We start from the raw sequence: 72089 nt of genomic DNA, 5'->3' as shown, positions 1-72089 counted from the left end.
CCTTGAGTTAATAAGGATAATTTTTCTCTGTAATTTACTATGTTTTGTTTATGTTTCACCATTGCTACTACTATATGTGTACTATATGGCTAGAAAGAATAGTGTATAGTGTAAATTTCCCTAGATCCTAAAGACAATTATGGACTACAGCAAGCCTATTTCATGATTAATACTATTAACTATATACTATTAACCCTTTCTAGAATATCTAGTATCATGCCTTCCTCAGAAATATCTGACCAATGGCACGTAAGCCAACAAACTTGAATAAGTGCTAGATTCAAGTAATAAAAGTAAACACTATATAGCTTGCTGCAGATAAATAAAACAAAAGGTATACTGAATGATTTTAAATGCAGATGTAAGCGTTGCGGTTCTGTATGGATCCTTTAGTCTCAGTGATCACCAGTGATTTTTAACTGTGGACCTGTAGATGTTATCAAGAAAAGAGAATGATCACTGTATTTGCTAATATTAATCATTTAATATAAGCTTATGAGCTGAGTCTGGATGGTGTAAGATATGTAAAGTGTAATGTTGAATGCTCAGGAGACAGGTAAAGTACATATGCTCAAAGCATGAAGCATGTACTTAAACTGGGAGTAAGATCAAACACATTGCTCCAAACAACACGAGCAGAGAGACTAAAAATACTATTATTGATGACTGGAAGATTTTACAAAGCTGTAAATGGATAGATGGGTTTTGTTTGGTGGTAATTGGAAGCAGGTGTTTTTAATGCTGTGAGGAAGTGTGTGACAGATAGTTGGCATCCACTTTTTGTGTCTGAAGCATATTTTCTTTTCCAGGAACCTGACAACTAAAGGTTGTAAGCAATTATGGAGGGAGTAAAAAAGTAAAGTTTTAAGTTTTTCAGCTATAATTTTTTAAACATTTGTAAACCATGATATTGCTTTGGTCACACTTGGGAAACGTCAAGGCTAAAAGAGTACTGAGAACAGAACGACAATGATATTGATAATAGGGTTGTTACAGTGTCATGGTTTCATGTTTAGTTACGGTGTATGACTGGGTGATTACCTCACTGTTACCTCACTACCATCTCTTTTTTGGATCAGAGCACCACCTCTCCATACAGCCTCTCTCTCTTTCAGTTTACAATGACAACATGACTTGGATTGGACTGGTTGTGCATGGGGAATTAGGGGAATGTAGTTATTAGCGTATTTTAGTCCCACCCATATCCATTATACCAGTACTTTTGCTTCTATAAAATACCCAGTAGAAATAACGCCATGTAATATACCCACAGTATATCTTGACTGAATTGATATATCTAGTATAGATTCCATTCCAAGAAGAGACTTTGCACTTTTTCTTCAGTATAAAGACACTCCTGGAACCGCTCTTTTCCATCATCTCCTGCCGAAACCAAAATGAACCCCAAGGAAGTACTGTCCAAGTTTATAAATGCAGCACAATAAATTATAGACAACATTTAACAGGACTTTTCAGAGGAGTTTTACGTAAATTACAGACTTCCTAGCACACATAAAGTCTACAGACATTATAGTCATGTGACCTACTAATGATTAAGGATAACTGTCCTGCCTCACAGACTACAAGTGCTTATAATAAAGGTCAAAACAATTTGCTTGTATTAAAATGAGTTGTATGTAATATGCATGGAATTTTTAGTGTAACCACCATATGCACGCAGTGAACACACTCACCTATCTGTGATTTATACAGAGACAGCTTATCCTGTGCAGATCAATCATAATTACTAACAGCAATATATCTGGAAATCTTATCCTGTAGAAAGAACTCCTGTCTGGTGATTTTTCTTTCCTTTTGTTTTTAGTGATATATACAGTATGTACAAAGATGTGCAAAGAGACTTTTGTGCAAGGATTTTGTAATTAATATTTCCTTCCACTGTCAGCACCCACTTATTTTTAATTTGGTTGATTAATACAGTGAGACCATGAAACCATGACATTTTTAGACAAGGTTATCATACCATGAAAACATTGTAATACCCCAAACTGATAAAAAGAAAGAACTGTTTAATGTAGAATTCTGTTTAATGTACATTTAAGTAGTAGCATCATAATCTGCACCTGGAATGCACACTGAGACAGAAATATTTCCCTTGTTCAACACTCACTGAAATATGCAAACCTTATTCAACTGTGTAATTACAACAAGCAGCTCCTCTTGTTTGTTAGCTAATTTAATAAACTATAATGTTGGCTGGATAATTAACTTTCTCTTATGAGGAAATGTTGGGTGTTTTCTGTAAAATGCACACACACACACACACACACACTCACTGTGTTTTGTCTCCTCCACACCTGGACTCCAATGAGATCATTGGTTTGTTTGATGTAAGCCCAAGAGACTCTAGTGCGAGCAGCTGAATTATGGATTAGTATTGGCATGAAGGGATAAACTGAATGACAGGGGACAAGAACAAATTCAGAAGGAATAGGGGCTAAAATGTGTTACAGTACTTTTCATTTCATTTTTACAGATATTTTTCATATGTATACCTCTCACATGTGACCCTGATGAATAATAGTTGATGTTTCACCTCATTTCTCAATTTTGGGTGAAGAAAAACACCCCTACTGCTGTACCTGAATAGTAAAGTATCTGGCATAGTCAAACAGGTAGACATGTTTACTTTTTCAGTTTATACATTTATTTATAAAACCATTTTTATTTTTTCATGTTTTGTTTCGTTTTTCTTTCTGAAAGTATATGTCTCTTTGTTTAGATGTAATGTGTAGTACCCTCCAGCAATTCCTTCCTCACTACCACCACACCCTATGCGTCTCTATGTATCCAAAATAGTGTCAGTCTACCCAGCATTGAGACTGAGTGGTTGATCATTGTCTTTTTCTTTCATCTGCCACAATTCAGACCAGAATCTTTGAGTTGTCTTGCTGTGAGCCAGAGTGCATCAACTCAGCGACGCTAGATATTGTCCATGGAAGCCTGCTGAAAAAATAAAAAAAAGAAACAGAGGAAACAGTGGCCTAATTATACTTAACATACTAAAGAGTCCTAATTAAACATATTCAAGTCTCCCATGGTGCAGCCCTATTGTGTTTGGCATTAAAATAAAAGCAAGGCATCTCAATCCAATCCTCAGGGAGTCCTAGGCAGTCCAGGTTTTAGTTCTGTTCCAGCTTCTGCTGCACTTGAAGCAAAGTGCCTTTGATGTGTGGGTAAAGTGAAGAATACAACATGCATGTAAGCTTTACTGAAGGTCCTAATTCTGAGCCATAACGCACAATCCACTGAGTGACAGGTTATGATGAAAGGGAAATAGGTCAAGCAGGTATTCTTTAGGTCTGCATTCTTATGTTCTGACTGCTGCTAACATCTACAATCAACCTAATCTCATGGTTGATGTTAACATAAAATAAAGAAGGTGGAAAAGACCGAAATACAAGGACAGAGGTTGACAAATTATAAGCCAGGCACCAAGCAGGATACAAATCCAGGCTTTACAAATCAGTTTTTCATTCACAGTTACCTGGCAGACAAGCAGTTTTGATAGGCTGTTAAAGTGATCTTCACCAGCATTTATTTACTTCACTCATCAAACAACCAGGCTCATGAGTTGCACAATACAAAAGCATTCTGTCCTCCAGAGATCACCAGTTTGAATCCTGACTATAACAATCCATAAGCCAAAGGGCTAACTTGACCATACTTTCTGGGTGGGAGGGATGGCATACTCTCCCCCTGTCAAACACAGTGACCATAGCCAAGCGTGGGCATCTGTGAGCTCATAGTGCTTTCCTCTGAGTGTGTTACACTGCCCTGTAACAGTTCATGAGTAGCAAACAGTTGGCTTCACATGTCTCAGAGGAAGCACATGCTTGCCCCACCCTCCCTGGTTGGTAGTTGTCATGTGGTAGGAGATGTCAGGGATTGTAGGAGATTTGCGATGTCAGGGATGTTCAAGTACTTGCTTAAATTGCACAGTCTGTATTGATACACAGAAAGTCCACAGTCTGTGGAATTGATGCACATAATAAGATCGCCATACCTGTGAGATAAATCGCATTAGTTGCTGCTTTTTAGCCTAGTTAATTGGGCTCCTGCGCAAGTGCAGCATGGGATTGGGCAAGCACACTGGAGCTCTCACCTGCCTGGTGGGCTAGCTAATGAATTTATGATTTGTCCAACCCCCAAGTGTGAAAGGTTCACAGTAAAAAAAAAAATCACCTATCCTGGGGGCATTGAATGGGCGCGGGTGGGGTATTCAATTTCAATTCTTTCATAAGACTTCGAACGGTAATAAACATTCAGGGCATTGTGAGTAAGCACAGCTAAATAATGTGGATTGGGAATGCATGGTCTGAGATGCTTATTAAATCCATAAGCCTTCTCATCATCTGTCTCACAGGAAATGTGCTCAGATCCTTCCCTGAGCATGCTATTCATTAGTGGGTCATAATAGAGGGCAGGGAAACCTCATTGCTCTTATTTCGGAGACAGCTCTCTGTAGCTGTTCTCTTCAAGTCCTTGATGCTTGCCTACAAAGTAATGAATGAAACTCATTTTTATTGTTGTGATCATGATTGCATTACAACAGTCTGGGAGTGAATGTTGCCTGATAATAACACCAGCATGTGGTGAACTCTTCTCACTTCTGCATTGGTGGAACAAACTGTCCAACTTCATTCACTCCTTTACAGTGGGTGCGCTGAATAATTTATATAGTATACCTTGTATACTGTTGTATGTGCTTCTATGGATGTGTCTTGCCTTTCAAGTCCAACCATTTGTCACATGCCTTGTTTTTATCCAACACTTCTAAATGTCTCATTCCTTTATTGATGTCACACTATACTCCTACCTGATGCCCTTGCCTTATTCTTCTGTGTTGTAAGTTGCATGTGGAATTCGTGTATGATTTTACTAAATGGGGTATGACTGTTTGTTTGTTCTCTTTCTCATGTTAGCCAGTACTTACAAATCCTTTTCAGAATCATGTAAGTGTAGATAGATATGACCTAACCTGAAAGGATTTCTAAGAGAATTTTTAAAACATATCCCTATATGTTTATAATCTTAGAATTAAATTCACTGCTAATGCGAGTCAGCTAGCTAACAACCCTGAATGTAATGTCTGAAGGTTGGCACAGAGAAAAAAATCACAACCTTGCAAATAACTAAGCAGGTGTAATTAATTAGGTTAACATCTAGGCAAACAATTTCTAAAGTTACTGCTAGGTTATGAAACACTATGCTGTTGTTGTTATCTTTACAAAAATGACAATTAAAAAAAATACCCACTTTTATTTCAGTAAGAAAATTTGCCATTTGGCTACTGGGCCTGGAACTCATTTATACTCTGACACAGTCACTAATCCAGCAAAAGTCTTACACACACACACACACAAAGAAAAACAACCCTGTGCAAATAACCCAGTAAAATACTGTACTGGATGGATGAACACAATTCTTCAAAAAGATATTCCCTCACATAAAGCAGGAGCTCAAAAAGTACTGTAGGGTTTCAAGATACGCATTACTGACAAAGCGCCTACGTCCTTGGTGGCATGCTTCTGACAGTCTGGCTCCCCGCAAATATAAGCACATGTTCAGTTGTCTAGATTTATTTTTCCCATTTGTCCACAGCAACAGCATTCTCAGTAAAACACCTGTAAATAGCAATCCTTTATTCAAGACTATAGTATGGAAATGTAGTTGTGTAGACTTTTTTAACTTCTGTCTAGATTGAATTCTTGTATAAAAATATTTAATCAAGGGCAACAATTAATCTATACTCCAATTAATAACTAAAGATGTTTCATGTGGGACAATCATAGCAATATCCAATCAAATCCAATTAACTTTCGTAGCCCTCCTGAAGAAAAATGCATTAGAGCGGGATTAAGCAGCTATCTGTGCTGGACTTGATTAATGACCACACTAATTAATGCTGAAGGGGCTCATCGGAGTGAAACCCCATGTAAGTGTGCTCAGTGATCCAGCGTCCGAGTAAGAAGCAAGGAAATAAAAACATCATGAGCACAGACAGCTGGTCCAACAAACATTCTTTATACTGCTGTAGAATACCCATTTACAGTGCCGTGAATGAGCATTCACCCCGTGAACTTTTCCACATTGTGTAGTGGCATAACCGTAAATTGAATTGGAGTTCAATGGAATCTAATAGGGAAAAATGTGTAGGAAGTTGTGGGAAATGTGTACAAAAGTTGTCAGCAGTTCAGTGCAACTGAAATAATGCCAATCTTTGAGGAATTTTAATGCACTGTCATTGCAAAATTTCTAAAACTGAGTAATGGTACAAGCATAGAATTACAGTATGGTATAATTTCTTACTGACAGTAAAAATTAATTTACTGTAATAATTATTATTATTATTATTATTATTATTATTATTATTATTATTAATCATTTGTATTAATTAATTTATATGATAGAAAAAGTCCCCAGTAATAAACAGTCACAACAGAATTGTAAATGAGCCAGAGTTAGCTGAAATGTCTAATTATTATCTGTTATTCCTGGCCACATGTTAAAAGGCACACTGAAATAGCTTGCATTTAAACAATAACACATCAACACTATTTGGGTATTCCAATCTAGACTCTTCAAACAGTCTCCCATCTATAGTCAACAATCTGTCAGGTGACAATTATCAACCAGGCTATTAAAATGCTAAACAATATGTCAACACTTTGTTTGCTGATTTTAGTACATGAACTATATTTGAGTAGATAATCTATCAACCTTTCAGTCTCTTTTGTTTTCATTTTGTTGGATAGTCCAATTGATAGTTCTTGATGTTCAGTATATGATCTGTACATTCTCAACTACTTCCTATTCCTATCACAATTTCAAATTCATTGCATTATGAACTCTACTGATACATTTTATAACATTTTAGAGAATCACATCATAGACTGCTTCATGGCAGTATACTGATGGTTTAAAAGAGTGCCTAAAAGAGTGTCACCAAAATAATCTGAGTAATACTTCAAATACGCATCCATTAAAATACTCTGCTTTAAATTCCTTAATATAGTTAACTTATCATCTTATAAATTCATAAATGTATGTAAAAGTAAAAGCCCAAGAAAGAATTGTAAAACAGTAGTCATATTTCAGCAAGGAAACATGGACCTGAACAAAACTAAACACTGAGAAAAGCTAGCTAATTAGCTATCCTAATCTCTCAAATCTTAGCATTATAATAACTCTGATGATACAAACAATCTTACTTGCTAAGATGCCTAACTGCTAACTGCCAAGATAGATATTACAGATGTAACCAAACATGAATGCATTATTCTGGGTTGAAAAGATCACATGATCTAAACAGACAGAAATACAGATAAATACATCTTTTTAGGAGGTTCAGGAGTTGATTAAAGTTAAGCTCTGCAAATTGCTACTTCTTGTTATACTTTGTGAATGAAAATGCAAATGACTTCTTTTCTAGCAGCCATTTTTGATTGATTGACACTGAGAGTTTTCGGTTCAAATCTGAATACAAATACAGGTATGGATATTTGGAGCACTAAGCAGATACACACTCACTGGCCACTTTATAAGGAACACCATACTAATCCTTGGTAGGATCAACTTTGTTCTTAGTCCTGTCCTTAAATGACAGGAGTGGAACCTGATGTGGTCTTCTGCTGTTGCAGTCCATGTGTCTCAAGGTTCGATGTGTTGGGTAATGCCAGATGCTTACCTGCTCACCAAGGTTGTATAGAGTGGTTATTTAAGTTACTGTAGCCTTCCATCAACAAGGCATTTCCACGCACAAAACTGATGCTCACTGGATGGTTTTAGTTTTTTTTTATATAATATTCTGTCTAAAATCTAGAGACTGTTGTGTGTGAAAATCCCAGGAGATTAGAAGTTTCTGAAATACTCAGATCAGTCCATCTGTCACCAACAACCATGCCGCATGCCGCATTCTGATGTTTGAGGTGAACATTAACCGGAGCTCTTGACCTTTATCTGCATGATTTTATGCATTGAGCTGCTTCCACATGATTGGCTGGATAATAAATGAGTATGAATGAGCAGGTGCACAGATGTTTCTGATAAAGTGACTGTGAGTGTAGATACATGTGTACACACAGATAATCATGTGTGAAATGTTTACATTTACAAATAAATGCATGATACATAAATACAGATTTCACACTTTGAAAATTATGCAGATTATAATGTAGCCAATTTGTTTTGAACATTTAGTGAGTAGAAAGTTTAATATAATCATATATTAATAATATAATAACTATTCTATTTGAGTAGGACATCGCTGAATGTTTTAGCTCAGATTATCTACATCTGCTCATACAATATGGTGGTATATCTCCACTTACATAATTAGCATTGTTTTATTAGATTTTATATTCAATATATTTTTTCCTGCTTGGATTCAATTTGCTTGGATTAATTTTTATGTATAGCTATACAAATATAAAATCTTATTCCTGCAAACAAATTTGGATTTTGCACAGATTGAAATCTGTGCAATTAAATTTGATTTCCAAGGTCTCATGTTACAAGTTATGGTATTGTGACAAGAGCTCTTAGATGCACGTACTAATAAAACTCCTGTGAATCGGGAGCACTGATTAAATTTCACTTATTATCAGCCCCATTAAGGATTGATGTGATATTTATTACAAGATCACTATGAATGATATGTATGTGGCACATTAAAATATTTTTGATAGAGCTGGAAAATTTCAATTATGGTTTGATATATGAGCCATGTCTTTTGGTTATGTTCCAGGCTCCTAAATATTTCATAGTGAAATTGAAATGTATAATTTGTGAAGTAATCATTTGGTATAAAGGATTAGCCTGGAGTACAGTTATTGTGGGAGCGATATTATTTTTTATATTATATCTAATGGCAATTATAATACCCATTTTTTTAGATTAATTCTCATTTCACGTCTCCTCCATAGATAATTCCTATTACCAGTTTCAACTACAGAGTTTAATAGAACAGAGTGCTTAATAGAATAGGATTGCAATATTTTATTTCATGTTTTATTTTTATTTTATATTCTGTATATAAAACCCAGAGAAAATGTACTGTCAAACATGTATGTATACACCCACACACTTGCTAGACTGAAGCTGTCCAATCTTGTCTGCATGATAGTCGATTGAAGGCCAACATCATTTGAATAAACAGATGACATCAGGATTGGCTCCTGTCTTGTTGCAATGAAAACCTGGGCTACCAGGGCCACTGGGTCACTCGGGTTGATGAGAATGGCCAGATGACAAGGGTGCCATAAGGGGGCCTTTTCTAGGGATATGTCAGGGTTATGTGGTGTCAAGGTCATGAGAAGATAACTTATGCTGTTAGTCAGTTTCAGAACCATGGTTATATATGTAATGTTACATTGTTTGTGAGGATAACAGAAAAAATACATTCATTAATGATGTACTTATTGGCCAGATGGGATATGGTTAAGTGAGTGATTTGCAGGACAAGGACAAGGAGGAGATTGCTTACGACATATGACATAGTCTGACATATGTTCAATTTTAAATGTTAAACTCCTTAATAAAAGAAAATGCTTTAGTACATTTCAGATTATCATTTCAGTGTATTATTATTATTATTATTATTATTATTATTATTATTATTATTCAAATTAAAATTTTATTGTACAACCATACACAGTATGGTGTGCAGTGAAGTGCTTTTTCTGACTGTCCATGACATAAAAAATAGAATGTACATAAAAAAGTACTTATAGAATTTACTTCTATACACATAGGAAATGAGCAGTTGTTCGTGTAATATATGCTGTGCAATATATGCTGTGCAACATCAGGCTGAGGTAGTGGGTGTTGTGCAAATCCAAGCTCTAGTCCTATGTGTTGTCCTAGTTTGAGCACCCGAATGGCTTGTGGGAAGAAGCTCCTCCTCATTCTCTCTGTGTTGGCCTTCAGGGAGCAGAAGCGCTTCCCTGACTGCAACAGAGAGAAGTGTCCATTGTTCAGATGACTGAGGTCCTTCACTATCTTCTTGGCTTTAGTTCAGTACTACTTGCTGTGGATAGACTGCAGGTCAGGGAGCTCACTGCAGATGGTAAGATCAGCTGACCGTACCACCCTCTGGAGAACCCTGCTGTTGGTGTTGTTGCCAAACCAGGCTGTGATGCTTCCCATCAGGATGCTCTTGATGGTGCAGGTGTAAAAGTTCCTTAGCACCTTAGATGGCAGTTTAAAGTTCCTTAAGTGTCTAAGGTAGTAAAGACGCTGACAGGCCTTCTTCACCAGGGTGTTAATGTGACAGGACCATGTCAGGTCCTACATGATGTGAACACCAAGGTATCGGAAACTGTGGAAATATTAAGGGGGTGGTAGCTCCTCTCCTGCTTCGTGCTGAAGTCCACTATCGACTCCTTTGCCTTGCTGACATTCAGGAGGAGGTTCTTCTCCTGGCACCAGTTCTCCAGGCTTTTAATCTCCTCTAGTTAGGCGTTCTCATCGTTATCAGATATCAGGCGCACCACAACAGTGTCGTCAGCAAACTTGGCAATGGTGGTAAAGTTGGAAGTGGCCACACAGTCATAAGTGTGTACGTGAGTACAGCAGGGGGCTCAGGACACAACCCTGGGGGCTCCAGTGCTGAGGATGAGGGAGGGTGAGACATATCTGCCCACCCGTACTGCTTGTGGTCTTTCTGTCAGGAAGTTGGAGATCCACTGACACCAGGACAGCACAAGTCCCAGGTCATCATCATCATCATTATTATTATTATTAAGAATAATAATAATAGACCTCTTTTCATTTTGAGTCATATATCTCATACTCCTTTATATAGACACATTTAAATGAACTTTTTCCCCTCTTCCTGTATTTTGCTGTTATTTATATAATGAGGATATCCCAAACTACACAGTATTGCTCTAGCAACCTACTTCACTAAAACTGGTGGTGTACTATTTAGAATGGTTTCGTGTGATAGTGAGATGTGCCAACAGCTCTTTAATTAGCACGTTAGCAAATTCAGTGTTCTAGGACTCTGTAACAGTGTTTCCCTATTAGAAATGATCCAAGTAGAACCCTTTAATGAAGCTGAGAACCCTTAATTTTCCAATGAACCCTTAAAGCACCACTGAAGAAAGGAAGTTTCTAATTTCTAATTTATTTTGACTAACTGCCCAACTTATCTTCCTTTATTGCACCTAGTGAACAAAAATAAGAACTCCATTTGGGCAAGGATACTCTTTGCCTCACGCTTGCTTTTCAGTGGAAGAAGGGCAGCAGACAGTACAGTTAATCACAGGGTTGCCAGATTGAACTAGTTTGAACTAGATTTTGTTTTATAGCTCATAATCTGAATTAAATCTAATAAAACAGCAAAGCGTAAGTGCAGACAGTGTGCCTATGACGCAAAGAACCTGTTCTATTGTAAGATACATTGCAAAATCTGGAAGAGGGAAAGGGCAATTACGGAGGAACAAGTATTTCACATGCTTAGAAAGGCTGAGAAAAAGAAAATGCACAATGGGGGCTAGTTTCAGGTATTTTGTGCTTTTTTTTTTTTTTGAGACGTAGGTAGGCTAGAAATTTTGCTGAAACCCTTCAACCCTGGTTAATGATATTATCTCGAACACAATTGAACAATGGTATGTCTAAAACCTTTCAAAACGAGCTGCTAGATTGTCTACTGGATGACTGTGTGTTTTTGAGCATCAACTGCCTATTAGGGGTTACTCTAAAAATTCACTAGATAGTAGCCTGTAGCATAAGTCAAGTATGATAGCCAAAAAAAATTATGTCCAGAGGCTATGTCATTATTGACGTCAGCCTGCCCCACCAAAATCTATGGTCATGAGCCACTGCTGGTTGGAAGAGTTTACAGCAGAACAAGACATGGCTTTGCTACAGAACAGTCAAGTGCTTCAGGTTTGTGTTGGAAAGTGCATTTGTATTCATGAAGCTCAACTATCATGTCCAAACCTGTCAATCAGTGCTTCACTGTTATCTGCTGCTGCTTCACAATCACAGTGATCTGAATTATTAGTATCTGTACAGATGACATAATATTAGCAGTAAATAAGCCATATGTTGCCACATTGTTATGGATTGTCTAATAAAATAAGTCTAGCCAAAAGGTTTATGCATGTATGTATCAATTTTATTTGTATAGCGCTTTTAACAATGGACATTGTCACAAAACAGTTTTATAGAAATAAATACATTCAAATTAAATTAAATCAGAATAAATTGTAAATGTGTGACTTTATCCCTAATGAGCAAGCCAGAGGTGACAAAACTCCCAGAGACGTTATGAGGAAGAAACATTGAGAGGAACCAGACTCAAAAGGGAGCCCATCCTCATCTGGGTGATAATGGATAGTGCAATTATAAATAAAGCCCTTCTATAACTGCGTACTACATGGACAAATAGTGCAATTGTGCAACCAGTAAATTCATTACAGTTTTCACATTACAAGTCCGGGTTGTTGAACCTATCCACTGTGCACTGATGGAGACCTGAGTGCAAAACTGTTCGCAGCGACCGCAGCCGCAAAGCCACTACAGCAATCACAGTCCCAAGCCATCACAGTGATCTTCAGGCCCTCCATGTGGGGCCACCCCCAGCAGCAGCGAGCGATCTCAACTGATGAGAACTCCACCCAGAAGTATATGTATGTATGTATGTATGTATGTATGTATGTACGTATTTGCATTGAGGGAGTTTATGCTATTAAATTGAAAACAATCTTAGCAGGTATCAGTTGTAGAATCACACTTACCTAATGTCAAAAACAGTGGTTCTTTGCCACATTCCCTGCCAAAAAGTTGTTTAATATATTGAAGCAAGGGACTGCCTGGCAAAAAACCAACACTGTTAACTTTCTAGATAAGTCTTTCATGTTGACTGCACACTGTGGCTTGACAGTGCAGTAGCTATTGTTTGGTGTGATGTTTGACCCTGAGAGCAGGTCTCAATATAGAATAAGAACAGAAAATTGGAGGACATTGAAGATTTATGTTCCACACAGAGTCTGCAGGAAGCTTGGTCTCCTGCTCAAGGACATGGTAACATTTTCCAACCAGCATTTCTGCTTAAAGTGATATTTTGATATTTACTTCAAAATTGCCCTCTAGTTTCTTTTTTCTTTTCTGCTAAACATTATCAAAGCTATTCAATGAGCATTCAAAATGCACATTGTCACAATAATCTTCTGTAAGGTTACTAAAGGGTACAGTGCTAAACCTTACATAAAGTTGTTGTTTAACTCATCATGCTTATTGTGGTAAAGGAATTTGGTACTATTATATGGATTATCTGATTACCATCAGTTTGATGACAGCTATTTTTACTTTGATGAATGCTATTTTTATTTTTTAGCTGACTCAATCTAAACAAACAAATGGTAAGACACCCCAAACGTGTGTGTGTGTGTGTTTGTGGTTTTAATTGAAAAAAAAGCATGGTTAATGCTAAACTGAAGGTGTTCTGAAAAACTGATTACATATAAATGTATTATAAAGTGGTTACATAATTTAATATTTTTCTGGCACCCCATTCAGGATTACCTGTGTATAGTTCACACCTCCAAGGTTGCCATAGTTAGAAATAAGTAAATAAGTAAGTAGGTAAGTTAATAAATACATAAACAAACTAAATTACGAAAGAAAGAAAGAAAGTCTGCCTGCACTGACATGCTTTCCAAACACTATGCCTCACACCATTAGTTATTTAATCCCCCTAGGCTGGACTGCAGCAAGCTTCGCTTCACTTTAAGAAGTATTGTAGGTTTATCAGCTTATGTATTTATGCATGCAGTATGCGTTCAGATCCACCAAGCTTGGCTAAATCACAAATATTGGTTGCAAGTTGTGATTCATATTCTTAGTTGATATGGACTAAGACAAAGTTTTTCCCAGCAGCAAAATAGGAAGGACAACTCTTAACCTCAATAAAGCTAAATGCTGATAGGCAAAGGATCGCTTCAAGGTGTTACCCCATAATAACTCCTCCAACTTTGCAGACAGACAATCTTAGTGCCTTGGCATCAAAGCCACAATCTCCCAGTGTGAGGAAGTGAGGAAGCCCTAATCATAACAAATTACATGACATTTCCAAAGTAACTAGTCATCAAAAGTGAAGAGTCATCATCATAAGCAAACAGTCAGTAGAATGAACTCAGCACTATATATATAGACTTCCTCAAGGCATTTGACAGTGTAAACCAGGAAGCCTTGTGGAAGATAATGAGGCATTATCGAACACCAGGTAAATTTGTAAACCTGATCAAAGCATCCTATAAGGTATGACATCAGGTAGAGTCATCTATGCTGGCAAATTGTCGAACCTTTCTCTGTAGACATAGTGGTGAGACAGGGAAATCTCTTGCCATCCCTATTCTTCAAACTTCTCCTCACCTATATTCCGACCAAAACTATACACGGACATAAGGATGGCATACAATGGACCCTGTTCAGTCAACTCCATGATTTGGACTATGCTGATGACCTGGCACTCCTCAAACATGCACACAGACACATGCTTCTGAAAGCAGATGGTTTCACCTTATCTACCTAGAGAGTGCAATTGAAATGACTTGGTGGGGGGTGGTGGGGGTGGCAAACAGGATGTTAATGATAGGATAAGGAAAGCCAGAGTCCCTTTCGACATGCTCAAGAAAATCTGGAGCACAAATGTCATATCACTCTTCACCTCAAATGTGAAATCAGTACTTTTTTCGAAATTAACCAGCATAATCATTAGAAAATTATAAACCTTTATACCCTATGGAAGAAACCAACTGACATCACAAGGACAGCACTAACTTGGAACCTCCAGGGCAAAAGAAGAGTCGGTCAACACAAGGGAACGTGGAAGCACAACAGCAAGGCAGAATTAAAGAGAGCTGGCTATACCTGGAGACAGATTGAGGGGAGAGCCAGGGATCGCACTTCATGGAAGAGACTCATCAGTGACCTATGCCCATCGGGGGGCCAACAGATTTAATGAATGATGAGAGGATAACATCAACAAAGGACTTCAAACAACAACCCTCATCCTCATCTACAGAGTCCAGCTTCTTCTTTCTAGTGAAGAAGTATGCTGGCTTGCAGATATTCATTCATTCATCTTTGGTAACTGTTTAAAAATTGTCAGGATGTAAAAATTACATCCTGGCTTTTCACTGGGCTTTGGTCATCAAGAATGGTAATTTAAGCACAACATTTAATCCATTATTTGTGGGTAAATAATATAATAATCAACAATACAGATGTTTAATATAAGATAATATCTTATGTGCTCATTTGATGCCAGTTCAGGGGCTAATGTCCTTAAACTGCAACACTTCAGTATTTTTTTTTTCCTCTTTTTGCTTTTTTGCTGACTGTAGAAAATTGCAGATTCTTTCATTACACAACATATAGAAAACCATTTAAAACTAAAAGTATTATGAGTATATAATCACAATATTCCAATAAAGACATTCTGAAGGTCTAATACTGAGAATGATGTAACTATTCTAGCAGCACTGATCTGATGCGGAAGAGAAGAGAGGACTGTTCACTCATTTCCATTTCAGCTCCTAGCACCCAGGGCATGCCGTGTATTTCCCAAAAAAAAAAAAGTGTGTGTGCGTGCGTGAGTGCGCGTGTGTGCGTATGTGTTTAATTTGTTTTCAAAAAAATAGTACAGTTGAGTCTTCATAGAAACTTTACAACTTTCTTTCACCATAAATTAGTGCATGTTCCATGTAAATAATATGCATATGTGGTAAATCAGAGCATGGTGTAAATTACAGATGGATGGACTCTTTCCACTTCATTAACCAAAACTGTGCTTATATCAATGGTGTAAGACAAATTCACAAATCAGAGACAAATCACTTTTCAGTGCTCAAGACAAATCAGCGTAAGACAAATCACTTTTCTGGGCTCAAGTCTGTGCTTGTTGTGATTAATTAAAGGTCATTGGGATATCATATTTGGAATTGGTTATACCAGTGGTGTCATCTCCTATTATGAGTATAACCTTCATCTTATATCGTATTTAAATAACTCTATAGATTTAATGGATGAGGATGGGTTAGGTATTTATATTCCATAGTGCAATTCTCTGGTTTTACACATTAACAATCTAATTCACACCTATTAGGGATGTAAATGAAATCGAATACTTTATTGGAACTGAACAGAGAATGCTTCCCAAACTAATACAGATACAATATATAAACAACAGGTAGAGTATTCAGGGATTTTTTTGTTGTTATTTGTTTGTTTGTTTGTTTTTGTCTGTGCATGAGTGCAAGGGTTTTGCTTTAATGTGGAGCATTAAAGAACAGATCACGGAGGCAAGTGGGAGGGTTGCCAGGTTTCAGCGAAATTCCTACCCCAACTATACTCCTGGGCAAAAAAACTGGGCCAAGCCCATAATGGCAAAATATTAAGCTTTTATCAGTCTTAACAACAAATCATTGGTCAGGAAATTAGCAAGAATTAAACAAATAGATAAAGGACTTTAGTACGGGATAGCTTTTCCCTTTGATTTCTTTAAATGTTTAAGCCTTGTGGCCCTTGATGGGCCGCATCAGCTGTGGCAGATAACCAAATAATGACTACTCTTTTAAGAAAAAAATATCCCAGAAGATATTTTTGGAAAATTTTGTACACCCAGACATGTTAGATTGAATTTTACATCAAACATTTTAATCATTACATGATTTTATCTTTGAGTACAAGAAGACTATATAAGTGAATTTCCCTGTTTCTAGCTTTTCCCCAAACAGTTCACTGCAGCAAAAGTAAACAAGCAAATTGTGGCACAGGAGGACTCAGGAGTGCATGTGTTTGATTCTTGCTAAATTTCTGACCAATGATTTGTTGACCATTAAGAGTTAAAGTTAAAACCAAAATTGTTAGGATAGGCCAGAATGTTAGCAGAGGAAATGAGTAAAGAGTGGTGCACATTTCTGAATTGCGCACATTTCTGAATTGTAGTATATATCTATGGGAATTATATTGGCAACCCAGGTCACTGAATACATATAAATGTCATTAACATGAGCCCATCCAGCCTTATGTATATTAGATTCACCTTGCTTACTCAGTCACATTAGATAGAAAATAGAAAGAAAGTTCTACAGGGCATGTGGTTCATAAGTTGTTCTGTAAATGGCTATTGGCATTACGTTACACCCCAACACGTACGGATGATTGTGAGTAGCCACTGCACCTAACAGCATGTTTTGGAAGGTGGGAAGAAACAAGAGAATCCAGAAACCCAGCAGAGACAGTAATCCAAATTCAGGATCAATCTGAAGCTTAGGATCAAACCAGAGCTATGAGGTAGCAACACTACATGCTTTGCCGCCCTGCCACTTCTGCCATTTATTATTATATGATTTCACTTTTTTTTTACCATTGGATCATTAAATAGTAGTTTAATATAGAAAAATCTTCCTAAATATCAGTTACTATAGTTCTTCATTAGTGTACTGATACAAAAGTGCACACAAAGAACTTTTAGAAATTTATGAATTTGTAATACAAATATGATTTGTAACACTGTGTAATACTATATACTACGGTCACTGACAATGACATCGACTACAGAGGGGAAAACACAAGTATTATTTAATGTCCCAATGTAAATTTAGCTAAAAAAAATTTGATAGGAGTATCATTTATGCTTTTAATCTGCTCTCACCATTGTAAATTAGAAGAGCAGTAATTAAACTGGAATTTATCTTAAAATGCTCCTAGTTCATCAGAATTTATTTATAAATGGACATAAGATTGTTTACTCCTGTGCTTTTAGCAGCTCACCTTAATGCATTCTCTCCTAAACAGTAAACAGCCAACAGTAATATATTTTATTAATACTCTCTGAAGCCATCATTGAATATCCACTACTAATTACCAGTAGATTTGAATGCTGTGCCACACTATATCTAATAAATGTTTCAAACAACTCAAATGGCATTTCCCCTATTCATCATTTTCCTGCTAATGCTGTTTCTGCTTGCATAATGGTTCTTAATAACACATAACACATTCCCTATTAGCTTCCTCTAAGAAACTGAATGATAAGTTAGATAACTAAACAATAAACCAAGCTTTTAAGCACAAAAATGAAAGAAAAAAAGTGGGGAAAAAAATAGAAATGAAGTCTCATAACGCTGATTGCTATTTTTTCAGTGTCAAATGCAATATGTTTCATAAAAGTGAGTGTAAAACATTTTTAAAAAGGCTAATAAACAAGGTGGTGTGGTGGCATAGTGGGTAGCATTGCCTCTTCGTTGCCCCAGGGTCTTTGGTACGATCCTGAGCTCTGGTTACTGTCTGTGTGTGATTTCACATGTTCTCCCCTTATTCCCATTTGTATACAGTATTGCACTCATTCGTTCATTCAACCGGAGCCTACATTTGTACTGGGTGTGATTTGCCAGCTGGTGGTTTGGCTAATTTGAATTGCACCTAGGGGTGAATTAGTGTGCGAATGTGTGACCTGCGATGGACTGGCATTCCAGACAGAGTGTAATCCCACCCCACCCCCAGGGCCAGACCCTGACCAGGACAAAGCACTCACTGAAGATGAGTGTATTAACTGTACCTTAATACATTGAAAATATATTTAGATGTCTAATAAGTGATACTTGCTTTCATTTGTCATAATTTTAGCAGTCTTAAATCCAACCATAATAATAGTTTGCCAGCCTATAAAATAGCAGTCTGATGCTAGAGTAGTATCCTAAGAGTAGTGAAGAAGCAAGACAATAAAGTGACACAACAAAATGATCACCACAGAGAAATGCAGTAAGCCTGCAGTATTTGCACCATTCGCAATGCACCAAGACACTAAAGGAAAACACTAACTGTATGGTGTTGTATTGTGTGTACATTTCATATGATTATTTAATTTCATATTATATTTATATATTTGGCAACATTTTGTTTGAATAGTCTATGTTAGACAAGGTACATTCAATAAACCAGCTATAGACTGTCAACAAACTGTCAGATTTGTTCATCAATCAGCTTATCAACTAATTCTCAACAACAGTTTATGGTTGCTAATTATATTTTGTAGATAATCTATAGACTATCATCTCATCCCATTTGTTTCCACTGTATTAGGATTGTCCTGTTTATAGCTCTTTGATGTTTAGTATATAATCTATAGACTATAAACTCTATAGATACAATTTATGAGATTGTTCAGAATCATTTAATAGGCTTGTTATCAGTTAATAGATGCTTTGTAAAGTGTATAAACCAACTACTCAAATAAAGAGCTCTCAAAAACATGAATGCATTTAAGCTCAAGGTTGGAAACATGCATAAGCTAGGCATTCCTCTGTCTTCTGTCTTTGGCAAAGTTCACTCTGCAAGTGCATCTTGTGTGCAATTTCAGTACTATCTCCTCTTGAGTCAACTCTGAATAGAATAGATTTGTGCTAAACGGTTAATCCTACATAGCATATACCACATTTGGTGTAGAAAGAATGTGAAACATGAATAAAAAAATGTATGTTTAAATGCTTAATCCACACATCACAGTGTGTACAAGCAATTATTCCATACCCAAATAGGTGCAGTAATATAAAGAGGAGAGAGCCATTTGTGTTTCAGGAACGTGCATGGCTGCTCCAACAGATAAATGGTGTCGGCTCAGTGGGTGGATATGATGCCATGCTGACAAGCACATTCTGTGTAAGGAATGAGAATACATTTCACAAAAGTTCAAGCATAAATACTGCCACGTGTCAAAGATTTGGCTACAACATATTTTGCTTTGGTAGGAGCCAGTGGAAAAAACTTTCCAAAGCCAGTGGAAAAGTTGTGCCAGGAAAAGTGTCAGAAGTAGTTAAATTATGAATGAGTAGTTTAACAGTTAATTGGAAATGCTTAGTCTGTATTATTATTATTATTATTATTATTATTATTATTGTTGTTGTTGTTGTTGTTAGTGGCAGTAGTAGTAGTAGTAGTAGTAGTATCTGTTGGCTAGTATTCTTGCTGTCCTAGCTTTAATTACTGGTGTTCTTAGAAGGTGCCATGGTTTACAGCCTTGTTTGTGAGGTTCAGGCCTGAAGGTGGAATGCACATATCCATTCCATATGGTCCATTATATATGCAAAACACTTAACTGAAGGTCAGATTATTTGAAGGTCAGTGAATCTGAGTAGCCACTCACCTCGGCAAGTGTTGGAATTTTGCTTTAAGTTGCTGTTTGAGTATAGAACATCGATAGCTGTGACTGTTTCGAAAATGCGTGCAGTTACCTGCCTGCCTTCCAATCAGTCAGAGCGCGTGCTGCTGCTCCTGCGTGTGTGTGTGTGTGTGTGTGTGTGTGTGTGTGTGTGTGTTCGGGGGCGGGGGTGGGGAGATTACGCATGTCAAGATAGGTGTGAGAGAATCAGTAGATGGCACTCGTGTCCCTTTTGCTATAGACAGAAGGCTGCAGAGAATCTCTCTCTCTCTCTCTCTCTCTCTCTCTCTTTCTCTCTCTCACGCACGCACACACGCACACACGCAGTTGCCGGCGCCGCAAAAACACGCGCTCACGTTTCCATGCGTCTCCTCGGTCAGATGCTCCTCTGTGCTCTTATTCATATTGGCCAATCACTAGTAGGCTGATAGGAGGTAATTGGATAATTATATTTCACCTAACCGAGACGCCACCAGGAGATTTGTTATATAAGAAGAAACCAAAGTAAGGACTGTATACTCTTTACAGAACCATAGGCGCTGCTTTGCGCGTAGCTGAGACTCAGTGAGCATCAGTGGCGTTGGACTTCAAGTCACGTTGCATCAGAGTAGATGGGCTCATAGGCTGTGCCATGGAGGCGAGAGGAAGTGGACAGGTCTGGGTATAGCGCGAGACATTTTAACCTCATCTGCAGTCATCTCCAGCAGGACTTCAACACGTCTGCTGAAGCTACTCCTGCCCACGGGATTATTATAGGCATGGGTTTTCTTCATTCACTCTGCTCTCATTGCACTGTGAACGTCGATATGGAATGAACGGATGAAACTAGCCAGTGTGGATCTTCGTGGCATCGCGTCCTGTGACTTGCTCGCCCCAGAGTGCCGGAACACAATGGGTTAGATAGAAGACACGGATGGACCATCATTTACAGAGAGCCCGAGTTTACATTCATCTCACAGGGAATATACAGAAAACACATGACTTTTTCTGCGCTGCTCTTTGATCAGAAGTGAAGAGGACTTGGACATTTGACTCTCTCCGCTAATCCAATGAAAGCATCGGGATGCGCTATTGGAGGAAGGGGTCTTGTATGAACTATAGGCTTGTGGCAAGGATTCACTTGGAAACGTCGGTGTGATTAAAATTGATCCCCCTCCCCCCTTATTTTTCTTACATTCTCAAATGCCTAACGCTTTATCATCCCCGGGGCTGTAATGATAGTGATGGGAAATAAGCGACTTGAAAACCGCACCGGTCTGTGAGGAGAAATTTAATCAGATACAGGATAAAAGAAGAAGAAAAAAGTTCCATCCTAAACCACGACGACGGAATGAATCAGTCTGGGGGCTTTGCTTTTACTTTCTGGAGAAGGACGGGAAGGGGAATGTGGAGAGAGCGCTACTGGTGAGGTTGTGCGTAAAACCATAATCCACATCAGCAGTCAGCGTTATTAAAGAATGAGACACCGACGCCATTCGGGATCTGGTTTGATTTTTTGTGTCGTGCCAGGAAAAGTGCTGGCTTCTGTCGCAGTGATGGACAAATCGGTGTCCGGTTAATACGACATGCTTTTGTAGCTACTGCATCAGAAAGTGGCGCGCGTCAGTTTGATATTTCATCGGATGGAGAAAGTACACCGAGCAGCACATGGATGCGCATGTTGCACATTTCAGACTTGGTGAAGGATCTAGAGATTTTGGTTTCGAGGTGTAGCCTGAAGTCTGCGTGGTGAAAAACTGTGCGCAGGAGAATTGCGGATGGAGTTTCGTCGCGTTTGTCGTGGGGAAGGAGTCCAAGAGCGCGCTCCCTGCCTTTGACTGGTTGACTGAGATCATTTTCAGAAAAGTAAGTAGGCTCATCCTTCTTCTGAGTACACTGGCAGCGGTGTGGATGTCGCGTGCGTCACGTTATTGCAGCTCGAAATGGCTAGAAATCCTAATTACGGAGTGTTGCTCTGGTCCTTCGTTTCCAGCGACAGAGAAAGCACCAGAGCTGTGCACTTCAAGAGCGTCTGCAGTCTGTTATAAAGATGTGATGAGTGATCACTTGAAGACTGATCATTAAGCTAAATCACATTTAATTTAAACTGCTCTCTCTCTCTCTCTCTCTCTCTCTCTCTTCATTATTCATAAAATTACCAGTCCTTAAAAAAAAACCCGAAGTACCATTCAATAGCTGTCTTTTCCTGCATCTCGCACCCTTGCGCAGTCTGAAAGGACCCTGCACTTATGATCATTAATCGCACAGCAGCTCTGCCAATATGGATCGGTTTATTGCAGGGAAGGGATGCAGACTGTTGCTTCTCGTTTCTCGCTTGTTTGACTGCAGTCTTTTTTCCCTCAAGCGTTGATATTTTGTCAAAAATATGAGATTATGGCGGATATTTACGCATCGACCGCATGATAATGTCTAGGCTGAAACAGAATGAAATCTTGCTTATCAGATTTGTGTAATCCTGTGAGAAGCGATGCAGTGGGTGACTTCTTGTCCTTTTTGGCCATGGCACTCGTGTTGATTTGAGTGGGGATTTTCAGCCTCACGCACATGGAGCTGTCCACAACCCCTGTGGTGCTGAAGTCTCTGCCAAACTCAAACCGATGGAGCGCGCTCTTCTCCAGACAAAAAAAACAACTCATGTTTTATACCTATCGACTATTTACATTATAATGAAATGAAGAATTTCACATAATTCGTTAAACCTATTGACTTAGCGCTTAGGACCACTGACGTGTTATTATGCGTAGTATACTATAATAAGTGCATTAGTGGCAATACTGGACTCCACAATAATGGCTAAAATAATAATCACAGTTATTTTGCTCAGTATTAATTTCGCGATGGTCACAATGAATCTTATTATAGGCTATGTGTTCTTGTACTTATAGAAGCCTATATTCTTTTAAATGTATAAATCTTTCAATCAAAACAGGACAGCTAATTATAAAAGTAACTAGATTATTAATGAATTAACTAATTAAAGTAATTATACGCAACATTGTTTAGTGATCTTTAGTTATTATTTTTTATTTGTTTGTTTTGTTTTGTTTAAGCCTAATGAAACTACCTTTCTGTCTGCAGAAAATTGCTAGATTGGGCACATACAGTTACACAAAAACTTGGAACTTGAGACTTAATGCAAAACAGTCAATGAAAACCAATATCCAATTAGCTAACTTCACCTGAGCTCAACAATATTGGAGTAAGTTATGTTTAAATAATTTAAAAATACCTAAATTATGATTACAAAGGGACAAGGACTTGTGTAGCCCTGGACAATAAATATTATTATTATTAAGTCAGAGCCTTCATGCCATCATGCATTGCGACTTAATCACAGAGGTTAGACCAAAGAGGGTTTATGGTTTATGCATACTGTGCCCATTAATGTTTAATCTGTGTAGTCTAGTAATATTGTTCTATGTGTCCACTGCCTACCAAAACACTTCCACAGATAAACATGCATGGCACCTTGTCTAACAAGTCCATTTGTATTAAGTAACTGGGACCTTCTTCTGAACCAGTCCAGATTCCCCATATAATCTATGCTTTAAACTATTATTAGACCAATTACAAATTTAATACACCAACATTATATTATATTGCACTATCACAGGTCATATAGTCTAGTAAATTGGAAACGATAATTTTAGGTTCTATGATGGATGCCGGAAATTAATTACAGGCAGTATACATGTGCGGCAAGTGAACCACTTCCATCAGTCCAGTGGTAATCCTCCATTTTGTCTTCATGAAGCAGCCAAAGTAACCCACCCACACACTGTCATCCCTTTGAGAAAGCTTCCTGTTGGCAAAATGCCCATTCCGAGGCTTAGTAGGCTGTGTCAGTTCAAGCACTCCATACTTTAGAGGCTTTCAGGTACACAGGTCGGGTGTGTAGAGTAGATTTATATCTATTTGTTGCTCTGATCTTGAGATTATGCTCATATAATCTACATCAGTGTACACATTCAACAATCACTTAGGTGGTTGAAAATATATAGAATATAGAAGAATGAACACACGAATGCAGGAAAATAGCACACTGAGACATTTGGGTTTGAGATCAAAAGATAAATATGAGATGATGGATCAGAATTTCAGCTTTCATTTCCTGATATTTACATCTACCAAAGCTATGTTAAACAACTTAGAACATAGCACCTTTGGCGGCAAACCACACACACACACACACACACACACATATACACAGACTGCATTTATTATTTATTAATATGGCCCTTCTTTGAAGCTCTCCCAAAAGGATTCTTCTCCTTTTCCTACAAAATATGAAAAAGAGCAGCAGAATGATGGAGTGGTATTGCCTTGGGGAGACGAATTAGACTGCTCATTTTATGTTTTTCCCCTGTCAGGGGCTCCAGCGTGATGAATATATGGGCCTGATTGGAAAGATGACATTTGTTTGTTGGTGGATGATGCAGAGTGATTCATGTCCACACAAAGGCACTACATTATTTACCATCCACATCTCCAAAACTCCCTTCAGCCTTTCATATACGAGAGTTTTAAAAACTGGTCAGGACATCCAGATTTACTGCTGGTAAGGGCTGGTGTGAAATCTAATATATGTGGATGGTGACACAATGAAGTCTTGTAAACAGCTGATGATGGAAATGATGAAATTATAAAATCTGAAGAATGAAAAATAATCAGTGTTATAAAAATAGATTTGTAGTGTGTTGTGGTAGATTCCAGGAAATGTGAGTCATCTGCAAGCTTGTTTATTTCACTATTCGAGTATGACAATAGCGGAATCCCCAGAGCCCCCTGGGTCATTAGCACATAGCAGACTGCAGCAGAGCAGGTGCAGCATGGACACCAACAGGGACTAAAGCCTGCCATCCATCTAGTGTCAGTACTTTTTTCAGTACTTTCCCATTGACAATTGTACTATGACACATATTAAGTATAAGTATTAAATAAATTATCAAACAGTAAACCCCATAGCACACAGGTGTTAGTCATCAAGAGCGAGAGATGGAAAAATGAGGGAGAGAGCAGTTTATGCTCATATCTCATTTAATATGCTGTTTTTTTATTTTTTCAAGAAGTTTAAGGACTCTAAGGAAGACTTTCTTCTTTGTAATGTCATAAATGCCTCCTTTGAAAAAGGGAGATTAGTCTGTGAAATACTCAGTTTAGGCAAGCGTGACAATTCATCCTATAAACCGCCGCAGACTTCTATCAATAATGGTATCCGCCCATCAATTTTTCATCTCCTGAAGGTATACATTCTATGGGATTTGATACAGTGTGAAGGGAAATTAAAGAGTGAAGGAGTTTCTCGGTGTTATCCCCTTCTCTTTCTACCATTACACATGCATCATATGCTATAACATGGAAGATTTCTTTCTTGAGAGAAGAGCTATGAATAGATAGAGCTGAGATTATGTGGAAAGGGATGTATACTTGTTACTATCAAAACCAGGTAAAATATAGCAAAATATATGTTTTTACAAACTTATATTCTTACCATTTCTTTATAAAAACACACTGCACAATGAGTAATGATTTAGTGCAGCTGAAGTGCACGGACATGTTCTAAAATAAGTTCGATTTGGTTAGCATAAATAGATAAGTGCCATTAAAGCTCATGTTCATGATAAACTTGTAAATTTATAGTTTTCTTTCCCTACTGGTTAGCACTTTTTTCTTTGAATTTGGTATCATGTATGTGAATTTATTATTATATATGGCTAGAAACAGCTAAATATCACACAGCTCCACATCCACTCATGTCAATCTTGTCCACAACCACACATACTTCAGCCCCTGTGCTCACTTTATCTCCTTAAACACTCACACACACTCACACACACACACACACACACACACAAATGTATGCATACATGCTCAAAAGTGTCTGTGACCTCTACACCTACACACTGCACATGCAGTCATCTTGCATTTCATCTCATCTCATCTCTTCTCTCTCTCTCTCTTTCTCTCTCTTTCTCTTTCTCTCTTATACACACATATACACACTCACAGTAATTTCTCATTATCTGTATCTCCAACTTGAATGTCAGAATGTTGGAAGCTTTCTTGGAGTGGTCTCCCACTGGCAGCACTTCCTGCAGGATGAGCACAGCACATTCTCCTAGTCAATGCCCAAATCAATCAGAACTCTGCCCCGGTCCATCAGTCTTTCTCAATACTCTAGTGGACATCATAAATCGGCCATTCAGAGTGTCCTTGTGGACGTTTCTTTGAAGACTTCAGCACTGCAAAGAGCCAGATCAGAAAATCAGAGCTGAGAAGATCTGCAACAAAAACATGAATTAAGAATAGCGCTAAACTTAACATTTCAACACCGCTGTCTTGTTAGTCACAAAAAGCTGCTTCGCCAACAAAAATCCTAATTCACATCCACTAATCAACACACTCCATCGCCACACTACTATGTAAATGGAAGTGCAGCTGTCTCTTCGACAGCAGAATGGGCTGCAGCAGCTGGGTCATGAAGCCAATAAAGCCCAAAGTAGGCCTGATTTAATGACTGTGGAATGTGGGTGCCGTATCAGTCTCAAAATGGTACTAAAAGGCAAATGACCAGAATTCAGGATGGAAAATGAGTGAATTATTAGTTCTTTTTTAATAACAGTTTCCTCTTTTTTTGGTCCCTCACACACACACACACACACACACACTATCTGTTTGTATGTAGGTTCTGCAGAGCTCTTTCTTTGTTCCTCCGCTGCACCTGGGAGGCATCTGTTTTATATGACATGGCCCTGGGTTGCTATATTAATTCTACCTGCTAATTTGAAAGGTTAAAAAAGGCTGCAGGAAAAAAATGTGACATGCTCATGCTTGCTGCTCCTCACGTAGTAAAGCACCTGTTTAATGGAGGTGAGGTTCAGTGATTCCCCTCTCACAGGAGAGCAAGATGGGGGTGGAGACAGAATGATAATGGCAGGGTTAGGAAGAGTATGCATCTAATAGGTTATTTGAGAAAGCAGAAAAAAGGGCAATGCGGGTGGAGCTGATTATTCTTATCGGAGTTCATTAATGTAACTACCTCTCACAATAGGCCTGTGCATAAAGCTCTCAGTCTCCTTTAATGACTGGATATGACCAATGCAGCCAGTCTGTGCAGCCCTCCAGCACTCTTACAAATGAGAAACTGTCACAGCTGCTAACACACGCACACATGCACACAGACACACACGCATCAGAATCTTGTTCCATATATACTTACACACTTCCAGCCCTGTTTTCATGAATGTATCACAAAGAGGTATTCTTAGACAAGCTGCCATATTAGGCAATCAAGCCGGCTCCTCTCATTCCCTTTAAGACGAGCTTAGTGCAGTGACATTTTTGTAATGACACCAAATTAGATTTCACTTATAGATTTCTCTTTACTATTTTAGTGGTAGAAATAAACTGCTGACTCACAGAAAATTACAACAAATGTGTTTTTGGGGGTTTTTTTGTACACTTTTGTGTGTGTTCACTCGTGTGAGCACTCTAGAATTCTTTTTCTGTATGGCAATAAATTTGGTGAGCCTGCCAGTTCATTAAATTCTGTTAATTATATGATGTTCTGTGTGTAATGGGCCATTAACTTCTGGGTTGTTCATTCTTATTTGTTTCATAAAAAAATGATTGCGATTTTGTTTGGTATTTAGTTAATCATTTGGCAAATTAGCCTATTTACAGTATATAATGAAGTGTTCTTCCACCATTCTTTTTTTTTAAAAAGATGAGACTGGACGTGAAGTGACAAAACTATTATTTTGCCCTTGCTTCTGTGCTAAGAGAAGGCCAGGAAAGATGTTAACATGACTGTAATTCTGGACAAAAATGGGTTGCGAAAAAAAAAAAAAAAACAGCTTTTGAATTCCAGTATGCTAATATCAGTGTAGGTGCATTTATTTCTATTTATGAAAATAACAAATTGGCTTGTGTTAAATAGATAGGATTATATGACTAAGCAATACTTGCCCCTTCATAAAAATAGAGTATTTCAGCAAAATACATTCATTCCATTTTGTTTGCAGTTTTTATAAAAAAGACTTGAGAGCTGAATTTGAGGAAGTGGCTGTTGGATGAACACTTGGCCTGTTTGACCAGGTATTGTAAGCAGGCTAGCTCAGGTGCTCTGTGCATCACCGTTGTAGTCCATTAGTGTGCTATGAACTTAAATTGTTGCTCTGCTTACAGTTCTGTTAGATTATGTTAGGAAGGTTCAAAGTATAATCAGAACATGATACTCTGAATTGCACAGAAGACAATTGATGATTATGACAATGATTGCTTACTCATTGACATTCAAAGTCATTTCAAAGCATATTGGTTGGTAGCAAATCTCAGTATGCTTTAAATTATCCTTGTGTCTATCCCCTCTGACACCTATCCCTTGTTTTGACCCCAATTTGCCTTTTCCCTCATAGGTTATCTCTTACCAATCAAAGGATGGATACAAAGGATTTTTTGACACAATTATGAATAGGTGGAACATATGACTCATGTCTGGCTTTATAGGATTAAAACAGAGCTTCAAGCAACTGCACTGTGGCATGGCTGAGTTGGGAGTATAAGAAATTCTACCTTTTTCAGTGGGAAAGTGATGAATATTTAGAAATGTACAAGGGCTATGTACTGAAGGTACCACATAAATGATGATGATAATGATGTAAAAAAGATATGTAATAAAGATATGTTCATTATTAAGGTCTGTGGTCACACTGACTGTCTGAGATTATACTGTTGGATGAACACTTGGCCTATTTGACCTAATATTTGACGTCATTTAGAGTGCTGATGAGGTATTGACATGAGTGCATTTCATCTATACTTCTATAAAAAAATACAGAAAAATGTTTAATTTAATGATCAATGCTCTGAGATGGTTATCTGACAAATTGCAGGCCAGGAACCATGCCCTGATCTTTAACTCTCAGAGGACTCAGAGTATGTTTTACTCAATGCACTTTCTAATGAAAAATTGAGAGAATCTGTATCTGATTAAACATCCTGTGGAATTTGATATTATAGCTATATGAAGTCTCAGTTATTTGTTTACATTGCGGATTATGCTAAACAGCTTGTGGTTTTAAGACTCCTGCTAACGATTCTGGAGGAAAGACATAGAACGATAAGGGCTGGTAATGACGAGTTCAGTGATAGTTTGCAGGCAATAGTTTACAGGCAACCAGGTGAAACCCTAAAAAAAATAAATCTAAAGCTAACATAAAATACATTCTCAGAATCCAGTGAGAACCCATACAGGCTAGGCTGCTTATTGCCTTACTGCCTATACTGTCGGTTATAGTCCTGTGTAATACATATACAGATGAACGTGAATTCCTTTCAGGTAACATACTTGATTATATTGTGTTCATTTATAGAAATTACATGACTAAATTAAGTAATGGCACCTCAAATGAGTCAAGTCATTCAATGAAACACTGAGTCTAGCTGTCAGTGCTTCAGAGTATAATTTCAGCTTGAAGTGTATTAGGTTTACAGTCCTCTAGGTACTGATTAGAACAAACATCTTAGTCAGAAGCTTATTATAAACTAATACTGCTGTACTTCCACTGAGCAATAGCACATATTAGACATATGCTCAAGGGTCTTCTTTCTGATGTGTATGTTGTATGAGTTATCATGACAACAGCATGTTACTGTGAACTGTCATGGTTACGAATATGTGAATAACACGCATGAGTTCTTGAGAGAGATATGGGTGATTGAGTGGAGTGTCACAGTGTAGGTGACTGCTCTGCTAGGGCTTATGTGTGTTTGGGCTCTAGGGCACAGGGGTGTGTGTGTGTGTGTGTTTAAACGGCTCATATACAGACAGCTGATGCTTGTCATCCAAGTTACATTTTTCTAGCATAATATTAATCGTGAAAGAAAGCAAATCAACATTTTAGCTCTTCGGATCTACTATAGATCTCTCCCTTTCTTTTGTCAGATCTTTCACTTTCTTTTTCTTTCTATCACTTGTGTGATGTCCCTAGGCTTGGTCACTTACAGCCCGTGAAGACTGTTGAAACATGGCAGGAGCTGTGATGTGCTACAGTTATGGACACACTCCACTGTGTGCAATCTCATTTCTACTTCATGCCCTGGTGTCCACTAAGGTCCATCTCTCTATCTTTTTCATGCTCTCTTTTTCTTTGCTAGAGGTTGTCTTGCTTTCTCACTTGGTTTGTCTTGTCATTCTATATCATATTTCTTCTTTTCTGCACAATCTCTCCCCCTCTCTGTCTTTCTCTTTCACACTCATTGTCTCTCTCTCTCTCTCTCTCTCTCTCTCACACACACACACACACACACACACACATGCTCATTTCGATTATCTTTCTTTAACTTTTTTGATATAACATTATCTAGCTTCAGCAGAGTGCCACACTGCCCTGTCAAATTCTCCCAATTTTCTGTCTTCTTTTCTACTCTCTGTCTCTTTCATTTCTTTCCTTTCTTACCCAAACCCTGCTGATATACACCCACAGAATGGCTGCTTTGAGTCTGTTCCCTGCTGAAGGAGTGTTGTGTTGAGCTGAACAGAGTGATATTAGCAATGGATGGTAGGCAAATGATGCCAGAATGTTGGCATGTGTCCTGCAGTGCCTGCCAGACCTCTCACCCCAGTGGCGCAGCGGCATTTGGCCCTGCTCTGCCTGCTGTCTATTCTTTGTTGCAAACAGGAAATTTTTCTGTTCTAATTCTAAAGGTTACTCTCATACTTATTAATCTCTGGTTGATGTGACCAAATACAGCATACAATTTGTAATAACCCAGTGTGATATTACCAGCAGTGTGACAGTTGAGCTATAAGAATGGAGAAGGGGAAGAAGAGACAGATGTAGCATGATAAAGGAGCTCATTTGCAAGACATTTCTGTCAGTGTCAAAAATAGTAATTCCTAGAAACCTGCTCTAAATATGCACATGACCCTAATTTCGCTCAGTAGCATGTTTCAGTATGAGATGATCAAAGTCGGTCCTTAATACAGGACGTGTTTAAAAACCATAACGAGATACGAATAGCAATTAATTTAAGATTGATAAGATTACCATTTGGCTAAATAAGGCTTGTCTTTATCCCTGTGGTCATTAATTGCATGGTGATGTCAAGAAATCGTTTTTACCTTTGAATCTGAAATATATAAATCTGATTGGTGGTGGTGAGCTTCCCTGACACAAAATATGAAATAATGGGGTGTTTAAGCTCCATTGTCCATCTGTCAGTTTTGCAACCAGTGTATTCAAAGATGGGATTTTTTAAAAATAAATGACTATCCACTAAATGAATCGTCTCCCTCTCAATGTTTGATTTATCTCTTCTTTTGCAAGGACACAACTGATAGCCACAGTATTACTTCCTCCTAATATTTACCTCAAAATACTTTTCCACTGATTCTCTTGTTTGTATGATGTAGATGTTAATATATGTAGAATATAGAAAAGCAAATTCAAGTCATTACTCTGTTCCCAAGCACTATTTATTTCTGTAGAGTTAGCTTGGGGGCTAATTGCTCACATTTCCATACCAAATAAAGAGCATAATGAGTGATCTCTTCTTCACACACAGTAATATTAATCTTCCTTTGCTCATTTGAAATTCTCCTCTGGTCAATTTTAAGTTTCATTTCTTCTGAACTTGCAGCTAAACCAAACTTTCTAATTGTGCATAAAAGTCAATGATGAATTAAAAGAGAAAAGATGAGTTTGAATGCTATTACTTGGCAAAGTCAAACGAAGACTGAAGTGGGAAGAGAGGGGTACTGTTGGAGCTGAAAGCGAGCTGTAAGATCACATTTTGACCTCATGATGAGCCATTAATTAAATCCTATTTAAAATGACAGCTATCAATCCACAAATGAACCATATTAATAAATGTCATATTAATGATTCTCATAGCATGAATTGTGCACCCGTAAGTGTGCACAATAAATGCTAATGAATGACTGGGCTGGCTCAGATTAGAATATTATTCCTAAAGCTGTAAAGCTGGGCTTTTCCCCCTAAGCCAATAAAATGATCCCAAGAGCAAACCCAAGAGCACTATTCCACTATATATTGCAGTTCACAATACTACAGGCAGAATTCTTAGTGGAAGAGATCACAGTATGCTGGCTCTTTATTGGTTACCTGCATCTTGAATTGCTTTAATGATCAGAATTGTCTTCATAGCCATGTCCTTATGTCCTTCACTAAATTATTCTTAGCAGCACACTGGTCACTCAGACCATTGAACAGTAGAATACTGGTTATTCCTAAATAAGAGAAGAACAGGAAAACTGCTTTTACTTCAATTAGCCCCATGCTCTGGGATTGTCCCCCTGAATATGTTTGTTTGTTTATTTATTTATATAGATCAATTTAATACAACTTGCGTTGCCCAAAGTGCTTTACAATCACATACTAGGAAATACAATAAAAATACAATAATAGACACACAAACATCACCTGCACATACACACACACACACAAACAGTAACTTCATCCAATGAGCTCCCCATTAGTATTTAAAAGATGTTGTTTTAACATACATTTAAACATAGGTAAAGATTTAATAGATCGAATAAAAAGAGGGAGATCGGTCTACAATTTAGGGCCTGCTCGAGAAAAGGCTCTATCTCCTCTGTGTTTGTATTTTGTCCTAGTAGCACATAACAGATGTCGATTTTCTGATCTCAGAGATCTAGAGGGAAAGTAGAATGACCCCATAATAGACAAATACACAGGAGCTAGATTGTGCAGGGCCTTGAAAACCAGTACGAGAATCTTATAGATAACTCTAAGTCGTACTGGCAGCCACTTTAATGAAATTAATAACGGAGTTAACGATTCATATTTCTTTGCCGGCTTGATCGGTTTTGCTGCTGCATTTTGGATTTTCTGTAACCGCATAAATGCTTGAGCGTCAACTCCATAATAAAGGGAGTTACAATAATCCATTCGAGAAAAAACAATGGCAGTAATTGCTTTCTCAAAATCTGAACTGGATAGGAATGGTTTAGGTTTGGCTAGCAGACGTAGATTAAAAAAACAAGATCTCACCACAGTATTTATTTGCCTGAATATGGACATCCTTAAAAAGAATTCCGAAGGACTTATGTTTTTAGCATCTTAACAAGGATTTTTTTTTAACAAATTAAACATTACTGCTTTTCATTTTTTTTTTTTTATTCTTGTCTTTGGAATTTTATTTCTTCTACAAAGTCCTTATAAAGTCCTGTGAAGGTTCCAAGGAGAACTCCTGTAGAAATCTAGAAGCAATTACTCAACGATTCCTGGAACCTCCTTTTTTTTTCTAAGAGTGTGTATAAATAAGGAATAACACACAACTGGCCTTGCTGTTATATGAAAATAATAAAGGCCAGGGTGGTATGATATGGCCTGATGATAAGTGAAGTATTTTCGTATGACAGCACTATCTGAGACGTGCCATTCCACATATACCACCGCAATACGATTACAATGTTTAGTTTGTAATTGTTAATTTGCCAACAGTTACAATGTTTAATGAACAACACACTGCATTTTTAATGGTTTGTAGGTAGATTTAATGTTGTGGAATATCTAGGAGACAAGTTAGTTCCTGTTATTACTTATGTTAAAGCAACTGAAAAGAGTTGTTCCCTCACCTGCATCTCCTTTTCCTCTCTGTCTAAAAAAAACACAGCTTCTCATTTTACAGAAACCAGAAAGCATGAACTCCTGGCCTGAAGACTTTCTCATGGTGGGAATCTTTACAAACCACTGTGACTGTTACAAAGCAGAGACACTCGGGACTCCTTCCATAAATGTTACATAAATGTCTCCTAACAAAAAACTTCAATGATTATACGTTTTTCTTTGTTAAACAGCACATTTTTAAAGTGGTTTGTTATTAGTCTTAGTCTACTATTCAAGTCCTCTCTATGAGCTGTTACTATAGAAACAGTAACATATTATAACAAGCATGTCAATATTAACTTATCATACAAGAATAATGTACACCTTCTGATCAGTCAGATTTGAGAATTCATCCATGCTGTGGTATAAATTTGTTTATTGTTGATGTTAGAGGTTATATCTTGCTAACTCTTTCCAGAGTGTTATGTCTTTTTAATTCAGTAGAGCATTAGGCCAGACCTAAAGTTAAATACCCTTAATCCAACATAATATGTTGAGTTGACAGACCCTTGCTTATTCTCGCTAATTTTTACGCACGCACACACACACACACACACAGGTCACGCTGTAAATATTTTGCTTCCATGTTTTCTTGCTATACTTCACCACTATCTAGGAGCAGGTTAATGCTTTAAATATAATTAGGGAATCAAACACAACAAGCTGTACTGTTATAGGCAAATAATTAAAGATGAGGTGGTGTGATGCCACCGCATAGTTGATAGTTTTCTAATAACCAATAATGGCACATCCCAAATTGTTTCATTCCTGTAATACCACATCAATTTGCCAACAAATACAAATAAAACATCGATAAAGTCATTCGTTCACCAGTATCTCTTTTTTTCTCTTTCTTGTAGCAAATAAAACAAAAAACTCTTGTCCTGTTACTAAGAAACCAGAAGGCACAAAATTATCTGTCCTGAAGATTCTTCCATGGCATAAAACTTGCAGAGTGTTACAACACACTGACACTGGAGACTCCTTCATTAAGTGTTAAATAAACATTTCCTTATACTGTAGAAGCCTTCACCATTTTACCCATTTTATATGTTTTGACTTGCGAAATAACAGCACATTTTTATTCTGTTTATTAGCCTTAGATTATGTGGAATGCATCATACAAGTGCCTGTGAAGGAGTTCTTACTATAGAAACGATAATGTATTAGGATGAACGTATGCATAGAAACCTGTGAATTGCTTTGCAGCCGGCACTACTGTCAAAGCTGTTCTGTTGTAGAAAATTAATTAACATCTTCTGATAAATTGAGTATTTAACAGCGCTGCGTTATAACAAGACTTAAAATGTACAGTAAGATATTCGTAGATTAAGATGGAACGTTTTAATGTGTTCACCCTATGCTTATAATGATGGAATACGTTTTTAATGCCGTAAAAGCTGCATATGCAGATCCATTTGCAGGTCTGTCTCTCAGCATGTGCATAGTCCTTTGTATTTTTACATTAGGCAGAATTATGAGTGCACATGCACTACATAGTCTGCTCTCATTTGCAGCTGCCAGTCTCTTGTAGTCCCCTTATCAAAAGGCTTCTTGCTCGGGAGAAAACTGCAGGCTATCTCTTCTGAGACCTTCTTGTAAAAGGGCAGTGTGGGTTGAAGTAGTGGAGGGCACACAGGGTAACACTTCCCTCAGGCAATCTCTCCTGGATTCAAACACAAACACGCTTCCATGCTGGGCTCTCTCAGTCTGGGCCAGTTGTCTTTTCTCCTGCACCCTCCTCCTCTCCATTCCTGTCTTCTGCTCAAATTCTCATTCTCCCATGTCCTCCAGGTATGAGTGGCATGTTTCAAAATCGATTTTTATGTACTCTTTGTCCTCTCTCTTTATTTCTGTTTTTACCTTTTTCCTATCTACATTAACACCCTTCTTTTTCTACACTAACACGTCGTCTTAGTGTCTGCCTGTCTTATTTGTTTTTCAGTTCTATAGTAATTGCTTTAAAGGCCCGTCTGTTCTATAAATTAGTTTTTTTTTGTTTTTTTTTTTTTGTTTTGGTTTTTTTTTTTGTGCCCTAAGTACCGGACAATTCCTTCATTTAGGTAGGGAGCAACTGTGTCACAGCATGTTCTCTTGCCACTGTGCCTTAGGTAACAAGTTATCTGTGTTATCTGTCAAACACACAGAAACATGTATGCACACACACACACCCACACACACACACACACACACACACACACACACACACACACACACACTGACACAAAGGTACACAAATGCGTGTGCTCCATAAATCCAGAGCAGGGATGCTATTCTTAGTTACGGCAGAACATTAAGGAAGCTGATGGTGCAGGCTTGAAAAGGCAAGCAGTAAAGCAGTGAACGAAGCCACCTCCCAGTGAAAGCTGAAGCTACATTTTACCTGCTGAAATCTATGTGCAAGACTGGATTCATTCACTGTGGTATCAGTTGCATGTTGGTGCTTTTTGGTCATTTTTCTTAGGTTTGTATGCACTGAAATGGAAGCCCATCAAAATGAGATTGCGCTAAGAATCTTTCACATACTGATCTGGCAATCATGACTGATTAAAATGCATAGTTAAGAGACACATTGTGAAATGGATAAAAAAACCTCCTACACTCTCTCCTTTTCTCTCTTTATCTTCATCCTATATTAAGCTTTTCTGAGCCAGTCAGTCCCAACCCCTTACAGCATTGACACACAGCTGCATGCTGTCAGAGCCCAACAACCCTCCATCACTCTGAATACCCATTTCAGCTAACAACAACATCCCAGAACAACCTTCAGCCTATTGCACTTTCTTTCTGTTACTCTCTCTGTTGTTCTCTCTTTTTTTTTCCTCTCGTTTTTCTTTGGATATTCACCTATATTAGTGAAATCAGTGCATGATTCCTTAATCTCCATTAGGGTAAACTTTTCTCTCTCTCTCTCTCTCTCTCTCTCTCTCTCCTTCACTCTTCTTTTTTTCTGCCTACATTAAGCTTTTCTGGGCCAATCAGTCCTCTAGTCCATCAGCCCTGCCCCCCCTCAAGGAACCACAGACTTAACGAGATGTGTATTGTAATTTATGCCTATGCATATGGGAGGAATAGATCTGCCATTGATGGATGTCTTGCTTTCCGGCACTGACTGTGCTGTGTTCCATAGAGCATCCCAGTGGACCACAGTGGAGTGTCGACATAAAAACACATTGAGTAAACAAGTAAAGCAACGCTTACACACTGCAGCCATAATGAGGAATCGGTGGAGGCTGAGCCGAGTGGCCCAGATGAGACAAGAGTGGACACGCTCCAGCTATATCCTGCAGGCGTGTTTCTCACAGAAACTAAAAGTCATGCATCACTGTGATCTCTTTAGGCCAGAATAGTGCATTCTTGGAGAGAAGTAGAAATGATTTTTAAAGGAATAAAAAAAAGAAGAAACGAGTAGGCGTAATGAAATAGGAGACAACTTTTAAAGAATTAGCATTAACCAACTCAACTGAAGTTAAAAGCATTTAAGTAAAACTTGAGGTTAGAATTCAGAGCTTTTCCTTATAACGTTACTGCTCAATGGGATTTGACAATTTTTTTGTGTGAGTAATACTACTGTGGGTAAAGAGTCATGCATTATATTTGGGCTAGTAGTAGTAGTTCCTTTTTCATGGAGTCTAGATTAACCTGTCTTTTGTGTATCCTGCCTGGTGCAAAATGCCTCATAATACATTCTCATTGCTCAGTGAGACACTAGGGAAATGTTCAAAACTAAAAACAGTTTATGAATGTTTCATATAGCTCCAGTCAGTGAAGTACAACAAGGGCATGGAGTTGAGATACTATTACTAGTTCTGCCACTTTTATTACCAAAAATGCTACAAAAGAACCAACTGTTTGTGAATGTGATGCCTAAAATAAAGTAGTAGTAAGGACTCTTGGTATCAACCGAGTTTATATATATATATCAAGCTGTCACTTGTTTGTGGTTCATGGCTAATGCTCTGATAATAGCCTGATCTTCATAATTGCTATTGGCTATTTTATATATTCACTCACCATCCACTTTAATAGGAACACCTGTACACCTGCTCTTTTATGCAGCTTTCCAATCAACCAATCAAGTGGCAGCAGCACAAAGCATAAAATCATGCAGATACAGGTCAAGAGCTTCAGTTAATGTTCACATCGCACATCAGAATGGGGAAAAAGTATGACCTTTGTGACTTTAACTGTGGCATGGCTGTTGGTGCCAGATAGGCTGGTTTGAGTGTTTCAGAAACTGCTGATCTCCTGTGATTTTCAAAAAAAAAAAATTGAGTGAGTAACATTTCAGTGGGTGGAAACGTCTTGTTGATAAGAGAGATCAGAGGAAAATAGTCAGATGGGTTCAAGCTGCCAGGTGGGATACAGTAACTCATATCATCATTCTTTACAGCTGTGGTGAGCAGAAAAGCATCTCAGCATGCACAAAACATTAAACCCTGAGGTGGATGGGCTACAACAGCAGAAGACCACATTGCGTTCCACTCCTGTCAGCCAAGAACAGGAATCTGAGGCTATCATGGGCTCTTACACATGGATACCTCAGACAAAAGATGTAATTGCACACTGAAATGTATAGAAGGGAGTTTTATTCAATATAGATGTAACATGCTTGTACCTAGTGAAACGAATATTAGGAAGTGCTGGTTAGCACAGTTTCTTATCCTTGACACTAATAGTAACAGTATGAAAAATGCATATTAAGCATGATGTTAAAGTCTAATCCAATGTCACTACAGTGGCTTCATATGCAGAGACTAATGTAGACCACCAAGGACAAAGCAACACTAGACAAAGCAAATTCATCTATCCATCCATTCATTCATTTATTAATAGCTAAATATAAAAATGTGTTAAAACAGTTGTTTTTATTTCCTCTCCTATATTACCAATGGAAAAAGTATAGTAAATTCTGCAGAGTATTATGCAATTCCACGAATATATTAATAACACTGAACTATTTAGGTTAATCCTAGCATTATTTACCATTTTAACACATTTATTTGTATTGCTCTCAGCATTATGGTTATAAGCTGAATCTGTTCCTACCCTTGTGCTCTTCTCACTGCAATTATTAGATGCTTCACTGCTGTTACTTAACCCCATGCACTTTTCTGTAAATTATTACTGAATGAAGCTTGCAGCTGGGGATGTGTTGAAAATCCATTAGGCTTGGGACAGGCTTAACTTTCTGCACTAGACTGGAGGAACAAGCAAGGTGAGGAGTTGTAATATTAGGTGCACAGCAGAGGATAAATGGGTATTATGTAATTTTTTTCACTACTTGTATCTGATATTTTTCCGAAATAGTTTCAACAATAAGTAGTAGTAAGTGCCTAAAATGTAACATATTGATATGCTTCCTAATTTGGTTAATAAATTATATTTTAGGGTGCAATATTCTGTAGGCAGCCATTTCATATTGATCACAAGGTCAAATGTGGAAGATGGTGTTGCAAATGGCTACCTGGGTTGTATTTTGTTTAGATGTCTTATTGCAGGTGAGCATACTCTCATGTCTTAAAATGATTAGTTTTCTATGATATTAGGGTGGTGATTTGTGTCAACTTACATAACCTACATGGTCTTTCTACTACCCATCCACACATTATAAATATTATACTGTAAGAATTAGACATTAAATCATATACAAACAATAAAATATCTTGACTTTATACATTAAGAACCATTGTTTCTGATTCTAAAATAATTAATAAATGTTGACAATGTTGACATATGGTCTTAATAAACAGACATGTTTTATGCAATATATTGATTCTTCTGGCAAACCATTATGTAATAGACTGACCAGTAGTAACACGAAACAGAGTGAATGGATGAATATAATAAAACTATAATGAGTTTAGGATAATTTGGGATCGTGCAGTGTTGTAAAAGTTATCTTGAGTTAATGTCAGAATTAAATATTTTGTGAGGTATAATATGGATACTATCCAAGATGGAGGGCCACCACAGTACACTAATGGAATAGAAGATAATGTCCTTCTGGCAGAGGACTTAGAACATTGGGCACTAGAACATAATGTGCATTTTTCAGGAGACCCAGAATGGTAGAGGCTGTGACCCACGTCAGGAGGATTTAAATTTAGACTTCATCTGTTCTCCAATGGACTTATTTTCCCTCCATTCATTTCATTATCTAATTTGGCAGTGGCGGCTAAAATACAGTGCACTCTGAAAGCTCACTGCAGTGCATTTCCTCTCAGCCTTCCTCTTCAGCAATCCCCTCTCTATCCAACAAAGTTAATCTGCACTAGATGAAATAAAGGAAGTGGGGAAAAAGAGAAAGCCAGAAAAAGCAGATGAAAAGATGGAGAGATAGAATGAAAAGCAGAATAGCAGTTAAGATTTTGTCAATGATAGAGTTTAATGATATCCCCTCTACCATGCAGATATTCTGGATGACAGAGCCTGTTCATTCAGTGTTACTGCCAAATGGTCATGCTTACATTCAAGAAAGGAATCAAGATGACATGGTCGCCTATATAGCAGCGTTCCTATTTTATTTCTCCTCTGCGTCAAGATTCGCCAAAATGGCCCAGTGATGTGAGCTTATGTTACATACGTATGTATTCCCCTTCCTATTTTTCCAGTTTTATTCAGGTCATGTATGAGCTACCCAATATCTAAGAGTGCTCAGTCACCATGATGTAATACAGAAAGTGGAGACAGGGTGAGCTCAGAGGGCCCGGCACCATCAACTTATGAGATTTTCCTGCAGGAGCAGGAGTATGCAACAACGCAACAGCACTGTCATCTTAATTATATTTCCCTGTGAAAAAGCTAGGTTAGAACCCTGGCTTGATTACTACAGGGAAAGACCCTTGACGCTGAGCAGAGAATACGCCTTCCCATGCTTATTTTCAGTCAGGCTTGGTTGTTTTTATACCATACGAAATGCTTTTTTTGCTTCTTTGTGAGACCTCCCAAATGAGGGCCTTCTTGAAATGAATGTGACACCTTAGCTCATTAAAAGCAGTGGAGAGTTAAGATGCAGGGTTGCTTAAGCCCAGTGGTGATGTTCACAGGGAAGGCCTCTGTGCCCATTTATGCCACTGATTCAGGTTTATTTCACTATTTCATGCTCTAACTAAATTTAACTACACTCCCACTTTTCCAGCCCTATGGAGTAAATCTGTCAGTAGAGTTGTCGCGGCAAGTATGAGCCAAAAAGCAAGCTAGAGTCTCCAGCACTCTGATGATATTTGGGATTTTTCCCTAATAATTACATGTGCACAAGCCAAACAGAAGAGGACTGACAGTAACTGAATGTGGAGTGCCACAGGGAAGTAGTGCCTAAAGCTGGAGGGCAGGTCTTTACAAGGACTAGCTGAATGACAGTGGGCAACAGTTTCTCACAGAGAAACTACTGGCGCTTCACTGGGGCTTCACTATTCACTTCTTATTCTCCATATCCAGATGATAAATAAATAACCTTAACAGCTCACTCTTGCATAGAAAGCAATTGATATGGACTTACTCTGTACCATTCTCCCTTTGTTGCTGTCTTGATTGTACTCCTACAAACTCCCCCTCCTGCCCCATAAAAATAAGAATACTCAAAACACCTTTTGGTGGTGTGATATAAGATATTTGTAGTTCATATTTCTCTAATGATCTATATGTTTTTACCCATTTTTACCCAGTCTTTGGTGTTTTTGTAGTTAATAGGCACCTTCATTACTCCTCATTAAGACCATACACCAAAGAATGTACAGAGCAAGCACATGGCATTAGCCTGAGCCTAGTGCCTAGGGCTGGGTGCCTGCCCTAATAGATATGGCTTAAAGCCATATATCAGGCACACTGCCTGGCATGCATGATCAGCTTTTGTGCTTCCAAGCATTATCCATGATTTTCATGAGGCATTTCTCTTGTTTAGCAATATCCACAAAAACATGACAGAACAGCTGAGAAAATGGATAGAGTGTAAGGGTGAACATGTAGAGCATATGTTGTAATTAATAAATACAAAATGAAGTATATGTAGTTTTTCTCTCATTAGTATATATATATTCAAACTGCAGCATGCTGGAGAAATGTGAAGTCCTGCTGCCTGTGGTGCCTGATCATGTAGACAGATGGGTGTCTGTGTTGTCATGCTGCTCTGCTGCGTTTCTGATGGGGGTGATGGGAGAGCACCCACAGTTAGTGTGTCTTCTCCGGAAAAGCTACAGAACACTGTTACATCTCCTGAGGAAATTGTCCATGGCTACTGAAGTGTAATATATTCACCCCATCATCATCTAGCTGTCATTCTTCACAGAGGAGCATAACAGTAAGAAATGTATGTGTATGTATGTGTGTATGTGTGTGTGTGTGTGTGTGTGTGTGAGAGAGAGAGAGAGAGAGCGCATAATCATTTTAAATGCCCCATGCTTCTACCTTTTAGCGAGATTCATTATCAGTTAGCATATCTTATTTCTGCCTCCTGTACAGCACCCTTGTATTATCCTCTCATCCACTGTGTGTTTAAGTACAGTACCTCTGTGCATGCATGTATATGTGTATAGAAAGATAGATAGATAGATTTCCCAAGGGAGAATTTAGGAAACAGTTTGTTTGATAAAACATAAAACTTTTTTATTTATTTTTTTTTTTAAAGAGGATTACATAGAGGAGCAAACGGAAGACGTCTGAGCACTGCTTAGCATAGAACATATGAATGCTAACATAGAACATACTGTGAACAGAGAGCTTTCTGAATTAACAAGCAGCATGCACAGTGGGCACAAAGAGACACCTCCTTGTCCTGATTAGTTGGATATTGGTGGTTTTTCACCCATTTACAGAATCAGGGGTGATATATAGACCACAGAGAGATTTCCCTATAAGCAGATCTTTTACTCACAGCTGTCAGAATAGGACTGTAGATGAATGAATATATAATAATAGCAATAAAATAAAAAGTTTGGATTTCCCATCTAACAAGCTAGAATATGTCTGTTTGTAAAAGGATACATGTAGCTTAGCCTGCTCTTTGTAAATGAATAACATTGTTTTTTTTTTGTTTGTTTGTTTGTTTGTTTTTTTACAAAATTTACACAAGTTTCACATTTAACACCACTATAATCATTGACCAAAAATGGTGATTTTCTATTATCTTTTCTATTTCTATCTGACCCCTAATATCCTTAATACCAGAATGCTAATTTCTCTTGCTTACTCAATATTATACCATGTATTTTTTATCTCCTGTGCGCCACATCAGCATGCTGAGACTTCCATCATGTCTCGAGATGACTGAATTTACTGCTTTTATTCTAAATCCTCTTAGGAAAACCAATGACAGCACTTACTTATACAAGGAATCCTGTTCCATCCCCCCTACTGTTTTGTTCCTCCACTCTCTCGCAGCATAGTCTTGTCATTTTTGCTCTGTGAAATATGACAATATGAATTTGGTGCAGAGAAATGTGATGCAAGCATACAAGAATACAGGCTTACACACTGAAGAAGGCTTTAGTAAGGGGATAAGATAAAGCTCCACTACAACGGACACAGTGAAGCAACATCTTCAAGCCCAGGGCAGGAGATTTGGAGTGGCAGCTTGGTAAATACCTTTTAAACTGTGTCTTTGACAAACATTTACATTTCACAAAGTGAAGCTTTTGGGGTTCGTTTCTGAGGTGACGGTTACACCTGAATTGTGGCATTACTGCTGATGTGTAGGCAGTAGTAGCAAAGCTGTAGTGAGGTGAAGAGGTGAATTGGGATCCTTGAAGACCTTTTTTTTCTGTTAATGTTTTGTTCATTTTAATAAAATATAATGCAAAATCTGTAATATCACACAAAATATGCAGAAATTCTTTCGAGAATTATCTGAAGTATTAAGATCAGGTAAATCAGACAGTTTACATAAATTCTAGAAAAAAATTGCCAGGATCAGCCTATTTAAATATTTTCTTCAGAAATATTCATTCATCATTCATTCATCTTCAGTAAACTCTTTCTTCTGGTCAGGATTCTGGAGGGGCAATCTAGTGTATCCAATCAACCTACCATAAATAGATGTATAGAAATTCATTGTACCAGCTCAACTCTAGAATATCTGATGCTTTTAGCACACCTGATTCACTGAAGTTGAATTTTAAACTGTTTTTTTTTTTAAAATATTTTTCCTCTGTTTCACCACTCAATCTTAATCGTGTGTGAGGACCATTTGATTGCTTTTCCAAGAACTCCCTCATTTGAACTCTCAAGTTCAACAGAGTGACCTGTAATGAATCAGCAGTTTGAAGGACACAAAATTATTACTTTTTTTTTTTTTAATAATAGCTGTAATTCTCAATAATCGTCCATATTATATTCATTCAGGTTAGAAAATGCTATGCTTATCTCAAGTGTGAAAAGGAAAAGTTAATGTTAAGGCCATGGAAAACTAGCACTTGGATAAAAGCTGCCTTCGAGGATGTAGACAGTAGATTGTATTGTAATGTAGACAAGGACAGCTGGTATAAATGGTATAAACAAGTCTTCCCATGTCTTTCAAAGATAAAAATACATCAAGATAATGTTTCATTTTTGTCATTCACATCAGATTATTTGCTGTTAACAAATGTTTTAAGGTGGATTTTGGACCTTTTTGGAACCAAATGTGAAAGCACCACTTATAGTCGTAAGAAAAATACACCGTATGGTATGAAGAGGATGAGGATGGAGCTGATTTTTTGTAGCTCAGATTGTAGATTCATGTAGTCTGTCAGTGACAGGCATGATTACAGACATGATGAGGTGATTACACAGGGGGAAACATCCTTTAGATTTGGTCAAGATGGCAACTTTCAATTTGACCAAATTTAGGCTTCAAAACCGCACATTGAGAATGCCATGTTGTCTATTCATATATATATATATATATATATATATATATATATATATATATATATATATATATATATAGTCGTTGGTCATTACAGACTTGAAACACTTAAAAAACCGTAAATCATAAATGCAGCTGGATTTCTGCCTTTACATGTGTGCATGTGATAGTTTGCCCCACATCCTTCATAATTATGCCAAGTTCTTGTGAAGACATTCTAGTGACACAATTCTTAATGCAGCTAATTAATGCTATTCTTACACCTAAATCTAACCCTAACCTTAACCTCAGTAACCAAAAGGAAACATTTTATCTCTTTTAGTTTTTTTTTTATGAATTTTTATGAATTCAAAACTTTTTTTTTATTATTATTTTATTATTAAACGTGGGGACCTACCAAATGTTCAAAACAGTCAGATATTCCTATCATTCCTACCCAAAATATTAGACCCCCAACACTCACACACACACACGCACACACACACACACACACATACATCAAACAGCCAAATAAATCCAGTAAGATTCGCCTTTTGTTGTCAAAGAATATAAAGTGTTATAATCCATTAATTATAAAATTATGCTGGTGATCAATTTAGGTGAATTTAAATCAGTTACAATAACACATCCACATACTCTGTACAATCCACTAAATAGTAACCTTATCACCTTGGTGGTGATAATTGAGCTGCCTTTCAATTGCATTTGCAGAACAATGAGAGTTAAGTTTGCAATGCAAGTTAGGATTTTTTCTCAGGCATGCATATTCTGTATACTGTATTTCACAGAAATATATGTGTCAGAGTTGAAATCTCTAAGAAACTGTTAGGCCCAATTTGGCAGGCATGTACCCGCTGTCCTATGTACTTGTAATTAGTCTCCTAATATATTCTTTGCCTCTCTGTATCTCTCTTTTTCTTTCTCTCTATCTCTTGCTTTCTCTATGTGCATGATGACTCATTACATGGTCTGCCAGCTGTCTTCCATGTGAAAGCTTGTGCAGACACACATGGATTTATCGTTAAGTGATGACAATTTGAACGGTGTTGCTTATTTCAGTGTTATGCTGCTTCTGTGACAGCCAGGAGTGATGAGGTCAGATATTACCCTAGTCTTTCTCCCTTTTCATAGGTAATTAATTCACCAGGAATTTGCATTTCGGCTCATTTGATTCAGGCTGATTCCGCAGTTATACATTAGGATGGGATGAGAACTGTAGGAATCAGATGAGATAGAGAGAAAAGAAATGTGTGTAGGTATATGAAAGAGAGACAGAGAGAGAGAGAGAGAGAGAGAGAGAGCAGTGGCAGAAGTGTGATCTTAGTGTACAGGGGATTGTGTACATTTGCCACTGCACTTGCACTACTTCACTTACACTGATTGCAGTAGTTTAAAGATAAAACAGCTTAACAACTGCAGTACATCACAGTGGAATATGTATTTTAAGATTGTTGATGTCAGATTTGACATTTGCAGTAATTACTCTAGGGTGTCTATGGGTGTTTTTCATCTCCTTTCTCATGTGCTGGAAGAAAGTGCCTGGCTTTTTCTAATGACTCACACTATAATGAACATGCTATTGCAAATGATTTCTTACTGCACATAGTTATATCCTATTTTGATATTAAATTTATGTATAACCTAAATATAGGGCTATCCTATTTTTAGATGCCCTTTTTGTTGTGCACCCCAAAGCACACAAACACCTGGTCAGTCAAAATAAATACTTTATAGTGCTACTCCTGAAGTGTGCTCCTGCGGCTCTCCAAGCTGTGCAAAAAAGATGGAGAGGCAAGCGTGCTGGAGCACTGGTCAGATTTAGGAAGAGAGGCACACAACTTGTAACAAGATCAACAAACTCAGAATCCTTGCAAGCACCAAAAGGACTTTTCACTGACTTCAGTTTACCGCTTCATGGAGACATGGCTGTTATACAGAGTGGATTGAGTCCCTGATCTTTGCCATAAGAAAGAGAGGAGGTGCATGCTTCTATATTAATCAAGGCTGGTGCAAAGACATATGTGTCATAGCAATAATATGCTATGCCACATCAGTTACATCAGTTTCTGTCAGGAAAACTGTATCCCCACTGAAACTGTCACCTGCTTCTCCAACAACAAACTTGGGTTCAATGCAGAGTGCAGATAGCTGTACAAGAAAAAAGAAGAGGTGTTCAGGATAAGAGACAAGGCGGAATTCAAGATGGCAGAACACAAGTTTGAGAAAACTATCAAAGTAGCAATAATGTGGTAAGCTGTATCAGCAACTTTCTGCTAACGATTCCTCCTCAGTCTGGAAGGGTCTTCAGACCATCACAAACTATAAAAAGAAGACCCCCATCTTCCAAAACAGCTAACCGACTTCTACTGCGGATTTGAGAGACAGATGGCCCATCAGGTGCCTCATCTATCACCTACTCATCCAGTCCTCTGTCCCTCTCCTGTCACCCCCCATTCATTATCACAGAAAAAAGGTGTGAAGACATTTGAAAAATCAAAATGTAAAGAAAACTGCCTGCCATGACTCTGTTGCGCCTGGAACCCTCAGCTGATCAGCTGTCCCATATTTATTTAAAGATTTATTACCAGTTTATTTAGCTGGTCATTGCAGCAGAATGCTGTTCTGGCATGCTTCAAGACATTGGTCATCATCCCAGTTCCAAAAAAAGTTATGCTTGGCCTTCAAGACTATCATCCTAGATCTACAAGATCATCACTTTGCAAGTATCTGGCTCCATCTGTACGTGGATCACAAATTTCTTTCCAACAGGAAGCAGTTTGTGAGAATCAGTCAGAACATTTCTGGACCCCAGTCACTCAGCACTGAAGCACCAATGGTTGTGTCCTCTCACCCAAATGACTGTGTTTCCAGTGATGTATCTGTGAAGTTGATCAAATTTTCAGATGACATTACTGTGATTGGTCTCCACCGTTGGTGATGAGTCAAAATTCCATCAGGAGATTCAATAACTAGCCTCCTGGTGTAGCCGGAACAAACTTGAGCTCAACACTCTTAAAACGACAGAGATGCACATCTATTTCAGGAAATGCACATTCCCCCTCCCCACTTATCCTTAATAACTCATCAGTAAGCACTGTCACTTTGTTCAGATTTCTGGGAACTAGGATCACATGGGATCTTAAATGGGAGATGCATACACCATCCATCAACAAGAAAGCTCAGCAAAGGATGTATTTCTTACAGCAGTTGGCAAAGTTCCACCTACCCCAGGCCATATTGGTGCAATTCTATACTGCCACAATAGAAAGCATCCTATGGTTCCTGCACAATAATAATAAAGCTGTATATTATTATTATTATTATTATTATTATTATTATTATTATTAATATTATTATTATTTGTTTTTACATTTTAAAAATTAATTTTACAAGTTAAATATTATTATTTTAAACATTATTAATAAATAGTACTATTTATTATTACTTATTAAACATATTAAATTTTTAATATTGCTATTACTATATATCATTACTATTATTTAGTATATATCACAATTGGTTCCACTCCATTTAATGCACCCTGAACTGCATCCAGCTGCTATTTCTACCTCCACTATAATGTAAATTACAACTGAGCCTACAATTTCCACTTCAAGTGTAATATTTGTATATTGGGTTAGAGTTAGGGTTAGGGTTAGTGTGTTGTGTTGTGTCCTAATATATGTAAATGTACATGACGAGTAAAAATGGTTTTGATTCTGATTCTGATTATAAGTCCCATAAGGGCAATTAATTTGGGGCAGACAATGGCGCAGTACAACTCACTCAAACACTAGCTATTGTATGTTACCAAACAATAAATACATATACAGACTCCATTTCCGAGACACATGAAATGATGATGGTATCATCAGTACATTTACTGAGCTGCTGATTGGGAGCGTGTGCTCTGACAGTCATTTATGTATAGTATAATATGAATAGGAGATAAGATACATCCCTGTGATGACCCAATGTATGTAAGTTGTCTTATAAGTCTGTTAACTTAACCTTTCATAGGTCTTTATGTAAAAAAATCAGTATTTCATAGAAAAAGGGTATCCCAAACTTTAAATATCAGCAAAATGGAACTGGTAAGGCAAACTGTAATGGACCTAATGATGGACTCTTTTTGATATTTTTGATATGTGACTTTTAATGATCCTGCCTAAGGTCTTCATAACTAGAGATTTCAGAGCAATAGGTCTGTTATCATTAAGTGTGTAAGCTCTTCCCGACTTAGGAACAGGTACAATGGCTGAGTTTTTCCAAAGTCATAGTACCACTGCCTGATTTAGCAAGGCTATAAAAATGCTATAAAAATACTTTGTTTCTTTAAATTGAGCCAGTTCTTTAGTTACCCATGGCTTGTTGTTAGCAAGGATGGTAATATGCTTGGTGGGAATTGCACAGAAGGTGATATATGATCATATTATGTCCAGTTGCACATTTAGGTCTGAGCTGGTGTTCAGGAGCACAACCCAATCTATGCATTTGAAGCTGCTCTGAGGCGGGATGATATTGGATTCAGTCCATGATTTCTCAGACAACTTGTACTGCCCTCTTGGAGACTGACCTGTTTGATGGCTCCAGCAAAAGTGTTCTGATCTGATGATTGCAGCTGGGGCAATATGAAAGATCTGTAGGATCCTGGTATAGATCCGTACCACATATCCTGTTTTTTCTTTAAGACATGTAACATGATAGTAGGTCTTTAGAAACTTTGTCAAAGCACAGTGGTTAAAAGGACAGATTTCAGAGCATATGGAGATATGGAATCAAAGTAATTTTTGGTGTTGTGTATATAGCCATATGTGGAGGTTATAACTGTTACACCAGTTTGTATTGATGTGCCTACATATCCCACCGCTTTGACTTTTTCCTATTAATGCTAAGGATAGGGATACCGATCCTTTCAATGAACAAGCTGTTATCATCCACAGAGGAACAGAACCAGGTTTCCACAATAACCAAAACTGATGCATTTCTGTGTGCTTGCATGTGAAGAGCATTGGCTTGCAGTTTGTTAAGTTTATTACACAGCGAGGACCCATTACACAGTGTAACGGCAGGCAGTCAAATGAATTTCAGCTATTTTACTTTGCACCTGAGGCATCAAGGCTTTTATATTTAAAGTTGAAGTCACTTTATATCCATGCTTTCTATTGATTCATATGGTGAGGTGCACAAATTGCTTAGCACCAAGTCTAGGTTCCACTGTGGGACCGTTGGTTTGCATGGGGATTAGAGACATTCCACACCGTTAAGAAACGTCTTTATGTGTGCTTCCAGTGACAAACTGTCAATCATGTCAATCAGTCCCCAGTATGTACACAATACTGGTACATACACCTGTAGGGCAAAAGCCAGCTCCTCTGCTATGCATTGCAATGCAGAAGGGGGTGCATTCTCTACTCTTTACAGGCCTAAACAGCCAGCTCTGTCAGCTGCTAATTTTCCTTTGATTGAGCCACAGAAGAGCTTATCTTCCTTTTCTTGGTAGGTCTTGTAGTTTCATCGGTTGCTCACTGCACTCCTGCAGCATCAGGAGTCACAATAATCATTATGTTGAAGGGCAGCACTTCGTAAGTGTTTGTTGAAGATTTCCAGTCCCAAATAATTTAGGCATTGGTCATATTCATCTAACTACATCGGGGTTTGGCAGAACAATCAATTCACCATTGTGCCCTAAAATATAGTATATTATGAAACTGGAGAAGGTAGAAAAAAGGTCAACAATTTGCAACTTAGAATATATGACCTTATAAAGTTATGATATATGTTATGATATGGTCAGTGTTTGCAGCACCATGCTGCTGCATACAAACGTTAACTCAACTCAAATGTTGTTAACTCAATACCAAATTTCTAAATGTATGTCACCCAATTTGCATGTCAACGCACTCTCCCTTGATGGTGTATATTTTATGCCATATTTTACAAGGGATTGCTGTGTGCTTCTTAGCATCTTGAATCAGCTTCTTCTGTTCATCTGCAAGATGAGAATGTGATAGAGGATGAGCATTATGTAGTGGGGGCCTTTTATAGGACACACACATAATGTTACAGTCATGAGGTGAAGACTTTGCTCAGTACTTTGCTAATACTAAATAATTAGTGCACGGCATATAAACTCTGCTTGTTCAAGTAGGAAACCACTGTGGTGGTTGATAATGTAAGGAAGTAGAATCATGTCATGACTGCTAGGATACCAAATAAGTAGAATATTTGCCTTTGAGAAATGATCCACAACTACCAAAAGGAAGGTATAACCATCAAGGTCTATTCAGTGCTGGGAACGGCTGTCTTCCTGGCTGAGGGATGGGACTGTAATTTAGGCACAGAGGGAACATAATTGTACATATGCGTGCACATCCTAAAATAACATTCTGAGAAGAAGTGTGCAGTGTAAGCAGTGCATATGGTTAGGGGTGCATGAGCCCACCTCAAAAGTTCCTCAAATCACAGCAAATCTGTGCCATTTTTCCTGGGCAACAGAGACAAAGGAACCGTCCCAGACACTAGGTCCTTCTAGTTGGCAGGATGGGCTTGGCTGATCCCTTCAGCTATTGTCACCATTCCTCCAGGGCTAGTTTGATGGCTAGCAATTCTCAGTTTCCCATTTGTAATTACGTTCTGTAGGAGACAATTTTCTTCAGAAAAAGACTAATTATGGCTGGCCAATGAGTAACACTGGGCTCCTACCCCTAATTCTGAGTCATCCACTTCTACAGGTTTTAAAGATTTTGTGGGGTTGGGATACTTGAGCAAATGCTCTGTTGTGAACTTGGTTATCAGTAAGTAGAGAGCTGAAACCTCCTCTGTCAATCTGAAACATCAAGGAGGGTAGTAAGAGGGGCTGGCATTGTACTGAAATCTTTTATAAACTGCAACTACAAGTTTCAAACCTTAGGGAGCACTGTAGTTTTTAATTCTGTGTTGTTCTGCCTGGTATTGCACCACCTCTACTTTTGGCTTGTCCAGTTATACCCCATGCATGTTAATGACATAACCCAGGAAGGACATAAGAGTTTAATGGAACAGGCACTTTTTTAAGCTTTTATATAAAAGTAATTTCCAGGAAGTTTGTTTAGGACTTATAAATTAAAGAGTAATCTAAATATTATCTAATACCTACCAACCAGGCCAGACTCAGGAGTCATATGATTTTGTATGAAGAGCAGTTCTGAAAAATGTCTGGACTGGCTACACATGGCTTAGAGAAAGCATTTGTTAGTCTTTCCTCTTGCCAGTTGGTAGCTGTTGCCTAATAAGGGAAAACAGGTTAGTGAGTTGGAATTGGCAACTAACTTGGGAAAAATTTGGAAAAATCACCCTGCCAGTCATAACCTGGGGAACCTCATTAATGAAGGCTTAAGACTGACGAGGCTATATAGGACCCGTATGATGTGACTGTAGCTGAATATAGATTGAAATGCATATTCGATAATGGTTTTTAATTTGTTTTCCTCTCTTATCTGAACTGGCTTGTAGGCATCATGTAGCTGTGGCTTGGTAACGTATGTAGTTACTTACAGCTGTCTCAAAGTGGCTGGGTCAAGTGTAAGATGCTAGGCTATTGTCTTTTTTCACCCAAATGGAACAGGACAGATGAAACCAAATTATCCACAGTTCATCCAGTAGAACTGCTCTAGTGAGAGATTAATAGCTGTCCCAGGGACTATGAAGAGGCAAATTAAGAGTCCTGACCTTACTCAACACCTCACGGATATGACAGGGATGAGCCATCCTGATAACTGATAACTAGTGGGATTAAAGATAACTTTAATCAGTGGGCCAGGGCCATGATACTTCTAGCCTCATGATACTTCAAGAGGCAAAGCAGCTGTGTCTCATCACTTGTAAATGTGGATTGATTAAACACAGATTTTAAACTGGAGATGAACTCCTCCAGTTCACTGCTTTTCCAATAATCAGCAACAAACATGCATTCAGGCTCAACCCTGTATGTTGGGAAAATAAATAGAATACTGCAATAGTGTTTGCATACCTGGGTTTCTGTCATATTTGTCCTGCATTGTGGTTTGCATTGTTTGCAGGACAACACAGAACTACAAAGGAGTAGCTATATGAATGATAACATGTTCCTCAATCTTCTGTAAAAAGTCAAGCACTTACTTATAACTGTGAAATTGTGCAAATGGGCAGAACTCATCTTTCAGTGAATGAAAGCAAGCACTATGCCTGGGAGGGAATCTGTTTGTACTGTGGAGAAAAGTAATGTATATTGCAGGGCCATATACAGTTTCAACTCTGGGACAGAGGCTGATGAATTAGTTACCCTTAGATGCTAAACTACTTCCTTGAGTACTGAGCAAAGTAGTGAGTACTCACTGACTGTGTTTCACAAAGTTGTTTTCTCTTTCTGTTATTCCTGGTTACAATTCTAGTGGTACTGCTGCATCAATTTTGCAGTGAAGTCTTCTATAATGCCTAGAACAGGCAGGCTGATGCAATTTCGGAGTTTATCCAAGGTACAAACCACAAATCTAGATAGACACAGCTAGAAATCCCAGCCAAAATAGCCCTAAATACATTCCAAATGAGTTAAAAAGAAGACAAACTAATGCGGGTCTCTATACTATGCACCAACAAGAAGACTGATTCGACAAATGTTACAAGGTCTTAACAGTCCTATTGATGACCTGAGAGTGAAAAAAAGGTGATTGTGGATAGAGATATTGTTCAATAGGCCAGAGAAATTAAAATTTGTTAGGCATTCCCAGAGGTTGGTGTGACAGTATGCTGTTATGATTGGTTTAATATTGGCTCTGTATCAGGCACATGAAAACTGGCATGGGTCAAAAAGCACACATAGGCACATTTTTGTAGCATAGATATCCACACCCTTAATGTGAAAAAGACATTTTTTTATTCACTCACAAAAATAAGTGAAACACATTTTTTCACCAGAACACTGAAAACTTATTTATTGTTATTGTCTTATCAGCCAGCTGATTATTTCAACTACTAATAATAGACATGAAATCTACGAGTGAGTCCTCTGTCAGAGTGAATTTGGACAACATAATCATCTTAGCCAATCAATATTGATTGTGTGGTGTGAAATCAGTTATTGATTATACAGGCTATTTTGCAAATTAGGTCATACCTTAGTGTATCATTTGCTAGAGTGAAGCTAACATCAATCCTAACTACAGATGAATGTTCAAATACTTATGTCTATCAGTACTAATTATGGCTGACATATATTCCCTCTGCCTGAAAGGAAATGATGCTTCAAAGTTTTACCAGCAGGGGCTATGAAAAAGACATTGTTATGATATGTGTATAATAGAAATCATAAAAATGATGATGAAAGCTGGAATGAGTGTTTGCTGTTTTAGAATTGTGTCTGCAATTTTTACTGTGTGCCAGCTTTGTAAAATGAAAATAGTAGGCTATTTTAATAGATGATATTTTAACAAATAAACACAAGTATGTGTATACACTCATACACAAATACACCAATGCAAACAACTTTGGGGCCTTTAACAGACTCTGGATTGGAGGGTTATTTATACAGAAGTAGTAAAAGCTTTATGATTTATGATTTATTTAATATTAGCATTTCCCTTTCCCCTTGTGTTTTGATGAATAGCACAGTGTCCTCAAGGAACAAGGAAAGAAACAGTCATCCCTCTAGCTGGGGAATGATGTGTGGAGTCTTGCCTTTGCACTCTCTCACTCTTGATCTTTCCTTTATGAGTTGTTTAAACAAAAAGGCATCTATCTGTTGGTAGAGATTATCTTGGAGGGTTTCGTGTAAAAAAAAAAAAATGTCCAGGTATACAGCAAGTGAATCCCTTGAATAATCCCTCCTTGACTAAAAACATAATTGTTTTTTTTCTGAATAGCATACATTTCCTTCAGGAATTAAAAAGTTTTATAGTCATCAGATACCTAAGACAAATAAAATTTGGAATGACCTTTATGTTTCTTTTGCAAAACTGTTCTGAATTCTGACATCATGAGCTACATACAAAATACATATATACATACAAAATACATATATACATACAAAATACATATATACATACAAAATACATATATACATACAAAATAGAGTGGTACCATGGTATAAAATGAGAATAGCCTGATAAATTTTAATCTGGAATATTTAGATTTAGGGCACATCTGTGTTGTAAGTCCTTGCCGAGTGACTCATAACTCATTTTCTTTAAACAAAAGCATTTGGCAGTCTGACTCCCTGCTATTCCTCCAGTTCTTTTTAACTACATGTCATCGGAGCCAAAAAAAAAAAAAAGAGCTGGAATATTAATGAAATGCAAAATTTGTTTGCTCATTTTAATTATTCTTACTGTTGCTCTTGTTCTTGCAGGGTGAGCCACCAGGTGAAACTGAGTGTGAAGATGTCCAGAGACTGCTGGCACTGTGGATAGTTTGGCAGGTGAGTGAGGAGAGCCGAGACGGTGAGGAGTCTATTTCGCTAATCTGAATGTCAGACAGTACCTTTCTGTCTATTGTGTGAGTGATAATGAGGAGCCTACTTTACCTGAGATCAGGAACATTTGTCACATTTGGTGGATAATAGCTCATGGTTAGCACCAGTGTTTGCCTTCAGTTTTCATCTTTTTAGTTAGCATTTTGAATGACTTAGTTTGAGTGACTCACCATACTACATATGATGTATACGTCTCTTATATTGTGTAAATTATTGGCAGAGCTCTTATTTGTTGGAGAGGGAAAAAATAACAGCAAGGAGATTGCACATAGCAAAATTAGAAACACTTATAAAAGATCTGACTGATGACTGAACAGTGCTGACTACTATATATGCAAATCTATCTATCTATCTATCTATCTAACTATCTATCTATCTATCTGTCTATCTATCTATCTATCTATCTATCTATCTATCTGTCTATCAAAGTTAGGCATAACTGCATTTATTCAAAGATGGCACAATTGCAAACATATTAGCAAGCAGAATCATATGATCATTTATTTAAAGTACACAGAGTACGTAGGAATATGACTTGGCAAATCATTACCAGTAGGGTATAATATATATATATCCAAAGTTACATGACATGGACAAGAGGAACTAACCTATGTTGTCTTTTTTTTTCTTTACCTGACTGAAATCCACACTTGAAGAACGATAGTCTTTAGTGGTGTAGCCTGTGCTTTCTCCTTTTTCTCATATATCTATCTATCTATCTATCTATCTATCTATCTATCTATCTATCTATTTATTTATTTATTTATTTATTTATGTTGTTTTTTTTTTTTTTTTTAACTGCTATCTAATAGTATCTTGCACTTGACTTTTCCAGTATTTCCCATGAGGCAACAATTATATAAATAACAGATGGCAACACTGGAACTATTTCTTTGTCTAAGTGCCTTTGTTGATTTCAGCAGCAGGCTACTGTTATAAATCTGGCACTATTGAATGCATCCAACAATGCTCTGTTTTCTCAGAAGAGTTCTCAAGTGGCTGTGCATTTTGAAATTTGAGCAGCAAAAATTGAATTAACAGAATCAATGGAATGCTCAAGATTTATTGAGGTTTTTTTTTTCTTTCTTTTTTTTTCTGACAGAATGTTGGTTTAATGTGATGATGAATATGAATGAATACGACTCAATTTAGTCATGTAGTGTTAATGAGTGCACTAATGTCACCATATGGTGAATCTGTTTTCAGTGTCCATTACAATGCACTACAAACACTATTACACACAAACACTGAATACTGTAGTACTGTATTGTGTGTAATAGTGTCTGTAGTGCAGTGTAATGGACAGAGTCACAGCTTTTGTAAATATTTCATCCTTTTATTAAACATGCTGTGTAGGAGGTCAGGATAAAAACAGTAATTTATGTAGCACTCCACACTCTCATTTATAGTCAAACCATAAGCATTTACATTATTTTACTGTTTGACACATTTTAGAGTAATAATGATGATATACACCCATGAAATTACACAGATAAAATTACTCAGTTATCAGCAAATGTCAAAATGTATAATGCAGTTCTTCAAAGCATCCTTGAAGTCAGCTACGCACACTCGTGGCATTCTTTGAACCAACTTAATTAGGCAGTATCAGGAATGATTTTCCAGTGGGCTTATAGTGAAGTGCTTGTTAGCTGCATTTTAAAACTATTGGTTATAAATATGCTCCTGGGTAAACAAACAAACAAAAAAAGGGCCAAGCACAAAATGGCAAATATTAAGCTTTTAAGGGTCTTAACAACAAATCATTGGTGAGAAATTTAGCAAGAATTAAACAAATGCACTCCTGAGGCCTCCTTTACCACAATTTGCTTGTTTACTTTTGCTGCAATGAACTGTTTGGGGAAAAGTTAGAAACAGGGAAATTCACTTATACAGTCTTCTTGTACGCAAAGGTAAAGTCATGATAATGATTAAAATGTTTCATGTAAAATTCAAACTAACACATATCTGGGTGCACAAAATTTTCCAAAAATATCTTCTGGGATTTTTTTTTTCTTGAAAGAGTAGTCATTATTTGGTTATCTGCTACACCTGAGGCAGCCCATCAAGGGCCACAAGGCTTAAACATTTAAAGAAATCAAAGGGAAAAGCTATTGCATACTAAGTTCCTTTATCTATTTGTTTAATTCTTGCTAAGAAGTATTTTTGAAGATAATTATTTTTTGATTGTTTTTGATTGTTTGATCAGAAAAAATGGTGTTAAGCTAATCCCAAAGCATGCGATTGCTGGTGAAATAGCCTTACTCTTAAAATCTTTAATTTACTGCTATTGTTTGTATAAAAAGTAGATTATTCAGTGATTTGAAATATGCTTAGAATGAGCAAGTCAAAGATAGTGCTGATTCTGCTAACAATCCACCATAATGATCATGTTGTTTGAGTAGTACTTAAATTTCTAATGGAATGTCTGTTTTTGACCACTGGGTAATATATAAAAATATGGATCTCAGATTATAAAGCATAAAATGACACCTTCTGGCACTCTTACTAGCAAAATTAGTGAGCTGCAAGTCTGGCAGAACACAGTGACATCTATGTGCTGAGTGTAACGAGAAGGCCATAGAGCGTGACTGCACCTGAAGCCAAATTATCTGCTATTAATCCAACAAATGTAGTGGAACAAGAGAACGGCTCATCTTCAACAGCCACTAGATAATCAGGTGAAACCACAATTTTACTGGCTATGTTGAAAACACCTGTAATGTAAAACACCTGCTTTAGCACATGATATCCTCTGTAATGTCCATTAGAGTACATACACATATGTACATAGACATTGGTTTCTGATAGTGTTCATGCAAGAAATTCCAAAACTATTGGTCTGAAGATTTTCTCTGGCGTAGTGAATTAGTGCCATTCTCTACGCTACACATATAGCCTACAGTCAAGGGAAGCTACTACTTCATGGGAAGTACACCTTCCTTCAATTCTATATTTTTACTTATCAGGGCCTAAATAACAATTGCATAGTCCTCACCAATTTCCATAAACAAACAAATAACCTCAGGGGACAAAAAAAACCCACAACAGATTTCAATATGTAGTCATTTTTTCCCAAAAAGTAAAACAACATTCAGAAACCAGGTGGGAAAAATAAGTACACCCTTCCTACTACCACAATCATTAAGAGACTAATTAGCAACCAGGTGTTACTAATGAAATGCACAGGATTAGTTAATCGTCAAGAAGTGTGACTACCTCTATAAAAGCAGAACTTTTAGCAGTTTGGTGTTCTGGAGCACTCAGATATGTGTCCACATCATGTCATGAACAAAGGACATCAGCCATGGCCTCAGAAAAGCACTTGTTGCTGCTCATCAAAATGGGAATGGTTATAATGATATTTCCAAACCATTTGAAATTCACCATTCTACAGTCAGAAGGATTGTTTGCAAACAGAGAGCCTTCAGTAGAGTGCCCAATCTTCCCTGGACTGAGTGTCCCAGCAAATTCAGTCTAATGCCAGACCTTAATGGTCAGAGATATAAATAAAAACCCAAGAGCTACATCATGTGACCTACAGGCCTCTGTAACCACAATAAATGTATATGTTCATGATGGCACAATGAGAAAAAGAATGAACAATTATGGCTTTCATGGAAGGGTGGCTAGGAAAAAGCTGCTTCTCTCCAAAAAGAGCATGGAAGCACAACTTAGGTTTGCAAAATTGCATCTGAACAAACCACAAAAGTTCTGGAACAATGTCCTTTGAGACCAAGGTAATGTTTGGTCATCATGCACAGTGCCATGTTTGGTAAAAACCTAACACCAAAACCACAAAAACCTCATACCAACTGTCAAGCATGGTGGTGGAGGGGTGATTTGGGCTTGTTTTGTAGGGTCAAAATTGGGTCATGCAACAGGACAATGATCCTAAACACACCAGCAAATCAACATTTGAATGGCTAAAGAAAAAAAATCAGTGTGTTGGAATGACCAAGTCAAAGTCCAGACCTCAACCCCATTGAGATGTTGTGGCAGGATCTTAACAGAGCCGTGCATAAAAGAATGCCGTCAAACATCAATGAACTGAAGCAATGTTTTAAAGAAGAGGCCAAAATTTCTTCAAAATGATGTGAGAGACTGATAAACTCCTACAGAAAACGTTTACTTCAAGTTATTGCTGCGAAACGTGGTTCAACATGTTACTGAATTATAGGGCGTATGTATTTTTCCTACCTGGTTTATGAATCTTGGTTTACTTTTTGGAAAAACTGATTACATTTTGAAATATGTTGTGTTTTTTTTGTTGTCACCTGAGGTTATTTGTCTGTTTACAGAAGTTGATAAGGACCACACAATCATTATTTAGGCTCTGATAAATAAAAATATGCCTGTGCAAAAAAACCCATAAAACCTGCTACACCTGCAAAGACATACATATACACATATGCTCTTATTTTTGTGCAGCTCTAATATGTTTACATGCAAAAACCCAAGATGTGGTATATGATAAAGCTCTTGGAACATTGATCACAAAAGTAAATTTGTAAGGAGATTGATCTAGACCGATAGCCATCTGCTCAGCACACCCACTTATCCCCTTCCCAGGCAGGTCTGATCGATAACGTGTCTGTATGTCAGACATGCTCCTGCTTAATAACACAAATAAATCAAACCAGCTAACAGTTATACTGCTCCTGCACCAACAATAATGCCATGCACAACTGCATGTGTGTACCCCAGAGAGGGGGAGAGAGAGAGAGAGAGAGAGAGAGAGCAAGAGCAAGCAAGAGGCAAAGTGACCAGCACAGCAGATCTTATTGTATAACTAAACCTGTGTGAGTACATGTGCAAAATGAACTCTAGATGAGATGGCTAAATCTGAAGAGGCCAATCCAAATTACTATGCCTCTTTATTAAAAGAATGTGTAGCCTACAGACAGCCTGCTGCTCCCACCTCTCTCTCTCTCTCTCTCTCTCTCTCTCTCTCTCTCTCTCTCTCTCTCTGTTATTCCTTTCTCAGTGTGGTTGTACCTGAGCTGATCAGAAAGTGCATGGACTTCACTGCAGACAAACTGCCAAGGAGCCCCTCCGCAGCTTTACTTTTATTTTATGAAAGTTCTTTCTTTTTTCAACAGAACATCACAATAATGCTTTACGGACACAATCAAAATGATACTGAACTTCGTATATGAGTAATTATGACTAAAATGTAAAAACTATCAATTCTAAGATAACATAGAATTCCAAATAGCAATATATTCCCTCTTGGCTGTACCCTTAATTTAGAAATAATTTAAAATCAATACAATAATCAATATACTAATTAGTTAATACATTTTTTGGAAGGTTGAAAATCATGATAAATCGTTTAATGAATCTAATATAAATGAATGTTTGTCACATTTCTTCAGATCTTCAGTTCTTCAGATAGATGTTTAACTTTGGTGTTTTAGAACAAACAGAATTATTGCCATATTTCAGATATTCGAAGAAATGTATTCGCCTCTTTCTATCTGCACATTAGGATTATTTTACTATAATTTATGATTGTATAGAGATAGCATAGAGTATAGTATGCAGCACTTAATAAACAACATTGCATAATTCACATGCATCAATATAGGATTTAGCTTAACAGTTTATAATGATTAGGCTTTGAAGGAAATGAAGTTCTTTCTAAATCTCTCTCTCTGTGTGTGGAGTTTTAGGATTCACAACACAACGTCTTGACACATTTAATTATTCCATGCCAAGTTATTTTGTTTGTTTAATCTCGATGGAGGAAACTGTTATTGAAACAGCATTTTTCTAGTGTTTTCAGTAAGGCAAACCTATATGCAATATTCATTGTATTCATTCCACTATCCTCTTGAGTAAGTTCCCCTTTCATCATTAGACATTCTGACACTACTAATATTAATTTGTATTTTCCCTTTATTTACCTGTTTTTCGTCTTTCTTGTTTTTCCTTTTACCGAGAGGATTCATGGTTACTTATGTGCATCAGGGGCATGGGAACTTATCTGTGCATAACATTATAGCATCCCAAATGAGGAAAATCCCCTGATGGCTGTAATTATTGCTAGCTTCTAAATGCCTGTGATGTCGATATTATCTCTCTCTTTACCTCTGTCTCTTTCCTTCTCTTTCTATTGTGTCATGGTGATGGGACTCACCCTTTTATAGGAGCATGTTTATGGTGGCCTGTAAGTGCAAAACTACTTGTATCATAGTGAGGAGTAATTCTTTCTTCTGAATAACTCGGCTCCCTTCAGGCAGGTTTTCAGCTTTCATAAACTCATATTAATGCTTATGACTATTGCGGGTGAATATATTATATTAGTATTAATGCAACTTAATACATACTCTATATTAAGTTGACAGTTTATCTAAATTAATATCCTACGAATGCCCTTGATTAAAAAACAAATGGATAAAAGCATGATACATGTTGGTTCATACTCTTACTGTAAACATCCTCCAGCTTTCTGATTTCCATGGTCTCGCAGGCTGACATGCGCTGTAGCAAATGACCAGTGAGGATGTGATGTTCAATAAGGACCTACAATTTCCATTTTGAGTTAATGCTGTTGTGTTTTTGTGTATTGGTTTTGTGCTTCCGAATTTGCTGTTGTATTTTTGGTGTTGCTTTTGCATTTCCAAATTTGGTGTTGTGTTTTTAGTTTTGTTGTTGCGTTCTCTGATTTGCTGTTGTTTTTGTTTTGTTAATGAATTGTACATAATAGTTATGCATTCCCAGAATAAAATGAAATATCAAATGAATGGGCTACTTTGAATTACTTTCATGATATCCAAACAAAATGCATTATAATCTGATAAACATTGAATTAAAGGAGCAAAAACAGGTCATTTTTTTGCATGTTTTAATATGGAAAGTTTAACTGAAAATATTTTATATAAAGACTTTTAATGTGTTGGGGGAAAAAGCAGAAATAGTATGTCATATTTGACATGTAAACTATGAATAAAAATTTTACAGAGACTTATAAATATGCACTATGAATGAGTAATGTAGACACATTTCATCTAAACTGTTGTGTGTGACTTTTTTTTTTTTTTTGCATGTCTGACACAGTTAGAGTAAAAGCTATTTCTGTGCAGATTTGTCTCAGTCATGAATGCTTGTTTCCTTATAAGGTGTTGGCATGGTGACTGAGAACAGGAAGTAAGGCCATGCCAATGGAAGGAATGTCTCCAAGGAGACTCGGAGGCACAAGTTTGTGTAATTCCCTGCTGATGAGCATCTGGAGACAGCTGGGCCATAGAAGGAAACAGTTTGTTGAATAATTTGCAGCTTATGTAATTAAGCATTTACAGATACCCATATCTGAATATTCCACATGGAGCGGAACTGAAACTTGGTTAAAGGATTGACCAACAGAATTGCTGTACATAAAGACAACAGATGGCCACTTGTTACTGTAGCAATTTATACTGCAGAATGTTAGCCTTTAGATTCAACATGACAAGTGCAAGTGGTTGCATATTAAATCACTCACATTATAGAGTTTTTTCCAATAACAAAATATGCAACTGTTTGTAATTTGGCAGTGGTATTTTGAATATAAATTATTAGGCAGCTACTATTCAGATGTTTGCATAAATATGAACATTAGGGAATGTCTCCCTGTAATAATTTTAGTTGAAATGTTTAACAGTTTGAGATACTAGCATCAAATATTAACTAAAAGTATCTCTATCAGCTAAAAGTATCTCTATGAAATGAGAAAATATATAAAAATATACAATTACTGTGCAATCACCTTTCTTGGCCAAAGTATGAATAAACAACATACATCTTGATTAGATCTTTAGTAATCCACTCACTAACACCTGTTATTTTGTACCACTTTTGCAATTTGGACCATCTTGCATCATCAAGGCTGTGCCCATGCTAAATGCTTCCTTAACACCATCTTAGCCATTCTGTTCTTGTCGTCTTCTTAATTTTAGTGCTGTGAAAAGCCAGACTTCCACTCACCTGTTACACTTGCATTTCATTTCACAGTTCCTTCAGAGGCCCTCTCGTAGACCCTAAGGGGTCAGATACACAACATTTTTGATTTTTTCTTTTACTACTCTTTTTTTTCTATTACATTTCTCTTACTCTCACACAAGACACTTGAAGAGGGAAGGGGCATTTGTGGGTCAAAGGAAAAGAATAAAGCCTGAAGATATCATTATTCGCTTAGAGTAGAATCAGATGGTCTTTTTTTTTCCTTTGTGAGATTAGACAGAGGCCAGACAGAGACATATCCATCATGCAGGATCTGTGTCAGTGGGAGTCGGTTTTGTTTTAGCCCTGCTGGCCTGCCTACACCTGCCACCACAGAGAGATTAGCCAAAGATAGCTTTATTTGGTTTCTATGTCTCCCAAAGCTATTACCTCACTGAAACATCTAGGTGTGTCTGGTTGACAGGCTCCTCTCTCTGCTCCGTATCATATCTGAATATGAGTTCTATGTTTGTATTCGCTAATATGTTCTTCTTTTTCATTTAGCTGCTGGCAAGTATGTTACACCTTCCCAGCAGTACATCTTCTAGCTTTTGCTGCTGTACCAGGTAGCTTGGTGCACTTAGAGTCCCTCTCCTATTTATTCTTTTCTATGAGCCTCTATATTTCTGCCCCTGCTACCAAGCCATTCCCAATCGATGAAGCCAAAAGCTGGCCTGTTATTGTTTATAGAGGCTGTCTATAGTAAACTCATGAATTTTGCACTAGCAGTCTATGGTACAAGATGAATGCTACAGTGCAAAGCTCAATCTGCAGCCTTTTTTCACCTAACAGGCCTTTAGCACCTGTGAGCGCATAGCAGAGACCTGAATCCCACACTTCCATCAACTGAATGTTGTGCTCAAAAAGAGAGCTGCAACAGCAGCCATTTCCTCCAGCTGGAACATGCCATTGGTGCTATTTTTGCCTGAATCATCAAGGTAATTGGCATCTGTGGCCCTGCTGACATCTGGCTGTGCACTGCTAAATCACTGTTTCTGCACCCTGTGAATCGCACAGCTGATGTCTGAGGACAACATGGGATTAGACTGAGTTAATGTCATTCCTTTAAACAGAATTGACATTTACATCATGACTAAGATCTCTGTTGCATTTACAGAAATGTGGAGCAACTTCTTGCCAATAGAAATCTGCCAGTGAATCCTTTATGGTGTTGCCTATAGGTTCATTTTGTCTTCAACTTGCTGGTGGCACTTTTGAAGTATAAAATATATTTTACAGTATGAAAGATGATGAATACTAATTTATTTTATTTGTGGTAATAAAAAAGAGTGGCACATGATTAATAATAATAATAATAATCATCATCATCATCATCATCATCATTTGTTTGGGAAATGTCCGCGTATTCTTTAATTAATGAAATATCGACTGCATCTCTCGTATATGCAATTCTATGGTCTGCATTTTGATTAGGTCTGATACTATGCAGTGAGGCCTAATTTTAAACAATTAACATCAATGGACTTGATATAATTTTCAGTCTTCTGTGTCATGCTCTCTATGTGATGGAACACATGTCTTTCTGCCCTCGGGCTGGCAGAATTAATAATCACGGTAATCATGCAATTACAGAGTAACAGAATGGCCTTCCACTGGCAAAAGAGAGCCATTCCCTTATGGCAATGCCCTTTGGTTAAATGCAATGACTGAATACTCATTTTAGAGAACAAATGTGATGGCATTCTGTTTGGCATTCTTCCACAAACAAGTGCACAGTCCTAAGAACAAACCATGCAACCCAATCCTGTTCAGAACTAGAACTACTCAAGAGAATAATATTACACACGTAAATATATACCCAGGAAGTAAATATGGATTGACAATGTGATGTATTACACACAGACACACTCAATGCCTCACTGTGCTGCACTGGAAAGTAAAATAAATTGCGTCTTACGTTCTGAACTGACACTTACACATACATAAACACACAGCCTGTGGAGTTAGATTAGCAGTATTCCCAGAGTAGCAGGATTTCCAACTTCACTCATTCTTAGTCAAAGGCTGCCCCACATATTCCTGCACTGCTGTTTTCTGTTCCCAGTGTAGTCATATCCATGCCTCTGAGCATTTCTAAGTGATGTAATGAGAACTCTCCAGACATACTGGCTTGATTGAAGGACTGCTACACTGCAAGTCCCACAGTTATTTATGACCCCTGAGTCTGCAAAAATAAATTAAGCACCACTAGTTGACATGTATGCCTGTATCCCCCTGCCAGGAGACAGGGGAAACAAGAAAGCAGGTCTCACTATTGAGCTTCAGCTTTATTCAGATAGGATGGGGAAATACTTAGAATCTGTTTAATATTGGCTAATATCAAGCACTTTGCTAAGGCCACTCATAGGGAAAGTCCAAAAGGATTTTTTTGTCTGTATCTTGAGCTTTACATGGTTCAGAATGTTCTGTGTGTGTATCTGTTGCTATAAACAATATAAAAAAAAGTATTTTAATGAATATTCCATTGTGACCATAACAGATTTTTGTATCAAGCATCTTTGTTAGTCATTGTGTTTAATATAATTTTTGATCGAAATGCAATTTACCAGTAATGTCTTCACAGTAATTTCTAAGTACAGTGTTTGTTCATCAACGTCCCACCTGTTGTTTTCTATAATAAAATCAATCAATCAATCAAATGTTAAGAACAATAAAATAAACCAAAATTAAAATTTAAATATCTGTTGAGGAATAATTATTATTACTTTATATTTAATCTAAATTAAGGGTATGTAAGCATGGTCTATATCATTTTGATTGAGACCTTGTCTTAACTATGAACTAATCAACTTCTTTTTCATTGTCTTCCAGCTTTCCCATTACAACGCACCCCAAAGAGTGGACAGCCATCCTACGAATTATGAATGTTGAACAAGATGACCTTCTTCCTACAGCAGCAGACGATGAGAGGTCCTAGGTGGAACCGGGCCTTTTCCGACCCATTGTTTATACTGTTGTTGGCCTTGCAGTTGCTAGTCGTCGCTGGCTTGGTGAGAGCCCAGACTTGTCCATCCGTCTGCTCTTGCAGTAATCAGTTCAGTAAGGTCATCTGTACACGTCGTGGCCTGCGAGATGTACCAGACGGTATCTCGACAAACACCAGGTACCTAAACCTACAAGAAAATTTAATCCAGGTGATCAAGGTAGACAGCTTCAAGCACCTACGGCACCTGGAAATCCTGCAGCTCAGCAAGAACCATATCCGTAGCATCGAGATTGGAGCCTTTAATGGATTGGCCAGCTTAAACACACTGGAACTCTTTGATAATAGGTTAACTACTATACCTAATGGAGCATTTGAGTATCTGTCAAAGTTAAAGGAGTTATGGCTGCGTAATAATCCTATTGAGAGCATACCATCTTATGCCTTCAACCGGGTGCCCTCACTGAGAAGGCTGGATTTGGGTGAGCTGAAAAGGCTCTCATATATTTCAGAAGGTGCTTTCGAAGGCCTAAGTAACCTGCGTTACCTGAACCTTGGCATGTGTAATCTAAAGGAGATACCTAATCTCACACCTCTGGTACGTTTAGATGAGCTGGAGATGTCAGGAAATCAGCTCTCAATTATACGACCAGGTTCTTTCAAAGGCCTTGTCCACTTGCAGAAACTGTGGATGATGCATGCTCAGATCCAGACAATTGAAAGGAATGCCTTTGACGATCTTCAGTCACTTGTGGAACTGAATTTGGCTCATAATAACCTTACCTTGCTCCCTCATGACCTCTTCACACCGCTGCACCATTTAGAGAGAGTGCACTTGCACCACAACCCATGGAATTGTGACTGTGACATTCTCTGGCTTAGCTGGTGGCTAAAGGAAGTGGTTCCAGCCAACACCAGCTGTTGTGCTCGCTGCAGTACTCCTGCTAGCCACAAGGGACGGTACATTGGTGAGTTGGATCAAAACTATTTCCACTGTTATGCACCTGTCATTGTGGAGCCACCTGCTGATTTGAACGTGACAGAGGGCATGGCAGCAGAACTAAAATGCCGGGCAAGTTCACTGACATCAGTCAGTTGGATTACCCCCAATGGGTCTATCATGACACATGGAGCATACAAGGTGCGCATTTCTGTGTTGAATGATGGGACATTAAACTTTACAAATGTCACAATGCAGGACACAGGGACGTATACATGTATGGTTAGCAACTCGGCAGGCAACACCACTGCCTCTGCTACGCTAAATGTATCCTCAACAGAGAACAGCAGTGTCAGCTACTTTACCACAGTGACCGTAGAGACAACTGAACCATCAACTGATGAAGGGCACACCATAGTACCCCAGAAAGTGGGTCCAACTCCTTCTTCTGGAGTGTGGGAGACATCTTCTGCACCTTCATCAACCACAACCACAACAACCCGAACTCAAGTCTCCACCAAGGCCACTGAAAAAACATACACCATCCCAGTCACAGCACTGGGAGATGGCTCCCTCAACACCCTAGATGAGGTGATGAAGACCACTAAGATTATCATTGGCTGTTTTGTGGCCATCACACTAATGGCTGCAGTTATGCTGATCATCTTCTACAAAATGCGCAAACAGCATCACCAGCAGAATCACCATGCACCAACACGAACCATTGAGATCATCAATGTGGATGAGGACTGCATGACTGCTGGACCAACCATGGAGGGTCATCTGACTCTGCCACCTCTTGAGCATGAGCATCTTAACCACTACAATACTTACAAGACAGCATACAATCATGCATCCACCATCAACTCTATACACAGCTCTGCACACGAACCTTTGCTTATTCGGGCCAGCTCAAAAGACAATGTACAAGAAACCCAGATCTGAACACTTTTTCATAATGGTAAAAAAAAAAACAAAAAAAACAGAACCCATAATAAACTAAAAGAGAAATATCTGACATTTTCAATGTAAAGAAAATGGCCCAAAGTACTGATGACATGGAAGTCCATGTGCAACAAATAAGCGAATGATGAAGGCAATTCAGTGACTTTGGGCGCTAGGGTATGTTAATTGTTTCAAAGTGTCTTTACCTAACAGAAGTTATTTATTTATGAAAAAAAAACTATTGTGGTTATTTCAAGGAAAAAAAAAGCATTCTGCAGTTATTTTTCCAGCAATCATTTCTCCATGTTTTATTTTAGGATTGGTAAGAATGGCTGGTTTACTAATATGTTTTAAAACTCTATGTAAATCCTCACAATCTTTCATTTCATACTATGCGCTGATTCAGTAAGTTATTCACACCTAACTATGAAATTTCATTCTAGGTTCTCGTGGTTTTTTTTTTTATTTATTTATTTATTTTTATCAGTCACCACCTTAAAGTCCTTGCATGCCATTTTAGAAGCTACTGTCCCACGCTAAGCATCTTAATGACCAGCTGCTAATTCTAATGAATTTAGTGCTTGATTAGAGCTGATCATGTAATTGTCAGAACATATTGTTCTGGTTTTGATTAAATCAGATGTGTGGTTGGCTTTTCCATCTCTGGGTTTGGTGACAAATGTGCCATTATTTAAAAACAGGTGAAGTATCTGTGAAATATATGCATTACAGTTTCACTGGAAGGTAAAAATTTAGGCATAATATTAAGCAGAATCAAATGTGGTTAATACAGTTTAACTTGTAGCAATTCAGAGAGAATGCTTGTGCTTAATCTTAAAACTCGATAATCTTAAAGTTCTCCTGTATCATCTTAATTATTTTAATTATCAAAAATCTGAATGATGCCAGTGCCCACAAAACTTACCACACCCAGTTCATAGTGCCATATAACCTCAATCAGTTTCCACACTCTTATAAACCTGTCCAAGTTGTATCTGTTTGTTGTGTTGTTGTTCCAGACTCCTTCACCTTTGCAAGTTCAAATTCACTTGAGATTAAACCCAGTAGAAAACTTCCTGCACTTCACCACATTTTGCCTATAATAGGCCATTCATGAGTGGGTCTCAGATAAAGCATGGCTTATGACACAGTCCCAAGGAACAGTATATATAGCAGTGGCTTCAAGCAGATGTTAGGTTTGCATCGGTCTCATAGATTGCTCCATTTCCATTTTAAACAACATGTTAAGGGGGATTGCTGTGGACACAGTTTCACATACAGTAGATCCATCCTGGTCGCCATTCAAAGTCTGATGCTTGAAAAATAAGCCATCAATATGAAGGCTGTGCTAGTACCTTCAGGATCTAAGGCTATCCAAGATTCCCCCAGTTGTCTCTTTATTTATTATACCTCCATTTTCCTTGTTAACTATGTTTAAATAAAAAGCATTGAATATTTAAAACAAAATACACTATGCAGTTTGCAAGTGGATGAAAAGGATAAAATGCATCCCACCAATGATTAAACATGTAAGTGTCAAGAAGTCTTTAGCCAGGAAAGCATCCTCTAAAGATGTGAAATAATAATAATGAGCTGGCCAACACAGTCACTATGGTAACCAATGACCATGAGCGAGAAGGTAATAGCTGATGGAGCACCCACTGACCTGACACTTTAATGTATTTAGAGCTAAAGCACATGGAGAGACCCAAATTAATGCCAAAAGAAGACTCATTTGAAGTGCATTGTTCAGATCATAAAACCGTTCTTGAAACTGTTTATCAGTAAACATGTTAGCATATTGCATTTGTTTGGTTCAACACAGTTTAATAATCATAAACAAAGTCTCTGCTGGACAACTGCAGTGGGCTCAGAATTCCATGTCTAAAAAGCATCAATGATCAAAGCTCAAACATCTATGAGCCATGATCATAGCTTTGATCAGTCCTCAGAGAAAGATGATTATAATAATAATAAAAAAAAAACATTTCAAGTAAGACACATAAACTCACATCACTCACACGTCACTTCATACATTGTGGCGTATGAAAAATTCTAATCACACACAAAATGCATACAGTGACTCCAGTGTCCATGATTAATTCTGTTGCATTTAATATAAATTAGGTAATAATAAAAAAGTCATAAGTAAAATCATAATAAAGCTGATTAACCTAAACTTGCTAATCCACGCCTCACCTTTTATATCCCATAATACCAATGGACTCATGAAGCCATGGTTATATAAACATCTCCTACCACTGTTGAAAAGAAATCTGGGTAAGATTAAAGAAAGGAACTTATGTTTCATCTTAAAGAGCTGCACTTCCAAACCCCATTTCATATCCAATGATGCCAACCTTGTAAAATTTGATGATTATGCTAATAATGCCTTGAGATCAGCACATTGTTGTGTGTATTATCAACTCTTGTTTTGTTTGTGAACTTAGATCATTGTCTTAAAATTCCATTCATAAGAAAAGTCTTTGTCCTTTTGTCTCATAACCGTGCTTTGATTCAGTTTTAGTTCTTTCTCAAAAGCTCTATGGTGAATTCTTGTGTGATGGCTTTTTTTTTTCTTTTGTCTCATTATGAAAGCATCTTTTTTCTATTGAAGAAGGAGCAAGTGAATTTCTCTCTGTTCCACACATTTTTTTTCTTCTTCTTTAAGAAGGAATGCTGTTCTAGTGATAGATTTATATAAAAATACATTTTGGGGGAAAAAGGGACTTTTAATTTTACATGTGCCAACCTGTTTCAAAAGATGAAAAAGAAGCGTGTTGTAAAACACAAAATTGATTTTCATGTAAGCATACTTTCATGACCTTTAAAAAAGATCAATTATAGAAAAGGAGTTTGTAGTTCATACACAAAAATATGGTTACAAATAAACTATTGTTGTTTTTTTTCTGTATGACCTGCTTTTTATGACAGCATCTGAAAGACAACACACAAGTAAAGAAATAGTTCTCAATAGTTCTAAAAAACTTTTTTATAATAATCATAAGGCTACGATGCTTGAAAAGTAAAAGGCCATTTTTAAAAGAGCAACAACGAATAATAATAATAATAATAATAATAATAAAGTACCATGATAAAAGTAACACCAAGGCTGTTGTAGGATTCAAGAAGGTTTTACATAAGCTCATCAGCTGCAGATGTGTATGTGCATACCAAATGTCTGATACTGCAGAATCACTGCTATGGTGCAGACTAGGTTAGGAAAAAATATTTTAAAAAGCTTGCGAGAACATAATTATTTTGTCTAAAGCAGGTGGTCAGTGTTCCTCCCGTAGCATGGATGAGTTTAATTTTCTCCTTCCTGTGTTCAGGAACATTGCATAAATCACTGAGTACAGCACACCGTACAGAGCATCAGCAGAGAACACCTATGTGTGAGAGAGAATAACTGCAACTGAATAAGTTGTTGTTATATATGGATCTACCATAAGTGAACCTTCCTTCTCTCCATGTTATATAGTTGCATTTTGCAAAGTCTGAAACATTTGTTTTGGTTGGAGAACTCTTGTGGATCTATGATTTATGAGTTATTTTTTTTCTGATGCTATTTCACAAACCATCACTCATGAATCACTTTGTTTCCCAGGTATATTGGAATATGCATATAGATATACATAATATATTATAGATATACATATATAATATACAATAATATATGAAATGATTTTTTTTTCAGGTGTTCCTGTCACTCATACAACTATAGTATTTACAGTATCCTAAATAAAAGAGCAGAACAAATCAAACTCTAGAAGAAGAGACCAAGGACCAGGGAGCATATGATAGTCTGAGCTGTGATGACCAAGAAATTCTATTGTAGTGAAATATCTTGAGTAAGCATTGAATTATGAGATATTTCCCATTAACAAAGTGTAATGTGCATGAATACATCAATAACTAAAGTCAATTCTGTGCATATTGGGGAGGTATGGGCTCTATCCATGTTGTTTGTAAATGTCTATCATTTTTAAAAGTAGGAGTATGTTAACCCTATATTTCTCAAACTGAACAGTCCTGCATGCAGATTTGAGCAAACTGTGTATACATACATTCACCAGTCACATTATTTGGAACA

The 72089-nt window shown here is 37.5% G+C and overlaps 1 protein-coding gene across 1 annotated transcript; it reads left to right on the top strand.

Moving 5' to 3' along the window:
- Positions 1-20522: 20522 nt before the first annotated feature.
- Positions 20523-70910, top strand: lrrc4ca (leucine rich repeat containing 4C, genome duplicate a). The gene is made up of 3 exons (XM_026918655.3): positions 20523-22042; positions 55062-55130; positions 66000-70910. Exon 3 carries the CDS (start codon positions 66053-66055, stop codon positions 67994-67996), a length of 1944 nt encoding a protein of 647 aa, XP_026774456.1. The 5' UTR covers positions 20523-22042; positions 55062-55130; positions 66000-66052; the 3' UTR covers positions 67997-70910.
- Positions 70911-72089: the final 1179 nt, after the last annotated feature.

Source organism: Pangasianodon hypophthalmus, chromosome 9 (genome assembly GCF_027358585.1).
Source record: "Pangasianodon hypophthalmus isolate fPanHyp1 chromosome 9, fPanHyp1.pri, whole genome shotgun sequence".
Classification (NCBI taxonomy): Eukaryota; Metazoa; Chordata; class Actinopteri; order Siluriformes; family Pangasiidae; genus Pangasianodon; species Pangasianodon hypophthalmus.
Note: the sequence above shows the minus strand (reverse complement) of the source record. Positions and strands in the feature narration are given on the sequence as shown.

Coding starts and splice junctions, on each gene's coding strand:
- lrrc4ca (XM_026918655.3), top strand. CDS start 66,053: ATGTTGAACAAGATGACCTTCTTCCTACAGCAGCAGACGATGAGAGGT.